Source organism: Amblyomma americanum, chromosome 3 (assembly GCF_052857255.1).
Source record: "Amblyomma americanum isolate KBUSLIRL-KWMA chromosome 3, ASM5285725v1, whole genome shotgun sequence".
NCBI classification, from domain to species: domain Eukaryota; kingdom Metazoa; phylum Arthropoda; class Arachnida; order Ixodida; family Ixodidae; genus Amblyomma; species Amblyomma americanum.
In genome coordinates, this window is record NC_135499.1 from 107,474,000 (window position 1) to 107,546,088 (window position 72,089).

A 72,089-nucleotide genomic window follows, 5' to 3' on the forward strand; every position below is an offset into this window, starting at 1 on the left:
GCATTTCTTTTCAGCACATGCCTTGGTCGCGCTGGTTCGTAAAATGCGCTCCGACCATGCTCATTGCGTTGCAGTTTATACTGAGCGCGATGGCACACGCCGCGAGCCCGACAGGTAACGAACGGGTCCGCTCATTTCCGCGAAAAATTCAAGGTCACGCGAGTTCTGACGAAACGCCGCAAAAGGAAGTCGGCGGTGTGCTAGCCTCACTCAGCAGGGCCCCGCGTAGCACGCCGCACGAATTTAAAACGAACGCGCGTGTTTACGTGGTCGGCAACGGTCGAAACGCATGCGCCCGCTCTCGCGCCTCCGGGGCGCACTGCAACGACAGCAGGAGCAGCAGCAGCAGTAGAAGGAGCAACAACCCGTTCGTATCAAACGATTTCGCACACGGCGTAGGTCTTGTTCGTGCCAACGACCAGAACCGGGCTATCAAGGCGCCCGACACGTGCGAGCAGCGCGGACCTGTTCTCTTTTCCGTTCTTCCGTGTGTCATGCTCTTCGCATACGAGCGAGTCCGCGCTTACTTTGCCGCTCCTGGCCATTGAGCCGTAACGGGGGAAAGAGAGAAAGAGAGAGAGAGAGGGGAGAGAGAGAGAGAGAGGAAGCGGCGCACATCCTTCTTGATGGCCTCCCAGCTTTTGTGCCGGCGCGACTGACTTCCTTCCCGCGGCTAGTCTGACCCAGAGAACGAGTCGTCTCCTTCGCGCCGGCGATGAGACGGCGATCGCGCGGGTCGCAGACGTCGTAGCCTTCTGTTTCCTTTCTTTCTTTCTTTCTTTCTTTCTTTCTTTCTTTCTTTCTTTCTTTCTTTCTTTCTTTCTTTCTTTCACTCCTGCTGTCTCCTGGGATGGAAGAGGATCGGTATATGCTCTGGACGCTGCGAAAGGCCAGCAAAGGCTGCGGCGCGTACTGCTGAGCTCGTGCGGTGGGACGTCGGAAACGCGTTAGCCCAGTGATCCACTTTCGACGCAGCGGGTCCGCGGCCATTGTTGTACGGCCCCCCTAGCTCTCTTCGTGAAGTCTACGGCCGTACATGAACACCGCACAGGAGGATGCAAAGGAAAAGAAGGGGAAAAGAAAGAGGAGAGCGAAAAACGAACGATGCATGCCGTATGCAACCTCCACCTGGCTCCTACGGGCAAATGCGTATCTCTTTCTGACACCTGCAACGGTGATTGACTCTTCAACGGCGCTGGATGACACCGTTTCATGGAGGCGCCTCGCAATTCAAACAGTATGGCCCTGACCGTGACCCCCCGTTTCTCTGTTCTTCGCCTAGACGGCGTAGACAGTGGGCATTGTTTAGCCAGTCCGCAACCATTGCGGTTTTCTCCCGCTAGTGGCCAAAGTTCCCTGTCCTGCCATTGAATACGATCTACGGATCATTGGACCGGTTCGCAGCAGTCATTTGCCTCTAATGCACTCTCCTGGGACACGTTCACTAAGCGTTCGCTACCGTTACTCCTGTCAGTGCACTGCACGTGGCCGGCACACTGCCACGTTTGATGACCCAGTAAACAAAAGAAGTGGTCCTCGCAGAACTTTCGCCATCAGATAAGTGCTGTGTGCTCTATTGATCATTACGACACAGTTGTATAGACTGTTTACAGCCTTCAACCTGTCATAGCCCACACACATGAGGTGAACATGTATTCATGGCGTCGAACCTTCCCATCACAGAGGAAGCACGAGGAATGCTTCCGACGTTTCAAGGTTCGTGGATGCGCTTTCTCTTCTTGCTGACTTGCTGGCTACGGAGTGACACTTTTTTTCTCGAACATCAATCGTACAAACATCTTTTCCCCATGATTACTATTAACGCGACATCGCTAAAGATCCAGAAAAACCGCTGTCGGCGTTGTCGGCATCGGCGTTGTGCGCGAAAAATCACGAGCATGACTCTTCGGGTGGTGCCCAGGGGGCAACCTAGGTGGGCCACCTAGGTCACTGACCTTCCGGCGTCATCACAACCTGCCCACCGGATAGCGAGCAAACTGTCCACCGTGGTAGGTGGTAGTTAAAAGTATTGATTGGTCGCTCGGGAAGAGGAACTTGGGTCGCAGAGGGCCCACCGCTGGGAGCACGTGCCATCGCATGGAAGTAGCGCATCGCTTAACCGCTGCGCCACTGCGCTAGGGGTAGTATGAAGACTCCAAGGGATCTGTGAATATAAACCCGCCGCGGTGGCTCAGTGGTTAGGGCACTCGGCTATACTGATCCGGAGTTGCCGGGTTTGAACCCGACCGCGGCGGCTGCGTTTCGATGGAGGTGAAACGCCAAGGCGCCCGTGTGCTGTGCGATGTCAGTGCACGTTAAAGATCCCCAGGTGGTCGAAATTATTCCGGAGCCCTCCACTACGGCACCTCTTTCTTCCTTTCTTCTTTCACTCCGTTCTTTATCCCTTCCCTTACGGCGCGGTTCGGTGTCCGCCGATATGTGCGACAGATACTGCGCCATTTCCTTTCCCCCCAAACAAACCAACCTACTAAAGTAGAGAATGACCTTCTGCATATATGGGAATGAGCCCATTACAGCTATCGCGTCATACCCTAAAGGCAGAGCTTAAATGTCCCCTCCAATTTTTTCGTCCATAACAACCATTGCCATGATCATCAGCGCACGAGTACGCTTGCCCCAACTGCTGTTTCTTTTTCTCCGTTATCCACTCTGCCCCTCTAAAAGACCACACGTCACTTGTTCTGCGCATGGTACTCGTAACGGCCTGAGCTAGTCTGTCTTTATTTTGAATTACAACCAGGATGTCGTGAGCTCGCGTTTAATTTTTTAGCGCCATTTTTTTTTTGTAACGGGTAGGATGAAATCTAACAGCATTAAGTCACGAAATTTTACAGCGCCCTGTAGTGCTTTAGCACCTGACGTTAAGAACGACTCAGCTTTAGGTGGTCAAAGTGCGAATCTCGACGCCAAAAAATTTACAAGGTGCTGAAACTGTAGTTATGTTGACCTTCATTAAGGACTCATTCATTAGTCACGAAGTTAGTCTACTGCTCTGCTTAAAAATGGACTCGCACTGGCGAGTCGCGGAGGTCGCGCGAAAGGTTTAAATCGATTTGCTACGCTCGCTCCCTGCTTTACTAGTGCTTCGGAAACCGTAACTTAATTGATCGAAATACATTGCGCGACGTTTACGATTCGCCAGAGTGAATCCACCTTGAATGAGTTAGAGCGGTCGCCAGCGCTTGCGCCAGACATCATCATGAAGGTGTGTTGACTTCAATAGGCCCCTGGCCGCACTGAGAAATGAAAACATGGGAGCGTGTAAAGATGGGTACGTAGACGAGTAGGAACAAAAGCAAAAAAAAAGGGGGCAGAAAGTGTAGGGATAATTCTGATCCACTGCGCAGGCTCACTGTTTTTATAATAATAATAATAATTGGTTTTTGTGGGGAAAGGAAATGGCGCAGTATCTGTCTCATATATCGTTGGACACCTGAACCGCGCCGTAAGGGAAGGGATAAAGGAGGGAGTGAAAGAAGACAGGAAGAATAGGTGCCATAGTGGAGGGCTCCGGCATAATTTCGACCACCTGGGGATCTTTAACGTGTACTGACATCGCACAGCACACGGGCGCCTTAACGTTCGTGTGCTGTGCGATGTCATAATAATAATAATAATTGGTTTTTTGGGGAAAGGAAATGGCGCAGTATCTGTCGCGTATATCGTTGGACACCTTAACCGCGCCGTAAGGGACAGGATAAAGGAGGGAGTGAAAGAAGAAAGGAAGAATAGTTGCCGTAGTGGAGGGCTCCGGAATAATTTCGACCACCTGGGAATCTTTAACGTGCACTGACTTCGCACAGCACACGGGCGCCTTAGCGTTTTTCCTCCATAAGAACGCAGCCGCCGCGGTCGGGTTCGAACCCGGGAACTCCGGATCAAGGCGGCTGCGTTTTTATGGAGGAAAAACGCTAAGGCGCCCGTGTGCTGTGCGAGATCAGTGCACGTTAAAGATCCCCAGGTGGTCGAAATTATTCCGGAGCCCTCCACTACGGCACCTCTCTCTTCCTTTCTTCTTTCACTCCCTCCTTTACCCTTCCCTTGCGGCGCGGTTCAGGTGTCCAACGATATATTAGACAGATACTGCGCCATTTCCTTTCCCCCCAAAACCAATTATTATTATTATTAGCCGAGCGCCCTAATCACTGAGCCACCGCGACGGGTCCTATCACTTTGAACGAAATTGTGCAGCCGATTGAACTCGGGAATTTTTGCTCTCGGCTACTGATCCGGAGTTCCCGGGTTCGAACCCGACCGCTGCGGCTGCGTTTTTATGGAGGAAAAACGCTAAGGCGCCCGTGTGCTGTGCGATGTCAATGCACGTTAAAGATCCCCAGGTGGTCGAAATTATTCCGGAGCCCTCCACTACGGCACCTCTCTCTTCCTTTCTTCTTTCACTCCCTCCTTTACCCTTCCCTTGCGGCGCGGTTCAGGTGTCCAACGATATATTAGACAGATACTGCGCCATTTCCTTTCCCCCCAAAACCAATTATTATTATTATTAGCCGAGCGCCCTAATCACTGAGCCACCGCGACGGGTCCTATCACTTTGAACGAAATTGTGCAGCCGTTGAACTCGGGAATTTTTGCTCTCGGCTACTGATCCGGAGTTCCCGGGTTCGAACCCGACCGCTGCGGCTGCGTTTTTATGGAGGAAAAACGCTAAGGCGCCCGTGTGCTGTGCGATGTCAATGCACGTTAAAGATCCCCAGGTGGTCGAAATTATGCCGGAGCCCTTCACTACGGCACCTATTCTTCCTTTCTTCTTTCACTCCCTCCTTTATCCCTTCCCTTACGGCGCGGTTCACGTGTCCAAAGATATATGAGACAGATACTGCGCCATTTCCTCCCCCCCCCACAAAAAAAAACAATTATTAAAACTTGCGACAATGCCCCCTTCATACGAGCGAGTGTTTTCTCGACCGCAGTATCAGGGTAGTCCACACATGGGCGAGACTCTTCCAACATGCGACATCTATGTTACCGCATTAAAGAAACAATAAAGCATATATCACGTAAGGGAAGTGAACATCGAGCCTGTGTAGATTGAACACGCATGACCTCACCTTCTGTTCAAATTTACCACCGTGTAATGTTTCTGCGTGTTGGAAGAAATCGACGCCCATTGTTCTCATGCATTGTGTGCTCATCGCCATCAGTCACATGCCGGCGATCAACTGGTCCGCCTCTGTGCAAATCTCTTAGTATTTATTTTGAGATAGCTTTTTTTTTGTTTGCTGTTATGATTACCAAGAACGAAAAAAGAAAGATTTCCTTGCGGTTCATTCCGTAGAGTGCAGACCTGTGATTATAAAAATGTTCCTCTGGTTTGGCTTGACGTGGGATGCGCGTCCACCTTTTTCTTTTTTGCTCCTGATGACCGCATTTCGTCCGGGTTTCTATTAATCTCTTCGCTAGTTTGAACAAAAGAAGCTTAACGTCGTCGAGAGCATTTCATGCCAAAATGTTCGCGCAGGGTCACCACGATGGCACACGGAGGCGGCGTTTTTCGGATCGCGAATTTCGCACATAGCGTCGACGCCTTTCTGCAATTTTCTTTCCGTAAATCAGCTCTCGGTTTTTAAATATGAGGGAAAACACTGGTAGAGCTAAGCATAGCAGTTTAGCGCGTTAATCAGCGGCAAGAGATTGGAATTAGCGGCCAAGAAGTGTGGAGTGGTAGAAGGCCCCAGCACGACCGCCTCATTGTGTTCCGCATATAGGCCGGCAACGCAGGCGGCGGCTTTGCTCTCTCCCGCAAGCCGTCTTCTGCGAAGAGCGCTCACCGCAAAGCCACAAGCGCACGTAGCACGGCATAGCCCAAGTGGCTCGGGCTCGGTCGACGGATTCGGAGCCCCCGGTGCGACCAACTGCTGCCCCTTCCCGACCCACAGTGGTCTGTCCGAAAACCGCACCTTCAATGCGTCTCTTCGCAGGTGGCATCTCCCCGCTCTCCGCCACGGCCCATAGGCGGCGGGCGAGTGGCACTCGCCGAGGGGCTTTCGCGGCCGTCCAAGCCGCTCGCACCCGGTCGCGATGCCGTCGCGCGGTGCGAACACTTGAGGGGCTACGCGCACGGCGATTGGCACAACGGAAGCAATATAAAAGCCGACTCGCAGGCCTAGAACGCCGCTGAAAGGCTGGCGCTTTCCGCGTCTCGCCCCACGGATTGGCTTCAGTGGCCTGAATCATATATTGCGAAACTGCTTTTTGAAAAGAAATTAAATTACATTTCTAATAAGTACTCGAAAAAATAATGACATTACGTTACGATTATTTTGAGAAAGTAATTGCAGCTCCTTCTCAATTTTATTTGTAATTTTCACACGTGCAAAAATTACATCTGACTGGGGCTCGAACGATCATTTCAGATTTTTAAATTATCTGCGTAGCAGCAGCTGAACTTAAAGTGGGCGTCGAAATGTTTGTGCCCCGCTTTGAGGATAAGGTGCCTTCACCATGCTGAATAGCCGTCCTGCTTATGCATTTTAGAGCACCTCTTTCTTGAGAGCAGGGGAAAACTTTTTCAGCCTTTGGTACAACTAAAGAATCTTAAAATCCAGAGTCGCTGTTGTCTGTGTTCGTATGAAGCGCCAGATGCCGTACGTAGCTTCCCTTTTTCCAGTTCCAAGGTTGCGGCCAGACTTGTACGTAACGCGTTACAAGTAATTAATTACATGTTTTCGAATTTTGTAATGCGTTGATTACCTTTTGGGTGGTGTGTCGTTATGGATAATCCAATAAGTTTTTTTTTTCAGCAATGGATTACTTGAATACTTACAACCTGTTAGATCCCCCCCCCCCCCCCCCCCCAAAAAAAAAAAACAAGTTATAACCAGTGTTATAACTTCGAGCACATGAACTCGATAGTAAACACCGGCGTAGCGTGGAATCCCCTCGCGTTAGAGCGACAACGGTCGAGCTGCGGTGAAGCCACGCACGCGGCGATATCTGCACATGCAAGGCCGAGCGGCCTGCATTTGACATTGACCCAGCCCAGAACAAATTTTATGCAGGGTGCCTACAGAGCCCTGTGCACGCATTATTGCATGTGGATTTGATTGATTGGTTGTAAAACATTTATTGCGTCGAGAGCAGGTTGCAGGAGACACATACTAGATGGCCGCTAGCCCATGGCTGATGGCGACCTCATTGGCCCGCTCGATTGCCCGTACTTGAACGTTAGGGTCCGAGCTGACCAGCACGGCCTCCCACCGCTCGGTAGAAGGCAGGTGTATCAACTCCGCCGGAGGCGTAGGTGGAAAAGCAACGAGCGAGAGAGACACAAAGAGAAAGGAGGAAGGCAGGGACGTTCACCAGAAGGGTATTGCAGTTGGCTACCCTGTACTGGGAAAGAGGGATTTATTTATTTATTATAGATACCTCAAGGGCCCTTGAGGGCTTTAAATGAGGGGTGGGCTAACAACCTGGTGTTAATAGAACATAGTTTCGATGGCTTTCTTGAAATGGTCCGGGTTTGTAAGAAGGATGGTACTGGAGGGAAGACTGTTCCAGTCACGCGCTGTTTGGATGAAGAAGGAATGAAGATGGGTCACGGTGCGAGCAGGAGGTGGGTAAACGTCCTTGTGGTGGCTTGTGCGGGCTGAAGAACGATGAGCAGGTTGGATAGGACAGTTGTGAGTAAAGTTATGATATATTTTGTGATACAAGCATAGCCTTGCAACAATACGGCTTTGCTTGAGGTTAGGTAGGCATGCATTATTTTTCAGGGAGGTAACACTGGTGGAGTATAAGTAGTTTGAGTAGATGAATCTAACGGCGCGATTTTGCGCAAGTTCAACACAGTGGGTTAGGTTAAGTTGAGCGGGGTCCCAGAACGCTGATGCGTTCTCTAACTTTGGCCGAATTAATGTTTTATAAGCTAGCAATTTAACTGCCGGTGAAGCTAGACGTAAATTACGACGTAGGTAGCCGAGAGTTTTGTTAACATTGTTAATTATCCGCGTTATATGGGTAGACCAGTTAAGGGTACCCGAGATGTCAACACCAAGATACTTAATGCAGTTGCGGGGATTGAGAAGGGAAGAAGAGAAGGGGCGAGGAGCACAGTCTCAATTTGTCACTCAAGCCAGTCGCTCTCAGGTAGCAAAACATTGCCTTGTAGGCCAGTCGACTGATGTGGCTCTACGGTCCCAGGACGTTATCCTGTGTTAAAGCGCGAGGATCGAGGAGGTCCAGGGCACAACGCAGCGTATGTCTTCCGGTCGCAAAAGCAGGACACTCACATAGAAGATTGAACGATAGTCTCCTCGCAACCACATCTTTCACAAGCAGGGCTGTCGGTTATCCCAATCCGGAATGTGTATTGCTTTGCAAGGAACTCCTCCTTGAAAACGAAAGAGTGCACCACCAAAGCAAAACTGTGTGACCCACACAGCTGTCATAGCTTAAACGAGTACAAATAAGCCAAACAAACTTTTCATTTAAGCAAAAAACAAAAGCGCTACAGAGCGGGATCAAAAAACATGAACGCGCTGACACTACGCCGTCTGGCATCAAGTTCCTGTGTTGTAAAGCTTTTAGAAATGAGAGAACGAATACAATGGGGGGGGGGGGGGATGCGGCACCAGAATTATTTGACACCGCTGCCGCGTTCAAAACATTCAGCGCATGTACCAATCCAGCTTTTGGTAAAAAAAAAGAAGTAAATTGCGAAGGTGCAATGTAATCCTATGAAAATGAGAAAAAATACTTAAAGTGAAGGCAAAGAACCCATACACCGAGTCCTGCCGCGGCTGCACCCGTAGCTCAGACTTCTAGGAATGGTTTATGGTTTATGGCGGTTCAACGTCCCAAAGCGACTCAGGCTATGAGACACGCCGTAGTGGAGGGCTCCGGAAATTCCGACCACCTGGGGTTATTTAACGTGCACTGACATCGCACAGTACACGGGCCTCTAGAACTTCGCCTCCATCGAAATTCGACCGCCGCGGCCGAGATTGAACCCGCGTGTTTCGGGCCAGCAGCCGAGCGAAATAACCACTCAGCCACCGCGGCGGCACTTCTATAGGAATGCCCCGCGCGTGATGAGGGACCGTGCGCGAGTAAGGAGGTCGCGCTCACAACGCCACTGGTCTGGGAAAACGTCGTGACGTCGCTCGTGCGTGGAAATGCGAATGTTTCCGTTTTCGGCTGAGCCGGCCTCAGTATTCGCCGTCGATCCCAGCGCACCCACAGCCCACACTTAATTTTTTCTTTTTGCCGCCCTTCGGCTTTGGTACACGTTTCTGAACTGCTCAAGTTTTTCTTCTTTTTTCTAAACATGCCGAGGGAGAAAAAACTTTTTTTGGCGACATTTTTTTTTTACTTGACATGCACTCGACACATCGAATTCCAACGTGCGCCTGCGATGGGTAGGCAAAACAAAAACGCAGAAAAGGAGATCTGGCCCGCACCTTCCTCCCATCTACGCTCGAAATGCAAAATCGGCCGCGGGCTTCCAGCGACCTACAGGCTTCGGAGTACGTGTGCAGGGAATGCATTACGAGCAGTCGGCACAGCAGTGCTGGAAGCGAACTGAACTGAAGGCGAGCTTCCCTTTGATGTTCCTTGTCGGCGGCGCCTGGTGGTGAGCGTGGCGGAGAAAATGCGCGAGTTCGGATGTGGAGCGCCCAGGCGGCAAAGTAAATAACCCGTATAAATACACGGCGCAGATTTTCCTGTGACCTTTTCTTTCTACCTTTCTTTTTTGTGTGTGCACGGTGGTTTAGTTCGTTCCCTTTTCTTTTTTTTCTTTTCTAGCCGCCGCGGTGGCTCAGTGGTTATGGCGCTCGGCTGCTGGCCCGAAAGACGCGGGTTCGATCCCGGCCGCGGCGGTCGAATTTCGATGGAGGCGAAATTCTAGAGGCCCGTGTGCTGTGCGATGTCAGTGCACGTTAAAGAACCCCAGACGGTCGAAATTTCCGGAACCCTTCACTACGGCGTCTCTCATAGCCTGAGTCGCTTTGGGACGTTAAACCCCCATAAACCTAAACCAAACCTTTTTTTTCTTTTTTTTTCTAGAAGCACCAATGCCACAAAATAATAACCCAAAAGCTCTTCAATTGCAAATAATAAAATTTTCTAAACAATCTTTTCTTTTCCACGTGGGTCTAGCAAATTTATGGACATTAGACACACGAGGATGAAAGAGAAGCAACTTTATCACGACGCAGGCAAGTGTTCCTATTTTCTGAGCGCCTTACTTCCTGCTGTGGAGTAATGAAGAACTCATCGCACTAGGAGCTCCAAAGTGGCGCCAGGACGACTGGGTACGCTTTTACAAAGTTTAAGTTATTGGCGATCAAACTGGGCTTTATTCGTGCGCATATAAATGTTAGGGCGCATGCGCTCTTGCAGTTCCTGCCGTCAAAGACTCGGCGAAGATGAAGTTCCTATTTTGGGGGAATTCTCTGGCCTCTGCTCCCCTCACACCTTGGGAGCGCCACTTTAAAACCGCCGTGGCCCACAGAGGCACACAGGGCCCATTCGCGAAAACGTCTTCTCCCCCCTACTCCATTGTAACGTTATCATTGGCCTGTAGGCAGCCACGGAAGCTTCGACATGCAGCTATTGTTGTAAGGTAACATGAACTGAACTTCGTGAAGATAAATTGAGAACTGTCAAGTGGGGGACGAACTGTTGGGGGTGTGAGTGAGTTACCGTCTTCGTAGTAGAAAAAAGGAAAGATGTAAAACAACTCCAGCGTACACTTGGCAGTTAGAGAGGAAGTGAGCATGAAATTGTTAAAAGCACAACTTCTTTCGCTCATTTCGCTTGAGGCTTTGGTTTTTTTTTACGGCGGCATTTTGTTTATTCATATTCCACGTAGGCTTCATTCTAACTGCCTTTTCCCTGACTCCACTCACTTCTTTTAGATTGTCGGCTCCCTGACATTCGAATGAAGATTTCGGGCTTAACACTGCCACGTTGGCTATGTCTGTCTTGTCTTCTCTTTTGCTGCTAAAGTACGGGCGTAGTGGTGTCATTTTTACGCTGATATTATATAGGTTCTTTGCCATGATAATTTATAGAACTGCGACCAGTCAACCGAAACGTGTGATTACGCCCTATAAATGTGATCTGGACAAAAGTTATGGGACTCGACCAACAGTCGCCAAGACTGCGCGCTAGTCATTCCTGCCGCGGCCAAGTTTATTGCTTAGGCAATAGGCGGAAGTTCGTTTTTAACGCTCATCATCTGTGTGCCTTTCGTCTCCGACACGTTATGATATCACAGCAGTCAAACATACGAGTATAATACACGTTTTATGCCGTTTTAGGACTGCACTTGCAGTGATACATTGACAAGATCCGCTGCGTGAGGAGCACAGAGCGGCTTTTCCGGAACCTCTAGTGGGTAGCACAGAAGAAGAGGACGTAACTATAGAGATACCAGCTTGCATATGACGACACTGAACGGGAACTTAAAGTGAACCGCAGCGTCAACCAGAATGAGTCATCACGACGGACAAATAATGAATTTCTGTCGCACACATTTTTCAAGCGTGAACAAACACATGGACGTACAAAACATGGAGCCGTATTTTTTTCTCATGTTCACATGTGGAGGACAGCTTTTCACGTCTTTTTTTTTCCCCAGATTAATCGCAAGCTTCTCAAGCATTGATAACTCCTTATTTATTAAATAAGAAGCAGTAGGTGTATGTGTACTTTCTTTACTTTTGCACACAACAAACATCAAATAATTCTGCCGCTCATTATGCCATTCAAACTACTGAAAAAAGGCGTCCTGCAAGGTTCTATACAGGTTCCATTTTTTCCCTGATCTTCATTACTTTAACCGAGTCACTTCTTTCATCACTGTATACATTATGCCTAAACTCGATACAGAAAAATGTAACAATACTTTCGTTTCGAAGCTTCGCGCTGACTTCGCTAACAAGATATTCTGATGCCATCAACCTATATTCTACAAAATAGCCTTGAAACTACGTTTGTTGCATTTAGTTGACAGCAAAGAACGCCTGAACCTATTCAACCAATCTTTACTCGGTCGTCACCCCGTCTGGGCAAGTGGTTCTTCATTTACTGTCAAAAACAAGTTAACCTAATTTTCCAGAAGAAAATTGCCTTGGAAAGTATTCTACTTACAACAGATGGTGAGCTTATAGGTCTGCAACTTTCCTTGTCCTCGCATCAGTTTCCACTGTATTACATCAGCATTCTTCCATGCATCTGCTCTCTTGTGTGAGTATTCATATTTCCAAGCAAAAGTATTAATAATATAAATGTGTTGGTCACTTTAACTCACAACCAATACGTAAAGACGATCGCAATCTATCCAAGCTCAGTCTCTTTGCCGATTTTCAGGAGGTTTGCAAACACCGGACTATTAGCTTTTACACCCTTCATTGCTTGTAAGTAGGAGTTGGAGTTTTAGGTTTTTATTTTTTCGAAAATTTAAGTGGTCTGTTTTCGTTGTTTATTTCAGAACGGCAATTTCGTTTTTTTTTCGGCGAAAATTACTTTCTGCATGCGAATTTTCGGTTTTCATTGGTGAAACATATTATGTCCCTGTGCAGTGACATCCTATGCAAGTGAGGTACAGTTTACTTAACCTTTTTTTTTCTTAAGCCGCTCATGTAGCGGCATGTACCACGTTGATGGTCGTCTTAAGAGCAGTCTTTGCGGAAGAAAGTTGTGCAGTCGTAAGAAAAGCAAAAATGCCGAAGTTAAACGACTGGGCCTTCATACAAAAACGTAAGTGGAAGTTTAGTTCCAAAAACTCGATTGTCACATTCTGGATGCACTCTGCGCTAAACGAGAGGCCCGCGCACCCTGTGCTCCACGTGCTGGAGCAGCGATGGAACTGCTGCCTGACCTTCGCAGAAGCCAGAACACGACACCCTCGTGCCGTTTATGCATGGTTTCGCGTTGGATATGGCTTGTTACGGGTCTAGAAGTTTTCACTGTCCTTACATGCAATGAAAAAATCTACTTAACGAAGCAAGTCGATGCTTAGTATGAGCAGACGACGCTACGCTATAGCCAGTAACTTAGTTAAGTGGTTAAGCCTTCCTATCTGCAAATCCGTGTCTAAGTTCGAGGGTCAAAGCCTCATAACTCAGGAACTGTACTAAATTAAGATACATTTGTCTCACCGCGTTCATGATCCAGCGCCTTAATTTTCTCCTGTTACCCACTGTAGCTAGCACTGAATAGCCAGTTAGATGTGACATGCAGGCCAAAATACTGACCCTTTTCTGTTAAAACGCAATTTCATAAAATGAATTCGCCATACTTTTATCAATATTTGTCGGTTCAAGCCGAAAAGCCCAACCCCTACTTGTGAGGTATTTCCTTCTTCTTTGTCACTACCAAAGTTTTCATTTTTGAGGCGCACTTTTATAGATAACGGCTTTGTTGGCCTGGTTGTTGTACAACTCAGTATGAAATTCAACCGCTGCGCTAACAATCATTACCAACTTCCTAATGGTACAGCTATCTTTGTATTTGATCACATTCATCCGGCTTCTATTAATGGCCGCGTTTCCTCCTTGACTTTTCAGGCTGCCTCTTTGCTTGAGTGCTTTGTCACTCATGTTACACACTATAATATCTCTGAACTTCCACGCATTAATCACTTTTGAAAGTTCCGTCTGTCCTGCTTCTTCTTCCAAACTTGAGACTGCCATATTGTCATCAACACCATCGTCAATATCATTAATTTACCCTGAAGGGGGTGAGAGCAGAAGGTGACCATGGTTCACAATAAATAAAACACGCAAATGTGACTATAAACAGCACACACGACAAAAATACAGTTGTACATATTATGACAACGTATTGTAAGGAATGCTTTAGAATAAGCAACGACTTAAGTAAATAAGTCAATAATAGGTCACGTAACAGAAACTGTTCACAAAACTGATCAATTAATAACTGTTTGAATGTTGTACAATTTAGTCGAGTGGCAATGCGGTCAGAAAGTTCGTTCCACTCCGCATAGCAGTCGGCAAGAATCATCGGTTGAGAGCGTTAGTTGAACCACATATCCGCTGAACACTGCTGCAATTAAACACACGCCATGATGATCGCGAGAGAGGCATGATAAGGTGTCACTCAAGTGGGGAAAATTTTAAAACGGTTTGTGAAAAGTTTGTGTCTTCTGCGGCTTTTAATTATGATGGTGGCGGCTTCTTACGGCAGATCTCCCGTGGCAATCGCAATTACTATACCTTCCAGTTTACTTGCATCGTGCTGGACGCAGGTTTCGGTTTGTTGGTAATCCACTTTCTATAGCTTACCGCAGGGAAGAAATAAACGGGCGTAGTTCAAGCGCTAGACAGTAATTATCATCATGTGATGCCTCTTTCATTTGTCTGACAGGGACATGTGGACACTGTTGATGATGTGTGACCATATGGACTATTGGGTGCACTCATGGGGGCGGGGCGTTCGGTGCAGTACACATCTATTTCTGCCAGTTGTTTGCCAGGGGAAGAGCCAAGATTGTGCGAATTTCCGGTTTCGACCTGCTCACGAGTTTTCATTAGGTTGTTCGCCTGTCTATTTTTTTCTTTTACATTTCCAGCACCCACCGCTGCTTGTGTAGTGCGTTTTGCCATCTTCATTGTGTATTTGCCATTCGCACAGAGCCTTTTATCTCCCGTTGTATCCTTCCCCGTTAAGCAGAGTAGCCATCTGAAGCTGAATTTGGTTAAATTCTCTGCATTTTATTTTTATGCTTGCTTCGTCCATCACAAAAACTTGCTTCTGCTTCTTCATTGAGGCTTGATGTTGCTACCTTTGCCTGCGGTAACAACACTGCAAAAAAGATTACAGAAAAAAATTTGGGGAAAGGGCTCGTTTACAACATACGTTTACGAAAAGCTGCGTCGGGAATGATAGCAATAAGAGAATGGCAGCAAGCGCCCATTTTGAACCGATATTTTCAGTGTAAAAAGAGATACACGCAGATGGTTACCGTTTCACAGTGCTGCGTTACAAACGTTGCAAGCAAGCCAAATAAAACAGCATATGGGAACACTAAGGCTTTTACACACGCTGTCCCCATTTATGAACATACAAAAAAAAAGGATTTTTTTCCCAAACACTAATACACAGTACACCTTCCTTTAATTTTAGCCGCAGCTTCTGTTGTCAACCGAGAACTGCATCCATCCTTAAGGAAGGCGACTCAGCGACACTGACAGCAATGTAAGAAATGCAGCCCTTACCTTCCTTTGTAAACTTGGACATCACGTTCTCGCAATACAAGTCTCTTACAGTGCTATCATTATACTGCTATAGTGATCTACATGTTGGCTACTAACCCGCATGGCTCTATACTCACTCGCTGCCAGCACAACAAATACGTGCTCACTCATAGTGTCACTGGATGAAGGCAAAATTCGGCCGTCCTGTCGTTCATAACAATGTCATCTGTGCGGGACGAATGCGGTGGTGACAACGCTGACGCCGGAAGCGCTGGCGGAAAAGCGCGCCTGGGTCGTTCTCAATGCGCGGTTTTGCTTGCACGGGCCCGAGGCGGCGAGGAAGTAAGTCACCGAGAAACAGGAAGTGACCCCCGCCGACGTCTGGAGCGAAAAGCGGAAAGGTCGTTTTCAGTGACCTTGGCTCGACACCATTTGGCCGAGTGCGACACTCGGTGGGCTCACCTGGAAACACGAGCCATCGACGCGTGTGTCACATCAGGAAACGCGGGCTGCAGCGGACGCCCGAGTAAGCGTGACCGGATATATAAGCGTGACGGGGCGTCACGGGCCCGAAAGAGACGTGCGATACGCAAGGGGCCCTCATGAACGAAAGGGGCAAAGAGTTATGAGCGACGCGACAAATCAAACTGGGCTGCTACATGTGTCTGCTAATCATTGCGCAATAGTATAGAGTTCTAGATTTAAGGCGAAAGCCCTTCTTGCCTCATCAGTGTGCGGAAGACCTGTCCGCAGGAAACGTGTGCAAGAAGTTTCCGCTCCACCTGTCAATCAAAGCAAATGTCATCCAAGGTCATCAGTAGACATCAATAATTGACATAATCAATTGATCATCAATTAATGTCAGGTAATAGCTGTGATATCACGGTTAATTAGTCACCAATCGCTAATCAGTTAATTAATGATAACTGAATGATCATAATAAAATGATGATGATCTACAAGGCATATTATGTCATAACATGAAACCGGACATAGCGAACACACCGGATATAACGATCGTGGAGTATGTCGTAACTAGAAGCCGTATATAACGAACACACTGGGTATAACGAAGGTGTAGTATGTCGTTACTTGAAATCGAAACTAATTCGAGAAGCGTGAGGCAATCGTGTGGAGCTAGAGTTCAACAGGTCGACACAAAGGCTTTCGCCTTGATCCACGTAAGGCGACTTAAGTCCCCCTGAATTTTTTGGTTCTGAATCTGTGAAACCGAGGGTCGCAATCTCAATCAGGCAAGGTAAAGGAGCATGCAAATACGTAGGATGTCCAGTTTAACGTCAGAGAGGGTTGTGGTAGTGCACTGTCGCGCTAGTAGGAGTGGAACAGTATTGCTGGCGGTCGCTTGGAGCACATATGGCAGTTTTTCAGCCCGCAATGGCCTAGTGCGTTAAGCGAGGTTGATTTGAAATTAATATATCATCGAAAGAGACCATGAAGTCAATTGCCAGCTGGTCAATTGAGCCTCACTTCACTTCAAGTCAACAGGATGCCAGTTGCCTACAAGTCAATGGAATTTCAGTTAATTTCGTTCCGCGATTGTTTGTCTACAGCTTAATTTTTTCATTGAACACTCAATAAAAAGCTGATAAAAAGTGTAGAAGCAAAACGTTCCAAACATGTTTATTAAAAAATTCAATTGGAGCCCTGAAGTGTTTTTGCGGAACAAAAAAAAAAAAACCGCCCCAGACAAGTAGAAGTCTACTTGAAGCACCGATTTCAAGAATTGAATTATGCTTTTCTGTGGCTATTAACAACTCATCACAAATACTAAGGTACACCCTTCATAGCGAGCATATATAATATGCATGAGCACGTAGGTTTGAAGCAGGTGAATGTATAGGTGCAGCATGTTTATGCTGAGTTGTAGTGCCGTCTCCACAAACTTGTTACTTGCTTCTTCCGGAGTCGTGGCTGAGGACTTTTGTTGTGACATGAAGTGGTTACGTTTATAAAAATGTCATTTCAGCGAAAGTTGGGCATACGTTGTTGGTTTCGTGAAAGCTTAAAAGTGCATCGTTGGAGTTAATGTGTGATGTTTCAGAAATGCAAGAAGATAAGGCGGACAAGATAAAGGAATAATTTTATAACGTTGTGGTAAGTTTTAGTACCAGGATGTAGGCTGTTACCTCTAATATCACCACTCAGCATGGTGTTCATTCAATTGCCACTGTACAGAACGTATCGTGTGGCCAGATTATTATGGTAACTCAGAAGAGAAACTTCAATACCGAGTAAATCTGTAATGAAAAGCTCCTATTAAGCAGACTGAGTGAATTCAAACTCAAACTATTTTTGTAAGAGTCAGTTGCCGAATGTTTAAATTTAAAGCATTGGGTCCTAACGCGTGCGCTTCATTCTGAGCAAGGAAAACACCTTCGCAATAAAGCTACTGCTGTGAAGATTGCAACATATTTAAACAACGTGAAGCAATTTAAACAACCTGTTTGAATAGCATTAAGGAAAAATGCTGTTTTTTTTTATGATGAGAGGCAGCTAACAATTCTGCTTCTTGTCGCGGTACTCATATCAAGAGGCTGCACAAGGGATCAGTGATATATGAGCAGCGCTCTTCTCATTATCGGAATGGGTGTTACGTTCCTATTCTTTTTGTAGAAATTGTGAAAATAACGACTGTTAATAGTTTCCCGAATTCATATAGGGAGCCTTTCGATAGCTCCGGGCCTTGTTCGGAATAAATTAATAGAAGCTGTGGACAGAATGGCGTACTGCATAGCTGGCTTGTTTAAATTTTGCAAGCTCTTAAACAAAAACGAAGAGAATAAAGTGTTCCATGGGACTACCGCCATGGTAAAACCTGAAGAATCGCCCTGCACTTGTTTAGACCGCAGTACAAATGCTGTAATAGTGGAGTAGTTACTCGTCAGAATCCTCCTGAGCACAGCCAGATGGCTACATAGGATAGAGGAGTAAATACTGCGTTAGTACAAATCTACTCCACCTAGGGGGATCCCCGTAAACATTAGAACAGTACAAATGCTGAAGTGAGAAATGACGTTGCTCTCAAAGGCGAGTAGCGTCTGAGGATGTGATACAGAAAGAGGTGGGAAACCGTGGTGTGCCACGATTTTCCCCCGGTATCCTGCTAAAGTTGTATCCTTACCCGATCACTATACGCCGAGATCGCTACCAGTGCAGTTCAGCGAATGCACAAGAAGGAGCACACCTCTCACTCAAGCGACATGCCTCCAACGCACTACGGTCACGGACTACCGGTTAGACTTGCGCGTACTAACGCATGCAAGAAGCTTTCAAAACCGCGATGACATTTCACAGTAATTGCCTGGTTCAGCCAAACAGCCAAAATTTTCTTCACAGTTATGTGGGGCGCATGGTCGACTTTACTAGCTGCATGTCTACATTAGACGAAGACGACTCGTCAGTCGGGCTTCGAGCGTTGTTGAATTTGCAACATCGAATTCGTCCCTCGCAGTAATACGACCCGGGAGAGATCGGTTAGTCGTACCCCAGTCGCCCCGTGCCTTTCCGGAATGGCTGGCATGGAACAGCCTGCAAGCCCGCTCTCTTAGATCACTCGTGGAAAGACCCATGAGGAAGCGAGCCAGCCAGGAACAGGAAAGGACCCCCGGCGACGGCGCAGCAACAAATAACAAGAGGGTCGGCTTGCAGCGAAGAAGTCCGCTCCGAACGGCCAAGGTCTGGGACCGCCGCCTCGAGGACATTGCTCTGCGACGCAACAGCGCCGCATGACGCAACAACCGCCGCGCTCGTTCGGCTCTCGATGCAGAAGGCGGCAGCCCGTCCTGTTGCTCGTCGCGTCGCCGCAATTACACGCCGTGACCCGCTCGTCTTCGTCGGCGGCAAGTGCGCTTCTTCACTCCTGCCTTTCGGCGCGGAGCGGCGACGCAGCAGGAAGACGTCTCAGCGCATTGCCGCGGTGTTCGCCCGGAATGCACGGTCTCGAGCGTTATTCGCTACGTGTCGCGGCTTCCCCATCCTTTTGTGCCCCTGCCGTCGCCGGCCGGCGCAGCTAGAGTTGCGTGCCGCTACCACCAGCAAAAAAGAAAAAAAACTAGCCTTATGGTATACAGGCACCATCGCTAGAGGTCAAATTGGATTTAGAGAGGCTATGATCATTCACTGTCCATAGCCAGAACCGTATCTCGCACCTCGATATGTGACACTTCACTCCGACAACAGCGCTGGCTCTTTGTACGAGCTTGTGCTGGCGATGACAGGATCTCAGCTCAAGCGGTACAACGCCAGTTCTGGTATCGAAATGTGAGAGGCTCAACTCTAGGCTGCTCGACTCGAGGCTTGAACATGCTTGAGAAAGCGTGTTTGGCGGCATTGTGAGGACATTGAAGCTCTAGGAATGTGGAAACCATAAGCGTGCACGTGTCTCTCCATAAGGCAGGGAACAAAGGTCATTGTAGCGCCCGTTCATGTCTTCTGGGTAGAGGCAACAATATATAGCAATTAAAACAGCAGTCAACGAGGGACAGCACACGCCAAAGAGACACGACACGAGGCTGACTAACAACTCATTATTCGGGTGCACAGAATATATAGACGAAAAAGGGGGATGTGGTGGAAACTTTATTAGACACAGGGGAGTTTAGGACGCGCAGGTCCTTGGGCCCCCGCACGGCCCCACTGCACTCAAACGTTCATGTCCCGGAGGCGGCTCATGACGCTGGCAGCCCGGCCTGTGGCGATAGCTTGCTTGGCCGGCTCGTCGGAGCGCAGTAGGGTCTCCAAAATATGGGGATTTGTCTCTTTGCTGTTTCTGTCCCTCATTGGCTGCTGTTTTCATTGTAATATGAACAAACACCACAGATCCAGATCATCCAAATATATATATTCATTCATTCAGTCTTTATTTTCTCTTGGACTAAAAGCTCGTAAGCTTGACAGGTTTTGCCCCCTTTATCAACTTGGCAGTACAGTACACAGGCAGAGCATTTCAATTTTCCAAATAAACACTGAAACAAAATAACAAAACACTTTGTAAAAAAAGCAGCGCTATGCATTGCAGCACAAACATAGGTATTAGAAAAACAAATAACTGGTCACGGGGAAACGAAAAAAAAAGTAATAACAGGTATAGGTTTAAACTGAGTGAAATATTACGTAATCTTGCTAAGAAAAAATCGCTTAATAGCATCGCTTAATAACATCATATATATATATATATATATATATATATATATATATATATATATATATATATATATATATATATATATATATATATATATATATATATATATATATATATATATATAATGTACAAAATTTGCGTTCCCCCCCCCCCCTTATGTTATTACGGGGAAAACTGCTCCCCCTACCCCTCTTGACCACCCTCCGCGCACGCCTATGGTAGGAACACGTCATTAGTTACAGTTCTCTGATACTTCTGTTTCCTTGCTCCTTGCGCTAGTTGGTTCATTACAGCCTGAGCTGCGCCCCTCTTTGTCGTGTCTGTATTCATTCGTACTCGAATTTATTTGCATGTATCTATTCGAGTAGTGCGTTCGTTTCAGATCGGTAACATATCCCAATTGGCGAGACTGCGCGCAGCGTTTTAATGCAATCAAAAACTAGCAAAACTTGAGAAAGAACGGCCCTGTCGACTCCGCCTGTAAGCATTTCATGCTTAGTAAAGCGTAGAAATTGAAAAGCAGTCACAAACATCGGTGTTGCCATATTCCAGGCCAGACTCACTGACTGGTGGCTTGGTGTGCACCTCACCGGATCGAACAGAGAAGGGCTCGGTTCCCGCGACCTTGAGGGGATTTTCTTTGTCCACCCTAGCGAATGACTGCAGTTATTTAAACATATGTTTTGAAAATTAGAGTTGCTTATCAACGTTGCGGGGAGCTTGCTTTCAGACTCTACGATTTATTCGCTGTCCGCAACATTTAGTTGGCGTTTATGAAAATAGGAAGAACAAAACAATCGGTATTAGCGTGTGTTGTGTTGGGCTTTATGGCACATAGGAACGTCATGCACCAAACTCGAGGTTTGGTGCATGATAGCCTGGTAGTATTTCTGCGATATTCAGCCTGTATAAGAACTTCACATGCAATGAATAAACTTCAATTGAAAGTTAGCGCTCGTGTTGTCTCTTTCTTTGTTCGTGCTGGTGTCTTAGCGCTATATGTTCCGTCGAGGTTTAGTATTTATGTTTGGTAGGAAACGAAAACTTTTGAAAATACTACAACTAGTTTAGAACCTTAGCTTCTTTTAAGAACAATGCAATGCAGGTAATTTCCATGAGTGAACTTTCTTCTAAGAGTAATGTAGGCTAAGAGGAACGCCAACGGATCGCCAATATTTTGGATCACCAGAGACGAAGCAATAATTTCCAGTGCTAACAAGCTTCGCTTGATGTCGTTTATTTCCAATGCTTGCATGCTTGCAGGCGAAGTGCACTAGCGTACTGTAGTGTGGTAAAGGCTCCACTGCAGGGTAGGTTGACGGACAGCAGTTGGGATCTGCTTCTTCTTTCGGTGCAGGAGAGTGCCACGGTAGGGGGCCTCGCTTCTGTTGACGTTCATCTTTAGCATTGTTTGCGTACTTCGCCAGATAACTACAAAAATGCTACCAACAGCAAACCCCCCCCCCCCCCCCCCCCCCCCCCACACACACACACACACGCGCTCGAAACTATACAGAGAAAATAAAAGGTCATTAAATATAAACAAAGGTCACGGCCTCAGCAGCCACAAGTTTCAGCCGCAGAATATTTATAGCTACGAAAGAGCAGCTGATGTAAATTTTCACGGCTTAAGGTAAGAAGCATACTCATAGGATCGAAATTTATTTGTTTTATTCATGGGGCCTGCACAGTTGAGTCTCATTCCTCAATTTAATTTCCGATTATTCCCAGGTGAAAGTGCTCCTGGTGTTTAAGCATGAAACTGTGTTCAATAGCGCAAACACAATTTACGCGTAGTCGGGCAGCAGAATCTGACATAACTACCGAATACCTCTCAGTTTTAGCACGTAGTACTCTCCGGGCGCTATCGTCAATGCCTGTGAGGTAGAAGTAAAATATACATAAAATATGTTTCTTGCGAGATACTGCCTCCTCCTCAACAGATTTCACCTATAATCAAGTTCAAAGCATGGTAACTTTTCCTTCAAAGAAAACGATTCTGCAACGAAACTTTCCAGGTAGCTTTTGATATGCCCTATCTTTAGAGCCTTCTGGTATTGTTCTTACTAGGGCATCCAAAATGCATAACTATACTTCTGAACCTGAATCCAAAACGGTATCCTTCGCAACTTACGCCTTTATTCCACTAGTATTTTAATCTACGGGTGCGCCGTTCCGCATAAAATTCACGAAAGTAAACGCAAACATGAAATTTTCGTCGTTTTATTCCAATTAAAAACAGTAACACTGAAGGCTATATCCAACGATTGCACCAAAGATATTAGCTAACGACTGCAGCTCATCTCCTTGCAGCGTAACATGGAATCTCTCAAGGCTGTTTGAGGTTGTTTAATGTTTCTTGTATATGTAAAATGATCTTCCTGACGATATTAGCTTTCCTATTATATAATTTGCTGATGATTGCGTTCTGTGTCGAGTAATATCTAGCCCAAACGATTGCTGTCTCTTGCACTGCGATCTTGACAGTATTTCTAACTGTTGTGATAAACGGCTAATGACTGTAAATACTAACGAGTGTAAGAGCACGAGAACCTCGCGTAATTCTAATCCCCCTGACTGCCGGGGCGGCTGCGTTATTAATAAAGACAAACTGTAGCATACTTGCAAATGTCTTAATTGGCATTCACATAGCCAATAACTGCCCGTGGAACATGCGCGTCAACTCCATTACTGCCAACGCAGATCTTACTCTCGGCTACTTACGTCCCAACTTCGTTCAAGCACCTTACATGTCAGACTAGTACCGAATCAAACTCTAGCCACGCCTAAACTGGAATACGCATCGGCAATATGGGATCCAGCTCAACATACCTTAACTGACCTCATTGAATCTGTAGAAAACTGAGCAGCTCGTTGCATCACCTCCGAATATCATCGTAGAGCTAGTGTCTCCCTAATGGGATAAAATCATCCTGGCAGATTTAATTCACCAGAGGAAAATTTTTCGTCTGTCCCTGCTTCGTACAATATTATTTTTCTTGCCCATCACTAAAAGGCGAATTTCGCTTTTAGCTTTTCTACTCATCACATCGCATTGACCGCCAGTTTAAGGCCGCCATTCCCTGGTGCCGAACTGAAGTTCTCTTCAACTCATTTCTGCCTAAAACTTGCACTGAGTGGCCCCGTTTCCCTTCCTCCATTGCCTCGACTGTGGATGCACCTCAGGTGAGCAGTTGTATGTTGCCTCTTGAAAGAGCTCCAGTATTGTTTTAAAAAAAAATCTGTGCTTTGTACTTGTGTGTGTGTGCGTGCGTGCGTGCGTGCGTGCGTGCGTGCGTGTGTGCGTGCGTGCGTGCGTGCGTGCGTGTGTGTGTGTGTGTGTGTGTGTGTGTGTGTGTGTGTGTGTGTGTGTGTGTGTGTGTGTGTGTGTGTGTGTGTGTGTGTGTGTGTGTGTGTGTGTGTGTGTGTTTCTTTCTGCATTATGCCAATCCCCTTTTTAACGTCCATCTGGACCTTGAGCAGCAAAGGCCGTGGATTGTATAGTTTTTACAAAAGTTTTACTACGTTTCTGGCGAGGTCGATGCATATCCTGTTGGTGGCACCACTTTTGAAGCGAAAAGCTTCACTGCGCTAGGAGTCCTCGCGTATGCCGGGGAATGACTTTGAACGACCTTCAGCCCAACCACGTTACGGTGTCGAACCCTTGACCTCTGACCTTTTGTTGACCTTTGACATTGGGTGACCTTTGAGTTGACCTTTGACCTTAAGAACATTCGATGGGGTGATGTGAAGCCACGTAATGACATCCAATGGGGGGTGTCGTAAGACCATGTGATACCACGTCACAGCCGCGTGGTCGTATGGGTGTATATATAGAACGGCTGGAGCGAGCGTGTAGCGGAGCCGCCATGGAGGAGCCTCAGACGCTTAGAAACGTGCACGAATTGTCCACTGAAAAGTCATTTGCATATATGTGATACCTGTACCATGATGACCAATTGTGATATCCTTGAAAACCAGACCTCTTGTGTAAAGAGTCCTTAGCACTGTGGATATTTTCGGAAAAATAAAATTCTCTTAAAAGCGTGCTTGCTTTTCGCTGAATTCCAGGGTTAGCCAAGTCAAGCCACTGCCAACTTTTTTCGGTCCTGACATCAGCATCCTCATCAACACTACCACTAAGATTAAGCGGCCAGCCATTTCGTCTGTCCTCTATTTCCTGAACGGTAGCACCTGAGCGCCTACGGCAACTGAAAGCCTGCTGCACGAGAGGGCGGCCTCTTGTGCGCGTCGGGACAAACGGCATTCGACCCCTTGCCCGATTTGTTTACCGTTTGTTGATTCTCGAGACGAAGCCGGTTTCGGTGCTTCGGAAACGCCCGTCGTCTTGTTTTTCTAAACTGCGCGTGGGTTGATGATAGCCTTCTGTGCCGCAGACTGACTGGCCACTCTCCGACGAGAGTCGAGGGGCACGCTTTCTCCTCTTAACCAAAACGGTTTCTCGACGCCGTGTTTTCCCTGCCGGTTCAGTAGTACTATTTTGGTTGCGTTTGACGCACTGTGATCTGCTCTAAGCTGGCACAATATTTCAGGTGCTGGGCTCGAGCCATTGATAAGGAGGATATGCGGCGCTTGGCGTCGTCGGAGGCAATCACACTAAGCGAAATATTAGTGCGTGGTACTGACGAGGGGCCTCCAGGGCTTAAAGTCAGGGGGGTCTCGGGTGGGTCTCACACCCCCACCAGTACTGATAAGGAATCTTAGACCCCCACCGCCGGAATGTAGGACTACGAATTCACATGTTTTCTAACAAACGAGGCGGAGAAAACTAAAAAAAGTCGGCAGGACTACACAAAGGCTGGAAAAAAGGAGACCCATGCCCTCCCATCACGAGTCAGTCGAAAGCTGGCCACTTAGCTCCAAGGTTATGTGACAACATCTCAGAGCGTGGGGATCTCTTGTTTCCGGTCAGTCTCATAAATGGAGCAAACAATTAACTTTAAACATGATTCCTGCTCTTTGTATGAAGCTATGTGCAAAAAAATTGCCAGTCGCTTTCTCTCTCCCTCTTTATTTTCCTCCCCATCTGTGCTCGAATCACCAGATCACCGAATCACCGAAGCCTCCATCGAAACGCGGCCGCCGCGGTCGAGTTCGAACCCGGGTACTCCGACTGAGTAGCCGAGCGCTCCAACTACTTAGCCACTGCGGCTGATGCTGAAGCTGCTCCGCCTGGTTACCGCAAGAGCTTCCACCTATTAAAGCGAAAGCTTTACTACCTCGAGGAATTTGAGGCTCACCCAGAAGACAAATTAGAGGCTAAATTGATGCTAAGCTCGAGCGAAATTTGCTGAGTTCCCCCGACGAATCCAACAGCGAATGCACCAGTTCCAACAACAAATGCAGCAGCAAATCCAACAACAACTTAACACCCTCATGCAACAAATCCAAACGCGCGTCACAGGCCTTGAAGTTAGGGTGGTGGTGGTGAAAAAATTTATTAGGAAGGGACAGGAGGTACGTTTGGATCAGGCCTTAAGGGACCGATCCTTACTAGCACTAGGTGGAGGTCCCTAGTTTGGGACGCATATTCTCACTATTCACGGGCATATTCACTATTCGCGGGTAATACCGATATCTGATACCAGTTTTAATATGTGATGCGGGTACTTTGACCCAAGATATTAAACTTATTTTTGGAATATGGCGAAGTGCTTGGCTTGAACCACTCTGGCACGGGTCGGCCCGGTATTGCACTGCCTCCGGGATCGGCTCGGGGCATATTAGCGGGCGCCTTTTCTTTCTATCTTTGCTCTCCTATCCTTTAACTCTCCTACTTTCAGCACGCGGCAGCGAGCGTGGCTCGGCTTGAGCCAGTAGGCAGACCTGTGCACTTTCCTTTTCTTTCTTTCTATCAGCAACAGCAGTAGCAGCAGTTTGGGACCCCAGTGGCGGTGGCAGCCTGGGCGCGCCCGACTAAAGCCCGGGATACATGCGACGTTTTTTTAGACGATGTTCGCGCGGCAGAAAACGTCGTGGCGGCGCGACGCCCGGCCGGAGGTACATGGAGCGAATAAGCGGCAGCCCGCAGCCGCGTATCTCTCAGCGCGAAAGCAATGTGATCAACAAGTGGCAAATACCATTGAGCGAGGAGCTCTTTGCGAACAGCGACGCTGACTCCTCTGTTAGAATAGAATAGAATAACGAAATTGCTCATTTATACACCAATGTACTGATTGCAGCACGCATGCATAGGTGTCTACGAGGTTTTGCGTGCTCGAATGCATGCGGTCACGTACATTTTGATGCCCGCTCAGTCGTGGCTACGATCCGCTGCGGTTTTCTTCGGCACCTTCGCCTCAGGGAGGAAAGGCGGGCATTTCCATTCAAGATTTGGTCGTGTTCGCCAAAAAAAGTGACATTTCATGTCTCGTGAAGCGTTTATTTTCACGATAAAAACATTTCCCTGCAGTAAACACAGCAGTGCTCGTCAGCCATCGCGGCCATGTTGGCGGCGGCGGCACCGGAGGCAGCGGAGGCAGCCAAACCGGAAGAACGGGCTTTCTGCGCTGCTATTGGCTGCTTCGGCTGCCGCTTCCGGTCTCGCCGGACGCCGCGCGTCAATATCTGGCGGGGCCAGATCAGCGGCGGCGGGCCTTTTTTCGAGGCCGGGCGTCAAATGCGCGCCGTGGGGCGAAAATCGCCGACAAAAACGCTCCATGTATCCCGCTTGTTGGGCTTGTTGGGCCTGTAAGTCGCGGCAGCCGAGCAGGGTCGCCTCCCAGTCCTCCCGGGCTAGGTTGGGGATGGAGGGAATAGCCGGGTTGAAGGGGCAGGCCCACACCATGTGATAGGTGTCAGAAGACACCGTTCTACAGTGCGGGCAGCTGCCGTTAAAGGAGGGGTCGGAGTGTTTTAGTGCTGCCGGGCACATCAATGTATTGGTGAGAAGGCGGAGAAGGAGCCGCTCATCCGCCTTCTTGAGGCCTTTACATGGGCGAGGGCAAAGGCGATGACTATCTTGATAGTAGGTTGTAACATCTTTCAAGGTATATAGGCCGGATTGATATCGGGTTCTTGATCGGGTGGAGAGGAGAAAACAGCCTGTTGAGAGAGCGCGCGGGTGGCTGCGTCTGTTGCTTTGTTTCCTCCCAACCCCCTAATGAGCAGGGGTCCATATAAGGTAGCGATGTGCGGGGTCCGTATCCCGTATGCAATTTTCGTAGATTCGATAGGCTAGGAAGGGAGTGCAGCCTTGTTTGACGTTCCGACAGGCCCCCCGCATGTCGGTGATTATGTATTTTGAATTGGAATGTGAGGCCACGAGAGCAATCGCGACTTCATCTGCTTGTGTGGCACTGCGGGCTCTGAAGGTGAGGCCGTTCACTGTGCTGCTGTTGTAAACTACCGCGACCGTGTAAATTTAGGGGAGACGCAACGGCCACCCTTCCCACGACGCGGGTAAAACCACAATCGCTTGCCTCCCGCTCCAACCCCCAAACCCATCTTAGGTTCACCCACACTTCACCATGGCGCCCCGCCACCTAATTAATGTATGGCACTTGAACTGCAGGGGGGTTCCGCCGCAAGCGGGGAGACGTGCAGCAGTACGTCCAAAATTCGGACATCCCCCCTGATATCATCGCCCTCCAGGAAACTCATGGCCCCAATGAAACTACCGGGGTATAAACCATGGGTCCTCCTAGATAGACGCCACCGCTCCCGGACACTGCTATTTTCATTCAACGCAACCTGCCGGTCGTCCAACACTCCTTAGACGACGTTGGCGTTGAGTGCGTCTTGCTCGAACTCCTCCCTCGTAAAAGGGGTGACGAAAGCCTCTTCATTCTTAACCTTTATAGCTCCCCAAGCCACAGAAGACGCGACTTCACCCCCTTCTTTACCGTGTCAACAAGCTCGCGCACCATTCAGGTCTCCTCATTGTAGGAGATTTCAATGCGCACCATCCCGCTTGGGGTTACCGCGCAGCGAACGGAAAGGGTAACAATATGTGGTTACGGGCACAGGAACTGGGCTTCACCCTTGTTACTGACCCTCACACTCCCACCTGCGTAGGAAACAGCGTGTCTATTGACACTTCACCTGATCTAACATTCTGCGAAAACGTGCGGATCGATCGGTGGCTCAACACTCGGTATACCCTCGGCCGCGACCACCATCTCCTCGCGACCACTCTCAGCACGTCCCCGTACCGTCGAAAAGGTTGCCCGACCCTAATCACGGATTGGGACAAGTTTCGCTCCCTACGTGCTCAGAACGCCCCAACCCGCATTAATAACCTGGACGAGAGGATCTGCAACCTCCAGGCAGATGTCCCTGCTACTACTAAGGAATCACCTACCACGGCTGATCAATCCAATAGACAGCCGTCTCCTCCACCTATGGCAGGCCCGCGAAAGCGTGCAAAACTGCTGGAAAACACAACGCCACAATAGAACGCTTCGGCGCCGAATAGCTTAGATACACAAACAGATTGAGGCGCACACACTCTCATTGGCTACTTAGCAATGGGTTCAAGTTTGTGACAACATGCGTGGCCAGCTCGGGCCAGCCCACACCTGGCACCTTCTCCGATACGTTTTAGACCCGGACGGTTGCAAAACATCCCAACGAGACAGCATTTCCCGCATGCTTCATCAACACCCCGGCTCAGAACAGGATCTTCTCGATGAACTTCGTGTCCGGTATCTCAATACTACTTCCCCGGACCCCCCTTCCCCCCTCCCGCCCCCCTACATGGGTGATGCCAACCCTGCCCTCGATGCGGAGATTTCGTAGGCTGAGGTAAGATTAGCTCTCACTCAGCTCCGCCATAACTCTGCCCCGGGACCGGACGGCATTTCCAACAAAGCTCTTCGTAATTTAGATGACCCCTCCATTGAGGCTCTCACTGTCTTCATGAATGATTGCTGGAAAGAGGGTGAAATTCCTGCAGCATCGAAACATGCACGCGTGACTTTCATACCGAAGCCAGGCAAACGACTAGCTCTGGAACACCTCCACCCCATCTCTCTCACTTCGTGTGCTGGGAAACTGATAGAGCACGTCATTGTCAACCGTATTAATAATTATGTTGAAGCTAACCATCTCTTACCTCGCACCATGATTGGCTTCCGCTCAAACATCTCTACGCAGGACATTATGCTCCAGCTCCCTCTCGAGAGATACTGTGCCCCTCTACCAGAGCGGACACAAAGGCTATTCTAGGGCTTGATTTTACTAAAGCATTTGACAGCGTCGCACGGAGCTATTCTCGCTAACCTGTCCCAACTAAATCCTGGTCACCGTACCTACGAGAAACATGCGAGAGGTTGACCTCCGATGGCTTTTTCAGGCGTTAATATCAGTAGTTGCACATATACCCTCCCTTACCTCTACGTTAGCTGCCACGAACGGGACCGCGTTGATTTCCTTATTAGACAGACATACAATGCGGCTCTTCATTTCCCCCACCGGACCCCCACGTATAAACTACTGGCATGAAAGGTCTACAACACTGTGACGGAGCTCTCGGAAGCTCATCTCACTTCTTAGTACGAGCGTCTCACCCACACCTCCACGGGGCGTTACATACACGACAAGCTTGGAATAAATTTCGAAACCGTCGCCGACAAGGCCCAGCTTCCGTCCCATACCCAAAGTAACCTTATCGTTGCCCCTCTCCCTAGAAACATGCACTCAGAGTATCATGTCGCTCGCCGCAAGGACAGGGCGAAACCGAGCGCTCGCCCCTGTTTCTGTAGGCCGTCGGCGTTCATAGTGTTCACTGGCGTTGGCGTTGACAACATTCTAGAGTCCGATTGGCTTGATTTTAGCTTTTGAAAAAGGAAATGGCGCAATATCTGTTACATCTCGGCGGACACCTGAAGCGCGCCATAAGGGAAGGTATAAAGGAGGGACTGAGAGAAAAAAAGGAAGAGGTGCCGTAGTGGAGGGCTCCGGAATAATTTCGACCACCTGGGGATATTAAACGCGCACTGAGAGAGAGAGAGAAGTTGTTGCCAGGAAGAAAGAAAAGGAAAGTGCACAAGCCTGCCCACTGGCTCAAGCCGAGCCACAATCGCTACCACGTGCAGTAGTAGGAGAGTTTGAAGATGGGATAGAAAGACAGGATAGTAAAGACGCGCTAAAGACAAGGCCGATCCCGGAGGCAGTACAATACCGGGCCAACCGGTAACGGGAGTGAAGCATCCTTCAAACTCTCCGCCACTGACGTCGCACAGCACAGGGGCGCCTTTGCGTTTCGCCTCCATCGAGACGCTGCCGCCGCGGTTGGGCACGAACCCGAGTACTCCGGATCAGTAGCCGAGCGCCGTAACCACTAGGCCACCGCGGAAGGTACACTCCGATGATTTTAAAGCCAAAGCTTTACTGACCTAGCAGGAGCGAGGAAACTCGGCTCCGAGAAACGTGACGTCACAACCACGTGACATGCCACAGCTACGTCGGGAGTCGGAGCGGACGCATCCCCTCCTTACGGTGCGGTTTGGGTGTCCAGCGAGATACGTGAGACAGTTACTGCGTCATTTCCTTTCCTCAAAACCCAATTTTCAATTTCATGCAGCCCACGTCATTTCCTTTCCTCAAAACCCAATTTTCAATTTCATGCAGCCCACATCTCTCACTGATCCGGAGTTCCCGGGTTCGAACCCGACCGCGGCGGCTGCGTTTTTATGGAGGAAAAACGCTAAGGCGCCCGTGTGCTGTGCGATGTCAGTGCACGTTAAAGATCCCCAGGTGGTCGAAATTATTCCGGAGCCCTCCACTACGGCACCTCCTTCTTCCTTTCTCTTTCACTCCCTCCCTTATCCCTTCCCTTACGGCGCGGTTCAGGTGTCCAACGATATATGAGACAGATACTGCGCCATTTCCTTTCCCCAAAAAACCAATTATTATTCATCTCTCTCTCTCTCTCTCTCACCACCTCAACGTACCTCAAAGCGCTATTGAAGCGTGCACTGACCCAGAGAGCCAGTTATGTCCCCTTCCTTTCCTCAAAATCATCGGAGTCTAGAACATTGTCAACGCCAACGCCAATGAACAGTGAACGCCGACAGCTTTCGCTTTGTATATATGGATTAGCAGAACTAATCCACAGCCTAAAATTGTTAGGAAAGGAACTGCCTCTCTGGGTCAGTGGACGCCTCAATCGCGCTTTGAGGTACGTGGCAGTGGTGATAGAGGGAGAGAGATGCGGGCCGCATGCGTTAGAACTGACAACGTTGTGACAGACACGCGGCACTGCAGCAATAGGTCGCAGCGTTCATTCGGTGACCAACATTTCGCGATCAACCATTAACTGCCAGCTGTGAGGGTGGCAGCGTGGGCGTGCTGCCTATCCAATGTGCGGAACGCACTCAACGTTACCGACGCCGATCCGAGTCTACTTGCCCGATGCACCACAGCTTTCGCTCTCTAACCAGGTCGGTGGTGGTAGTGGTTTTATTAAAAATAATAGTAAAAAGGATGGAAAAGATTTTTGCTAGCCCCGGCATCTGTCATCGATACTGAAGCACCTGAGCTGGGGCAGCGGAAGTAAAGGATAGCAGGCAGAATGTAGAAATGAAATGAAAGAGGTGAGGGGACAGGAAGAGAGGATAGGGGGAGAAGTAATATGTACAAACTATTTACACAATAAAAAAATGTGTCCAGGTTGTGCGCGTGATTAGTTCATTTTAGAGGAATTAAAACACACACGCGCACAGCACTGTGTTGGTTACAACTGGAGTGGGGCGTCCAGTTATTAATCGTTCAAGGTAGAACTCGCGGAGCGTTCGGTCACTGCGTGTAACTACCTGACGGAGAACAGACGGGACGTCAAGCCCGTGTGTTCGAGGAATGCACAGAGGCTCACCAAAGTTCGCTCACGAGTGCGCGCACTGCCCTGCGGCCACAATAGCGTCTTGATGGAGTCTGGTAGTATGCCCTGCGCCCTATAGGCCGCGAGCATATCGCGACGGGCATCGGCGAACGCGGCACAGTGAAGGAGCAGGTGCAGCAGTAGTTAAACCGCAGAATTTTTTTTATAAAAGCAATAGGAAAGTTTTTGTTATATCATGTTTTATTTCGTTTGCCATTTATTTCGAATAACAATTTGATGAAAAACACGGAAACAGTGTCAAATATGATTTTTAATAGGTACTGATTTTGATTGCATTAGGTTTTAAAATAAGTATAACAACTGTAGCTATTACATTTCTCTGCGCTCAACATGAAAGCATGAGACAACAATACAGATGTCTGTGGTTTCATCAGCGCTGTCAGTGTGGTGCTCTTCGCGCACTCAGTGCGCTTGTGGTGTTGGTAATGTGTCTGGTAACCTCACCGTGTCTAATATATGTAAAAAGAAATTTAATGATTCGCGAATGCGAAAACGCGTATGATTTTGACAAATGCGGTTACCAACGCCTACATCACGAAAGACAATTGGTACCACCCGCATCCTTCTGCGACCACTGGTTCGCCTGCAACGGCTCTCCGAAGGTCGCCCCACAACCCGCCGCGGTGGCCCAGTGGTTAGGTCTCTCGGCTACTGATCGTATTAGGATGTCTGCCTGTTGTGTTTGGCGCTGAGTATGTGGTAGGGGAGGTGGTATGTAACGCGGCTAATGATTAATGCATTTGTCATATTTAGGGTCTCGAGCTCAGAGAGCCTATTACTGCATGCTGCCACCCGCTTGATTAGTGCAGCCACCTGTTTGGTCTGTCTTTGCAAGAGCTGAAAGGTGGCGGTTGCATCGAGTGCGTTGTTACTGAGAAGGCCGAGAATCTTCGCCTGGCAGCTGTGTTTTTATCGAGGAAAAACGCTAAGGCGCCCGTGTGTGTGCGATGTCAGTGCACGTTAAAGATCCCCAGGTGGTCGAAATTATTCCGGAGCCCTCCACTACGGCACCCCTTCTTCCTTTCTTCTTTCACTCCCTCCTTTATTCCTTCCCTTACGGCGCGGTTCAGGTGTCCAACGATATATGAGACAGATACTGCGTCATTTCCTTTCCCCAAAACCAATTATTATCAATTATTAAGACACAATGGGCACTGGATTCCCGTACGTGTGCAGTTCAATGGTGGGGTGGGGGGGGGGGGTGAGGTCACTGGACAGGTTTCAGCTGCAAGAGTTCCAGGTTATTTGGAGAGCAACGGAGGCCTGTGCTTGCTAATTGGGTGGTGATGTCTATAGCCGATTGCAGGATATCCGGGGCTGTCCTAATAGATCCTCCCGTTGTCCAGAGGGTTATATCATCTGCGTATATGTCTGTGTGGAGGCCTGGGATAGCAGCAAGGGCCTTTGCCAGGGGCGCTGTGGCAACGTTAAAAAGGAAAGGTGATATGATCGCCCCTTGTGGGGTTCTTCCGTTAGGCAGGGGGAAAGGCTAGGAAGCGATATCCCCAAGAGTTCTGCCGCGCGTCCCTGAAGGAAGGCCCGAACATATTGCCATATGCGGGTGCCGCAGCCCGTGGTGGCTGATGTCGTCAGGATATGGTAATGGCTTATTGTTTCGAAAGCCTTATGAATATCCAGGGCCAGTATGGCTCGCGTAGCGGCTGTACGGCGCTTAGTGTAAATGAGAGACTCTTTAAGGGCGAGACGTACGTCTTGCGCCGAGATGTTAGGACGGAAGCCAAAATGAACGTTGGAGAGAAAGCCTGTTGTTTCTTGGAACGGTTGCAGGCGATTGAGAATGACATGCTCGAAGAGCTTGCCGACAAAGCTCGTTAAGGAGATAAGGCGCAAATTTTGAAGGGTGTGGGGTTTGCCCGGTTTGGGTATAAATCGCATGCTGGCGTGGGTTTAGGCTGACGGGAGCGTGCCAGTGGTTATTAAAGAGCTCCGTGAGTTCCTGAACGGAGACTTCGTCCAGATTGGGTAGTGCCTTGTACGTTATGCAATCCGGCCCCGGCGCCGTAGAGCGGAGAATACTAGAGTGCTCGGCGGACTTCGCTCAAGGTAATGTCGGCATAATAATAATAATAATAATAATAATAATAATAATAATAATAATAATAATAATAATAATAATAATAATAATAATAATAATAATAATAATAATAATAATAATAATAATAATAATAATAATTAATAAATTGGTTTTGGGAAAGGAAATGGCGCAGTATCTGTCTCATATATCGTTGAACACCTGAACCGCGCCGTAAGGGAAGGGAGGGAGTGAAAGAAGAAAGGAAGAAGAGGTGCCGTAGTGGCGGGCTCCAGAATATTTTCGACCACCTGGGGATCTTTAACGTGCGCTTACATCGCACAGCACACGGGCGCCTTAGCGTTTTGCCTCCATAAAAACGCAGCCGCCGCGGTCGGGTTCGAACCCGGGAGCTCCGCATCGCTAACCGAGCGCCTAACCAATGAGCCACCGCGGCGGGTTAATGCCGGCATCAAGTTCCGGGTTAGGTGGATGTAGTTTGGTTGGATCCGCTTACTGAAGGGATGTGGGTATAGAAGTGTTCCGTAGTTGGCCAATTCTGTGCCCTTTGGTAGCTCTTGTTGTATTAGACGTTGTGTGCTTACTTGTGTCCGAGATTTAGTGGCTTTTGGATCTAAGAGAGCGGGTAGGGGGAACCACGTGCGTTTAGTGCTTAATGTTCCCTTGAGGTCGTTACAAAAGGTTGCCCAGTTTGCGCGGGCTAGCGTGTTCGCGTGTACTTCTGCCTCACGAGTGAGAGCGGCTGTGCGGAGGCTCAATTTACGATTGTGTCGCTGGTGACGCCAGCGCTTGAGAAGTCCCTCTCGGGCCACCCATAGATGAACCAGATGCGGATGAACCTGCGGTGCCGTAGGGATGTTTTTAATGTGTTTGCTGCTCGCCAGGATAGCATCCACCAGACGGCCTGTCCAGTCGGTGACAGTACGGGGTTCGGTAGAATCAGCTGCCAAGTATGAGCAATATTTATACCAGTCAGTGAGGAGCTGTGAACGAGGGCTGAAAATCTTGGAATCGTAAGCAATAGTAGTGGAGGCTGGAAAGTGTTCACTCCCAAAGCTGTCTTGGAGCACCGTGCGAGATTTAACAATTATGTTCGGTGTGGCCCATGTGAGATCGGGTGTGGTGTCGCGGGTGACACTTGTGCCAGTGCGAGTGAATACGGTGGGTGTGTGATCAGGCCAAGGTTGTAATCAGTCTATGCGGTAGAAATGAGGTTACCTTTGGGGGCATCCGAGGTGTATCCCCAGTGCGTGTGACGCGCATTAAAATCAGCCCCGCCGCGGTGGCTCAGTGGTTGGGGCGCTCGACTACTGATCCGGAGTTCCCGGGTTCGAACCCGACCGCGGCGGCTGCGTTTTTATGGAGGAAAAACGCTAAGGCGCCCGTGTGCTGTGCGATGTCAGTGCACGTTAAAGATCCCCAGGTGGTCGAAATTATTCCGGAGCCCTCCACTACGGCACCTACTCTTCCTTTCTTCTTTCACTCCCTCCTTTATCCCTTCCCTTAGGGCGCGGTTCAGGTGTCCAAAGATATATGAGACAGATACTGCGTCATTTCCTTTCCCCAAAAACCAATTATTATTATTATTATTAAAATCACCCACCACAAGGAGCTCTAAGGAACGAAAGGAGCCCAGGATGCCCGGAATAAGTCTGCCTTTATCTTTGGGATTGCTGTATATGCTAAGAATAGTGAGGCCATATGTGTGCCCGAGTGAGCTGAGCTCTTTCGCGGTATACTGAGTGCCCTTGCTGTCGGGCGTGTTTGTCGGTGTGCGGTCTAGCCCCTGCATGGATGCGAGTGTCAAGATTGCCGTACGTGGCGTAAGGGCTGCCGTGTGATAACCGCGGATAGGAATGCGATTTGTTTCCGTCTCTTGCAGAGGGATGACATGGGGGGGGGATTAGGGGACGGGGGGGGGGGGCGTATGCTGCGTCAGTTGCATTGCCATATTATTGTTTCTGTTGGTGTAGTGGAGTGGCGTCGCCGCCGACCTTTTCGCGTGCTGTTGTTTTGTGCCATGTTGCTGGTCTGGAGATACTGGATGAGGACAGGCAGCGGGTTGAAGTGCGCGCTGCTTGCGAGGCAATTCCTCATGAGGTACTACAAGTTCGATAAGCTTACTGATGCCGGCTTCATGTTTTTCAGTGTGTGTTGATCGTAGCTTCTATCCTGTCAGCCATGGACTGTATCAGCTGTGCCTGGGCTTGTATCAGCTCTTGCTGCATCGCTCCGAGTTGTTCAGCAGTTATAGTGTTGATTATGCTAGTGATTTCTGAAAGAAATTTAAGCGGAACGTATGTATTGCTTTACCGCCTCTCGAGGTGTAATAGGGGGATCAGAGGTTGGATAAGGGTACTAGTGGAGGCTGCTTGGACGGACCACTCAGTCTTTTTAGCAGGGCCGGCTCCTTTCTCGGTTGTAGCGTTCCGGAGTGACTGCGTTTCCGGGGTCACCTGGAGGCGGGCTGCGGATTCACTGGCTTTCGAGGTAGAGGCCCGTGGCTCGGTGCCGTCCGTCTTGGTGCCACCGGGCTCCAAAGCTATGTCCGTAACTTAAAGGCGGAGGTTATGCGTCCTCCAATTTTTTGCAGGCGGACACCAACCCTACATACATGAAAGAGAGATTGAGGTGTCCACTGACCCAGGGAGCCAGGTGTGCGCCTTTCCTTTCGTCACAGTCAACGGACTCAACGTTGTTAACGGCAACGCCAATGAACCCAATGAGCACCGGCAGCTCACTTGTTTTGTTTTGTTTGGTTTTTGAGGAAGGATAATGGCGCCGTGACTGTCACGTCTTGGTGGACATCCGAACCGCGCCCTAAGGGAAAGGATAAAGGAGGGAGTGAAGGAAGAAAGGAAGAGGAAATAATAATAATAATAATTGGTTTTGGGGGAAAGGAAATGGCGCAGTATCTGTCTCATATATCGTGTGACACCTGAACCGCGCCGTAAGGGAAGGGATAAAGGAGGGAGTGAAAGAAGAAAGGAAGAAGAGGTGCCGTAGTGGAGGGCTCCGGAATAATTTCGACCACCTGGGGATCTTTAACGTGCACTGACATCGCACAGCACACGGGCGCCTTAGCGTTTTTCCTCCATAAAAACGCAGCCGCCGCGGTCGGGTTCGAACCCGGGAACTCCGGATCAGTAGTCAGTTTTTGAGGAAAGGAAATTGCGCAGTATCTGTCTCCCATCTTGGTGGACACCTGAACCACGCCTTAAGGGAAATGATAAAGGAGAAAATGTGTGAATATGTGTCACGTGGTTGAAACACCACCACGGCTTCTCCACTTCAAGGTCAAATTGCGGCGCCGATGACTTTGGCTTGACTACGCCAGAGAATCTTTCGCTTTAATTTTTTTTGTGAGCAAATTCTCCTTGCGCGCTATATGCATTTCATTGTTCTGCCTGTAGTGAGAGGGCTGGTGTTTTGTCTATATCATCGAATAATGCAGAAATGCAATTTCCAGGAATTAAAGTTGGAGATTTTACAAAAAATTGGTTTCTCCGCAATCCACTGCGCCGACCGCGGCGGCTGCGTTTTTATGGAGGCAAAACGCTAAGGCGCCCGTGTGCTGTGCGATGTCAGTGCACGTTAAAGATCTGCAGGTGGTCGAAATTATTCCGGAGCTCTCCACTACGGGCACCTCTTTATTCCTTTCTTCTTTCACTCCCTCCTTTATCCCTTCCCTTAAGGCGCATTTCAAGTGTCTACCGAAATATGTGGGACAGATACTGCGCCATTTAGTTTCCACCAAACCAATTATTATTATTATTATTATTATTATTATTATTATTATTATTTTTATTATTACTGTTGATGCCGCACGCCAGAAGTGAAAGACAGAATGTTGATCACGAAGAGTTCTAGAGACTGAGAAGTACCCATGATGTCCTCGATGAGACCACGTCGACATCTACTACATTGTAAACCGCGCAAACTGCGCTAATAGTTCGTTCTTGAAAAAAAAAAGGCTCATCAACCATTAGTTTGGTACACAACATTGGGGAGGAATCGACTTAAGAGTTGGGTGGTGGTGGTTGTGGTAGCGTTTTTTTTAATTAAAATAACAGTAAAAAGGAAGGAAAGATTCTTGCTAGCCCCGTCACTTGCCATCGATATTGAAGAACCTGAGGTGGGGCAGCGGAAATAGCAGACAGAATAGAGAAGTGAAACGAAAGAGGTGAGGGGACAGGAAGAGAGGATAGGGGAGAAGTAATATATAACTTATGAATTGGGAAAGTCACTATTGCATGCAGACTAACAGAACAAGTGGCGAAGGCCGTGTCTAAAGCGCCACTAAGGTGTATACGTGGCATAATAGCATGCCTTGGCTTCCTCCTCTCGTTTCGAAACCTCCTGATTTTATCGCGCCGGTGAGCTCAACCCAGGTGCTTTTGAGTTTGGTTCGGAAAGTCGGAACTGTGATCTTTTTTATCTTTGCTTTGGAGGCTTCGCTTCACAGTTATAGTGATAGCGCTCAAACTGCCGGCAGTTCTTTCCCGCGCAAGCCATTACAGTGCGTCGTTCTCACTGCCACACCGAGGACTAGGGACTATCGACGCTGGTCCAGCAGGGAAAGACCAACGAGCAGGGCGGGTTACAGCAAGTACAGGCCCTGCCGTACCTCCCGTGGCTTCCAGCTTTCCGATCATCGAACCGACCCGACACACCGCACTCACGGAACAGTCCCGGACTTCACTAACAACCCCACGCGTGCTCTGCGCACCTGGGTGGATTCCTGTGGCAAAAGTAAACACCTATGCATGTTACACCGCACGAAAGCGGTCGCCGTCTCTCGTCCGTTTGATCTCCTACCGGCAGTGCTTAGGAAGGAGCACCTCCCTCCCATGCTCTTCCAAATGAAGGCAGGTATAGCGGTAAGGGTGGGGGAGCAGTTTTGCAGTAAACAGTTGAATGGAGCGCGCCTAACCTCCGAGGACCTAGATTCCACCACGGCGGCGGCGGGCAGGGTATTCCCTTGCCCGGCCGTTCGGGTGGGGGGTCCGCTTCTTCCACTTCGGGCGAGCGACCCAGATCGCCGTTAACGAAATCCGGCGTGGCAGGCAGGTGACGTCACGGCGCTTAGCCGCCCAATGGGAAGGCCACGCTCCGGCTTGGCCCCGTGACCGTTAGGAATCTCGCTTATCGGCCCGGTCCTCGCACTTTTCGCCCTCCGCTACCCTCCTCAGCCTCCTTCAGACGAAGACACTCCGGCGGCGCGCCGAAATTTCGCCCCTTCTTTCTTCTTTCGGTTTATTTTTCTTTTGAGTCGTCGGCTTGCCTTCTTTTCTGGGCTCCCCTGCCCTTGGCTGTGACGATGCGAGGTTTCTTTTTTTTAGACTATTTTTTTTAAAGAAGAAGCGGCGGGTCGTAGTGGCGGTAAGTTCAGGGCGAGGAGAGGTGGGGGTGAGCGAGTAAATGTGGCGGGTGGGGGGTGGGGGGGTTGCAGTATTACGGTTCCAGCAGTTGAAGGGCGAGAGATTGAAGAAGAGGAGGAGGAGGAGGAATGGAGGATGGGCTGCACGACGACGCCGGTGGCTGAGATTTTTTGATGGCGGCTGCGGGCCGGTATATAAGCCAGATGCCGGGCCAGGTGACGCCGGATTCGTTGACTGTGCAACACACACACGCGACGTGACGACGACCCTCGCGAGGTGGTTTCTTGCGAGAAGAAAAAAATTTTTTGCCATCGAGAGACGAAGGTGACCGCCTGATCATCACCACCCACCAGGCCGGGAGTCTCCGTAGCCACCCGCACGCCAACCTGCTCTCAGAGGCAAAAAAGTAGCGAGCCAGAAAAGGGAGAAGCGTCTTCGGCGGCTCCTCCTGCGTCGCCCCCTTATTCTCCATCAAGTGAAGGACGCCTCATCTTCTTCCTCCTCCGTCGCTCTCGGGATTTTTCGGAACGCCCTTGGAACGAAACGCGCTTCCCAGGTGAGTGGCCGAGACGACGCATTTTAGGTGTGATGCCCCCGACACGTGCGCGCGCGGAAAGCAACGCACGCAGAGAACCGAAGCGGCGGCGAGTGATGAGGATGCGATGCCGCCGGCGCACCGGGTGAAGGCTGAATTGATGGCACTTGTCTGTGGCCGGTGGGCGTGTAGGCAGAAAGGAAAAACAGTGCAAAGCGGGCAGCACCGCAACGATGCTTGATGCCCGAGAGGTGTTTCTGGGACGGGAAGGCAGGGAGAATATTCCACGCCACGTCAAATTATTTTCTCGTTGTCGCTGACGCTTGCTCTACCGATGATGAACTTTTCGCGTGTCTTTAGATCCTAGAGAGAAACAGAGAGAGAGAGAGAGAAGACGAGGCCCGTGCTATTCTCAGACTGGGGAAAGAAACAAAAACTAATCTGTTATTGCTCTGCTTCTAGATAGCTTTTGGCTGCTCTTATTGTTTTTGAGGGTCATGGCTTCTTGCGCAAAATATTCAGCGGCAGCTCAACACAACGTGGAGCTTTGCTTCATCTCAGGAAGGTTCAGAACCTTTCTTTCTTGTATGCCAACACCTTGCAAGGCCTTTTTGACGTCGAGTGAATCCGTTTACCAATACCCCTCAAGAGAAAAGTATACAACAGTTGTATCTTATCGGTACTCACGAGGCAGAAACGTGAAGGCTAACGAAAAGATTTCAGCTTATGTTAAGCACAACGCATTGAGCTATGGAACGAAAAGTGATAGGAGTAACGTTGAGAGACCGGAAGCGGGTAGAGTGGGTGAGAGAACAAACGTGGGTTAATATATGACATCGTAGTCGAAATCAAGAGGAAGAAATGGGCTTTGGCAGGGCATGTAGTGCGAAAGCGAGATAACCTGTGGTCCTTAAAGGTAACGGAGTGGATTCCAAGAGAAAGCAAGAGTAGCCGGGGGCGGCAGAAGGTTAGGTGGGTGCATGAGATTGAGAAGTTTACGAGGATACGGTGGCCGCAGCTAGAAAAGGACAGGGTTAATTGGAGAGACATGTGAGCGGCCTTTGCCCCGCAGTGGGCGTAGTCAGGCTGATGATGATGATGATGATGAATCAGGTGCGTGGACACCAGTAAATGCTCCATTTCCTTGTTATTTGCTTACACGGCTTAAGCACTCCTCGTCAAATTGACGCACCTTGTGCTGTCATCCCAGTAAGCAAATAGCAAGAAAATGAAACACTCGCAGGTGAACCTGATTCACTTAAACCTCAGCTGGCTTGCGATTTGAACCTGACCGCTACGACTACGTTTCGCTGGAAGCGAAACGCAATAGCGCCTCAATACCGACACATGAGTGCACGGTTACAGGTGGCCGCAATTAAATCGGAGGTGTCCATTTACAGCACGCCTCATGACCCACTCTTTTGCTTGGGTGCAGGTTAAAGAGGCATATGCCCACCCAACACACGTTAGGAGAAGGGTGGCTAGTAGTTTTTTGTTCCGGGTAGTTTTTTTTTTCAATTGCGCAAATGTGCTCTTCAGCATAAGAGAGTTATAAGTGCATATGCAGACCTGTGTCGGCTATTGTTGGGCCTATGTGTGCCACATACTTGTGTCTGGTGGTCGGCTAGTGTGGTGAGCACTGCTACCGAGGTGCAGCCTGCGTGTTGGAATGTTGGTGCACGTGTCTGGGCAGTTCCGTTAGAAACTCAGGGTATTCGTTTTATAACTGTGCGTCTAGGCATGTTCCAAATGTCTCTTCCTTTCTTAATTATCATGCTGATAGAAGCACTAAGCAAATAAAAAAGACAACAGCTTCAATCTTGCTGCGCGCTATTGAAACTTGACACTTGAAGTAGATAGGGCAGTCAAAAGGGGAGTGCGCATGTTCCGACAGAACCTTCATGCAGAAATAGGTCACGCAAGTGCGCCAACACGATTGAATCCGGGGAGATTGGTTGATTTATGGGGTTTAATGTCCCAAAGTGACTCAGTCTACGGGGGACGCCGCAGTGGAGGGCCCCTGGTAATTTCGACCACCTTGAGTTATTAAACGTGCACTGATATCGCACGAAACACGGGCCTCTAGAATTTTTCCTCTATCGAGATTCGACCGCTGCGGCCGTAATCGAACCCGTGTCTTTCGGGTCAGCTATCCAGGGTGGGGTTCAGCTCTTGGCACTCATATTAGTTCAGAGGAAGTTATAGTTTAATAAAAAAATTAGTGCATTTAAGACAGTGAGCATTGATGGAACACTCAATATATGCTTATAGTTTGTGTGGGAGACAAAAGAGAAAGCCTTATATTCCGTATGTGCTTCACAAACGAAATTGCAAACTTTGACAAAATTTGATGTGGTCACAGTTCCTCGCTACCGTCTACAGCATGCGCGACGCAGAAATCGAAACTTGACAGAAGTAAGAGTTACATACCGAAACGAATCATATGTATGCACAGATGCTGAAGATTACCAAAAAAAAAGTCTAAAAACACATCAAAATATCACAGAAAAAGCTGGTGCAGCCAACTTGACGTGACAGAATTAAAAAAAAAAACATTATTTATGAAGGAGAAACAAATTTGAGTCAGCACGAAATAATTCCTTTTAAATGCCTTTTTTGAATTTACTATTTCCCACTGGTGAGCAGCTCAGCATGCTATAGTGCTCCATTATGTCTGACCAAGGCGTGATGACGTGACACCGGAGTGGTGACGTCGTTGAGCTTTTCTTCACGACCGGCTCACTACTGTACTACCAAAGCTTCCTACATCGCAGAGACTGTCTCATGCAGCTATCGCTGTAAACTACAGGAAGTGCGACCGCTCTTTTATTCTTTTTATATTAAACGACCACATTTCCTGAACTGCGCACTTCTAGACAAATCACTGTTCTACCCCGGCGGGACACATGGCATGGCTATGCGGGGTTGAACCCCACCCGGGTCTTTGTGATGACGTACAGTTATGCATGGCGTAAATATATAGCACTGTGGCCATATCCTGGGCCAAGATATCTTTTTAAAACACAGTTCTCTGATTTCAGAAACATGATCCGAAAATGGAGGGAACAGGCTAAGCATCGTACTACACAGAAATCTGGGCTATAAAATTCTAAACTTCAGACAAGGAGGAGTCATTAGGGATTTTCAGCGCAACGTCACTCCCTAGGACATTACACTGACCATTTCTGCAGCTGGCGGCTGGCATGCATACGGCTGCAATTACTTGGAGAGTTACGTACTGAGCAAGGTATAATGCACTACAACGTTGGCTGCACTTTGCTAAAAGGCCTGCTTCCGCACTGGCATCTCGAGAACAAAGTCAACTCATGAAAGCCCGCGCCTGGCTCCATTTTCTTGGGGGCATAGACAATGACTACGATGGAAAGTTTTATCTTGGCCCTTCCCTGAAATCTGTAATTTCACGTTGGCCTTAATAATCGGTTTTTCGAATTTAGTGGCTCGCGATACCGAAACGGAAGCGAGCAAGGTTCGAGACATTCATTTATGAACACAACTCTTTAAACCCACGCCCAAATTCATTATAGGTGTATTTCGGTTGCAAGCTTTAGCTCAGGAACTCAGAAGCAGACACTTCCTCTTGTCTGGGTGCCAGTTCGAGTTACACGGAAATAATCGCATTCGGAGGGGACAGACACTTCGTCACGGAGTCTCGTTGCTGCCAGTGTGCTGAGGCATCTACTTCGTGGTGCGCGAACGCAAGGAGCAGCGACGGCTAGATCTGTAATTCAAATATGCCCCCCCCCCCCCCCCCCCCTTCCCTCATAGCGCACGCGTTCGTCGGTCGCGCGTGCTCACGACGACGGCAGTTCCTCGTGGCACAGTGCGTGTACGCACAGCCGTCACTTCCTCTACGCCTTTTCCTGCCGGCGACGTGGACCGCATCGGCCGACGCCCGTGCGCGATCTCCGTTGGGGGAAATCGCCCCGATTCGTCGCCCCTCGACCTTGTCCTTTGGGGCAGTCCACGAGGGCACGGCTGGTGGTGCCTTCGCCAGTTACGGTTCAATGCCGGTCACATCAAGGTCGCGAGCAGGCTGCGGGAACGACCTTCGTCGGGAGCCCTCTTCTTTTCCTGCGTACGAGACGTCGGTTGTTTGGTTTGGGAGCGCGTGGCGAGATATTTAACTTTACGAGTAGCTTCCATGAACGACATAGAAACGCAACGCAAAAGATGCGTGGATTAATAACTGGTTTATTACGCGAATTCAAACTCCTTAGTATACATACAGGTGTTAGGAATTGATGTAATATACCATTCAAGGCTGAAAACGGCGCGAAAAACGGGTCAAGATAGAGAGAAGCAACACACACAGCATCGAACTCACAACTGAGTGTATTTCATGCGAAAGCGCAATAAATACAGGAAGTACACATAAAAACTAAAAGAATACCATGATATAAGATTGATACTATTGCAGGTAAATATCTAAAAAGGCTATCTCTTTTCTCGACAAGCGAAGAGACGGCACGCTCAAGCACTTGTCACCTCTCGTGTGGATTGAACCAACTGGCCCAACAATCCCCCCTTTTGTAATATACCAGCTGTTTAATAGCCAACTATTCCGAATAGAGGCATGTTGGCGAGGTGCATTGCTTCAGCTGTTTAACTTTTATTAGCTCCATAATTACAGGGAGTGCTTGGAGGATTGCCGTTCGTCCTATCCATCTCCGCCAGTTATGGGAAGCGCTACTCTGGCGGGGGTTATCCTTCGGTCTCCTCAGCCTTCAGCAGAAGTTTTCTTGGCAAGCTCGAAGGACGAAGGTGGTAAGCGACCACATTACGCTGAGGGTGAAGGAAGAATGATGTCTTTCAACCTCCATCAAGGCTCAGTTAGAATTTGCTTACTTGACATCGCGGGGACGCCCACCAGCGGTGCTAGTCGGAAACTCCAGAGTTTTCAAGTATAGAACGGAATGCAAGTCTTGGTATCAGAGGCTAGAGAAGAGCAGCAGAGAAAGAATTCACACCGAAGAGCTCCCCTTCTGCAAACAAATGGCACTGACCGCAATGCTGGCTATCATGGAAAAGCGATTCTCTCACGAATTCTTGGCGCACGCTTTAAGGAGACAGAACAAGTCATTTAAATGAGTTCGATGGTAGAAGATTTTTTTTTTTGCGTCTCGTCATGTGTGGTGCAGGCGTGAACGCATATTTCACTGCTGTGAATTTTCTGCAGTTTGTATATCAGGCGCGTACACAGCGGTGACGTGATAAGTGCTATAGACTAACGCACTGCGTGTTTTGTTATGTTTTTATGTCTTTCGCGGGAAGGGGAACCTCAGACGACGTTAAGGGTTCTCGCAAAACTGCCAGTGCGTTTAGGACAAGAGCAAAGAAAGCCATACTGTCATAGCTGGCTCAGGCCTCACGGAACCCTAAGGCCTATATTGGGCAAGGTCTTGGCCACAGACGTTCTACTTCACTCGCACAGCTACCTTTTCATCAAACTTGAAGAATTTGTGAAACGCGACTTTGACCCACAAGTGGAATTTCTTGAAAAGCGCTGTAGCGCAGCAGAAGACGAAAACACAAACGACAGAAACGAACGCCACGCTTCAGGAAACGAAACAGAAACGAACACCATTTCTTATCATTCAAGGCTCATTGCTCGAGATTTAATGGGACACTCTGCAATTCCCAATACCCATTTAGTCTGTACATAACTATTCCAGGCTCATGCACAGATTGCCAGTGGACATAGTACTGCTCGGCGTAGTGATAGGGCTACGTATGTTTTGAGGCATTTGCTTAAAAAATGAACGTTTTATTTACTTTTCCTGTTTAGGTGTCAAAACTCATTGGTGTGCGCTCCAACGACCACGCCAAAACATTCACAGTCAAGCAGCAGGGAACGCCCCGAGGAGCAAGCAGTGCTAGAAATTTAGCCGCACCATGAGCAACAGTAGTCTTATTACACACTTGAGTGTTAATGTATTGAGACCAATTATATTTTGTTTTCCACTATGTCGCACCGGGTCTTCGCTTGTATCCGTCGGCTGCGACCAAAAGTGACTGGTGCATAAACGCATGCATAGCGCATGCGTGTGTTTTTCCGTGCAAACTTTTATCGCTCCTGCCGATGTTGGCTTTGCGTTCATTGTTCGTCTGAAAAACAATCAGACTAAGTTATATCTCCTACGGCAGAAGGTTAGGTGCCGGCAGAAGGTTAGGTGGGCGTATGAGATAAAGAAGTTTGCAGGCATAGTGTGGGCGCAGCTGGCAAAGAACAGGTTTAATTGGAGAGACATGGGAGAGGCCTTTGCTCTGCAGTGGGTGTAGTCAGGCTGATGATGATGATATCCGATAAGCGCAGGTTTAAAACAAATGTAGCCGTATTTAGGGGCGAGTGCAATGTCCTTGTTAAAAATTGTTCGAATGAATGGAACTAAAATTGTGAAAATAGATTGTTACTATGCCTCGAAGAAGACATGACGCGATTGACACGATAAAAGTGTGACTGCGCGCAGTGCTTTTCATTTCACAAGGTAGGAGGTTCCAGTACAGTACGGGACCTCCTTCTGTATAATTTGGTCCACCTTATATTTCCTTTTTTAATTCCAACTAACTGATTCTGATTCTGAAAGTACGCAGGGAATCTGCATGACTGCTGACAGCAAATAACTTCGGACACTTGTTTGCACGTAGACACGAAAGCAGTTGAGGATACTGTATGTAGAAACTCTACTAGACACCAAAAAGCGTGTTGCACGCTAAATATCTGAAGTGTTGCACTACAAAATCCTTTAAAAAAACAAGTTGAAAATAAGGTACGACATAACATGCTGAACAGACGTTGGCGCGTTAGACACGAGAACAACATGTGTTAACAGCTGCAGAAAGGCCGATACGTTCAGCGTCAATAACGCAGCCAACCTACCACTCGCTTTCTCATTTTGCACTCACCTTGCCGAGCTACGCGCCTTGCTCAGCCACATTATTCCCCACCCCATTTCTCCCTTGCTCTCCGGCAGGCCTTCGTGTGGCGCAATTGGTTATCGGGGAGTGAAAGACGCGGTAACTGTCTCACTTCTCGGTGGACACCTCAACCGCGCCGTAAGCGAAGGGATAAAAGAGGGACTAAGGGAAGAAAGCAAGAAAGAGGTGCCGTAATGGAGGGCTCCGAAATAATTTCGACCACCTGGAAATCTTTAACGTGCACTGACATCGCACATCACACGGGCGCCTTTTGCGCTTCGCCTCCATCGAAACGCTGCCGTCGCGGTTGGGTTCGAACCCGGGTACTCCGGATTAGTAGCCGTGGCGTCCACTCAGTGCTTTTGTAGGAGGGAGCACGTTGGCATGGCAGAAAGGTGCACGAATAGGTGGCTTGGTGTGTTTGTGTGTTGTGTGAAAGCAGGAGAGGGAGGGCAGTGTGATCTACAATTCAAAAGCAGGGGCGTAATAGCCTGATTCACAATTACGTGATTGAACACCACGCGTAGTGGATGAGTCGACATCGCAGCGCGAAGCCGCGCTGTTCAGTGAATGGTTCCGATTGGTGGGAAAAGTTCCTCGTCGTGTGCCTTAAATATATTGCGTTCTTTGCTATAGTCTCGACACAGAGTTATACCGTCACCTACTGCAACCGCGTCCTCTGCTCGTGTTATTGATGCAGTTTTTGCCTGCTTTGATATATGCCTTCTCCGTTTGGTTTTGTTGTTGACAAAGCTGTTGAAATCTTCCTTAAGGGTGGTTGGCTCACGTGATGATTTGTGTTATATCGCTGGCTAACGTTTGCTAAATTAGTAAATTGTGTCATTTTTTTCCTACGTGAAAAAGATTCGTTTAAGAGCAGAAGGGAACAACTTTACTGAGTCGAATTCTAGTTATGGCGGCCACCGGAATATATGTGTTGTTTTTTTACTTTCGTCACCTTTTAGTGAATGCGCGGACAATGACGATTAGGCCCCGTTTGTCTCATTAAAGCTGTTGTCTAGTGAACTTTCTTACTGTTCCCGTTAGAACTAACTGTTAATGGCGCTACATTCGCAGACAGCACTTTACACTGCCACAGGTTACGTTGCGAGTTCTATAAACGAAAGCAGGAACAGACTCCAAGGAATCGCACGTCAACGCACTCATTTTAGTGCTTCAGACATCTCTGATCAACGAAAACAGCTTTGGAGGTAGAGACGAGCCTCATATGACTTCTACACATATTATGTGCATAAACAGCCTTGCACTGGACATAGAACCCCTCGATTTTTTTTGAATTAACATTAGAAGATGACGATGGTGTACAACCACGTGGAATGAATTTAGGGAGCTAACATTCCCGAACACTTTTACCGCCACATCTGAAACCGTCGAGACGGTTCATGGTGCCCTCTTACAGGGACAGTACCATCAATGGTATCCATATTGGCCAAACGAACCGAACGTGATAACGCAGTGGTCAATTATATTGGGAGAATAGATGGACAAAGGGATGACTTATCTTTTGCCTCCACTCACTGCTTAGTAATTTCCCTCAACCTCACTTTGCAACGCAGGTCCAAGACGTAACCGCTCTCACCCTTCCCGCAGACGGGCCTGAGCGAGCACCACCGTAGCCCAGCAGCGGCAGGAGCCAGAAGGGAACAGAAGCCATGAGGTTGCAGCAGGCGTCCGCGCTGGTGGCCCTTGTGCTGGCCAGCTCGTGGATCATCGTGGCGCAGGCCGTGTACCCGGACGCCGCCCTCTACCAGACCAACATCAACCGGCAGAGCTCCGCCGGCGCTGCGGCCGCCGGAGGCATCGCGGCCACGCTCACGCAGGTGAGTGGCCGTCGGCAGTTCTCTTCGAGAGACGCGGGACTATCCACGAGCTGCCGATCATCGATGTCAGTTAAAGAACGCTGAAGCTCCACTTTATCCTCACCTGATTTCTCCGATCAGCTTTCGAGTGTAACGATTACAAGGTTGCCAAACGGAAATGCGAAGAAGGTAGTGTGCGCTCGAGTGGACTGACTGATGTTGCTGAGAGGAAGAAGGAAAAGGAAAGAGCACGGGCCTGCCTACTGGCTCAAGCCGAGCCACGCTCGCTGCCACGTGCTGAAAGTAGGAGGGGTAAAGGATACGAGAGCAAAGAGTGAAAGAAAAGACGCGCCGCGCTAATACGCCCCGGGCCGATCCTGGAGGCAGTGCAATACCGGGCCGACCCGTGCCAGAGTGCTTCAAGCCAAGTACTCCGCTATATTCCAAAAATAAGACACGAAGTAATGATGAAAAAGCTATCGCTTCGATGCCACGGTTTTGTCAGGTTGGTGTTTATTAAGATGCTAGCTTAGTGTTTTTAAAACCCTCGAGGACCTCTAAACTGCCGTAACTTTTCTGTCCATACAGCCAGACGTTTAGAAAGGCTTGAAAATTGTGGAGCCGTTGTTCGCATTGGTTTTACAAGCCTTTGTACGATTCCCCGAAGCGCTCCAAAAGCGCGCGCGGTTTGTTCATAGCCGAATGAGTCACGATACCTGTGAAGGGTGTGGCAGCAGGTGCCAGAGGTCGTTTGCAGGGTGGACGGTAACAAAGGCCGCACCAGGGGAAGCGGCGGAGAGCAAGGTAGAAGACTGTATATAGATGACGGTAGAGACCAGGCCTGTTTTGATCAGCGGAAAACAACATCCTCTCGACTGGTCAGATGAAATGAAGGATGAAGATGGTGCCTGAGGAAGCCGTGCGTATGTGTAGACGTAAGACTCGAAATCTTGTGCAGCTCATGACCCGCGAAAAGAGCGAAATAGTTTCCTTGCAGCCAACGCGTAGTTCCTGAAATCAAAACGGCCATTAGCTACTCACCGCGTGGGCCACCATCGCAGTGCTGCATTGATTATGCACTGTGCATGCAGGTAACAAGAAAAGCAGCCTGTAAATTCTACAGCTGAGTTTAAATTATACGTGGGCTTTTCGACAGCTGTCAGTCCGGGAAAGTTCTCGCCGGGAAAGTGCCGGGAAAGTTCTCTCACTGACGCCCGTACTCAACTTCATGAGCATTCAGCGTGAATTCAGTTAACTAGAGTAAACAAACTGTAGTTTGTTTTACTCTATGGAGGCTTAAACAGCTTTAATCGAGGCTTAAAGATGACAGTGCACTAATACAATGAAAATATTCTGAGCCTTCTACGTTCGACGCGTAGCTGTAGTCCAGGTACGCTACGAAGTATAGCTCATGGCACATGCTTGACTACCTGGCCGTGAACATGTGCGTGTTGAAGACGCACCTTAACATATTTACCATTCACAATAGCTTCCTCTTCGTACGAAAAACTTCGCTCCGAGCCGCCGATCTCGAAGGACTTGCGTGCAAACGCAACTGGCGTCCTTTCATGCAGGGAATCTCGGGCCTCATGTCCGGCCTGGTGTCCTCGCTGCCGTCGATGCTGACCAACGCGGTGCCCATGCTGCTGATGCTGGGCCTCGGAGGCCTGCTACTCCCGCTGCTGGGCGTGAGCCTCTTCTTCCGCGAGGGGCAGAAGAGGACCTTCAGCCTGCCCTCCATCAACCCAGCCATCCTGGACGGACTCGCCGACGTCCTCGACCGCGTCACCAAGGCCATCGAGCAGGGCGAGAAGAAGTACGCCACCAAGAACAACTGACACGACCACCGCCCAAACCACGCTACCACCGCACACCTCTGTAAATAGGACGCTGCCAAACGCTCTGTCATGTACAGGTGAGTGAGAATGCAATCCTTGTTTCTTGCCGGTTGGAGCTTCCTCAAGCCAACGCATAGGTAAAAAATTGTTATTAGAAAAATTGTTTTCTTTTGTTAGGAAAGAAACTGCCAAAGTAACGGTCTCACTTCTCAGTGGACCCAGCCGCGCCGTGAGGGACGGGAGTTAGGTGGGAGTGAAAGAATAAGGAGAGAAAGAGGTGACGTAGTGGAGGGCTCCGGTATAATTTGGACCACCTGGGGATCTTTAACTTGCACTGACATCGCACAGCATTTGGGTGCCTTTGCGTCCGTGCGCTGTGCGGTTTCAGTGCACTTTAAAGATCCCCGAAGCAAAATTCCTCGTCATTACGGGGAGGTGGAGGAGACAGTGAGAAAAGGAAAAAACGCAGGAACTGTCTCATTGTGGGCGGACACCTGAACCGCGCCGTTAGGGAGCAGTTCAAAGAGATGCTGTAATGGGGCAGAGAAAAAGTGAAGTTGTCTACTACATACGCGGCCGACATTTAGTGTGAATGAGAATATCGTACTATTACTTTAGTTAATGTATGTGATAAAACAGCGTAAATAGATGATGAAAGATAAGGCAGTACTGGGAGATGCACCCCCCTCGAAGGGATTTATAGGCAGCCAAGAAGATTTTTTTTATTATAAGGCTTGTAGCGCTGAATGAGTATAATTGAGAACGCGGGCAAGTAATGTTGCCGGTCTATATACGACTGTGACCCGCGGATAGGATCGACATTCGTACCTTTTGTTTTCTCCATGTGCTTTCACCAAAAAGACGCACACTTTATTTGTGGTCATTGTTCGTGCTTCGTACAGACGTCTTCGATTTAATATTCTATGGAAGAAAAGTCAGACTCTGTTATGCTTTCTGCGTTCCCATCTTGCGAGAGTCCATTGCTTTTGCCCAAGCATCAGAAGAGTCAAGAGCTTTCTTTTAGCTTTGCGCTTATAAGCAGTAGCACGTCATAGTTACAGCCATGTCTAATAGCACTGCGTCCCCGTGCTTAAGCACAAGGCCCCCTTAAGACGCGAATGGACGTCTTATTTAAACATCGGCTGACGCACTGGAAACGCCCTAAAAATATTCTGTTTTCATATCACTGCACCGCAGCAGACGCCGCCAATGCAAAAATACTAATTTTCCAATTCCAATGCGATGATGTTTGTTTAATTTCTGACCTTCCAAAGCTGTATCTCCTGTAGACCGCCCATACCGACTGACCAAGAGGTGAGACCACCAGCGACCTGCTTTATATTGTTTAGCACGCTGAAACAAGAAGGGGCGACGAAAAGGCGAATGGAAAAAGAGAAAAAGGAGATTTTTTTTTTCTGCAGCTTCTCCGCACAGTCCTGGAATGAAATCCTGGCATAGTTCTTTTCGTCCGCATCCGATAAGAAGAGCGCGACAGTAAACAGGTTCTAGCGCGCAAAACAAACAGATCGAGAGCAGGTGTGTGCCCTCCACGCCTCGTTACGTCTCCGTTTGAAAGCAGGAGACAGTCACGTAACACGGTCACCCAGTTCTCACGCAGGTTTGCACTGCAGTCGGCGTATGCATGCGTACGCGTATCCGGTCGCGGACGACCGCTCCGTTTTCGCGAGGCTCGCCCCGCCGCATTTTTACGCTCTTTCTCTCTCAGACTGTCTCTCTTTTATTTTTTTTGTCGCTGTCTTTACCAGCGTTAGTACTCTCCTGTTTGCAGTTTTCGTGTCAGCTTTCAAGGGCTTCGATGTCTGCATGCACGTGCACCTTGCGTTCTTGTTTGCCAAGAGCGACGACTCGTGTAGTATCTATATTAAGTTTTGAATTCACAAGCCGTTTTGCTACTCTTCCCTGTAGCATTGGAAGTCAGAACTTCAGTACCGGATGGAGTGTTTTCATTGGGACTCCTTCTAGCAGTTACAATTTTCTGCTGCTGCGCCTCCTGTGATTGATTAATAAAGCTTAATCCACTCGTTGTCATCGCATAGCCTGGTGCTGCAGTTATTATAGGGTCGTCACAGCAAGAAGGATTACTTCGTCAAAACTATGATGTATTATAATTGCCCCCCTAGTCTTTCAACGCGTCAGTCAGTTCACAACGACAGAACAGAATTGGCTGCTATTTTTTTTGGGGGGGGGGGGGGGGGAGGGGGGGGGGTTCTGTTCGTGTCGATGCTCCCGACAGTTCGCTCTTTCACTAATTTTCTTTTTCGGCATCCGTGGTCATGTTATTTATGTCTGGGTCCTTCGCCACTCTATTCTGGCTTTCTACCGGAATTATGGCTTGTTCTCCGGATTCATAGTCAGACGTTTCAGTTTTTTTGCTTGAAGAACGGGCTTCCTAGCAGTCCAGTTGTGCTATGTAAAGAAGCGCACTTCGAACAAATAGGAAGAATCGCGTTGTGTACCTAGTGTCACGCATACGGCAACATCCCGGTGAACACAAAGCCAGAATAGAGAGCGAAAACGAAGCTCGAACAGAGGGACACCTGTCGTCAACATTTTGGCTGTTCCTGGCAGCAGGTGTCGGATTTCTGCTGGAAGGAAAATTAATAGGTATAATTGGATACGTTAGCCATCCTCTTTCGAGCTCAGCAAATTAACTAAAATCAGAAAAATCATGAAAAAAGCTAACGGTATGGCGAAGTTTTCAATATTGGGCAAGATAACATTGACAGTTTTCTTATGTAATTGCAACGTTAAAACAAAAGCACCGTGACTAGCCAATCAGAGTGTCGTAAGTCACGAAAATAGCTCATAGCAGAAAGCGGCGGCTGCGGTCACAGGTAGCGTAGCCTGCGGTGGCGACCAATGGAGCAGAGCGAGATATTTGGGGAGAGGAGACACAAGCGGCTGTGATTAGGCCGAGGCGCCAAGAACAGAGAAGCCTGCGACTCCAGAAGTACGGAAGCCCCGGGGGTACGATGGCGACGCGTCCGGGTCACGGGGCGGTGTGTTTTTTTTTTGTTTGTTTGCTCCCGCGGGCACACTTACGCACACATGTAGGTGCACCCCAGCGCCTCCAGCGCAGCGCGCGCCCGCCGCAACGTCCAGGAAACGGCGACCCCGGCAGACGCGCCAGTAGGGAAGGAGAGGAGGCTGCGCCCTTGACCTTGCCTCTTCCCCCTCCTCCCCTCCTCGCCGTGGCCGTGGCGGCTGCAAGTGGGGCGCGCCGATTCCTTCCTTGCTCAGTCAGGGCCGCCGGTCGTCGGCTTCGAGTGACCCACATAGCTGTTCCCTCTCTGCCTTCCCCTCGGCCAGGCCGGAATGGGAGCCCAGCCGCCGGAGACGGCACCGAGAAGGCCCGGGGCGGTGCGCTTCTGTTAGCTCCCGCGCCAATATGCTATAGGAACGAAGAGCGCTCACGAGTGGTCGTCGTAAAACCGTCCTCTTGGTTTCTTCCTAATGTATTGATGAATCCTGAGTTGTTTGTTTCTAAGAGCGTTGTAGGAAAGACACATTGGACTGTAGTTACAACGTGCAATATTTTACTACGATTTTTCAGCGACGGTAAAACGTACGAAGATTTTTGACGCCGCTGCACACCTTACAAAACTAAAATCACTGCAAATTGGTGTTTCTTGGTTCTAGGAGTGTTTCAAGACTACGTGCTTCAAGGAAAGAAAAAACGTACAGTCGTGAGAAATATAAGAGGAAACAAACGTCTTGGGGCTCAAAACTGCGAATTTCTTGGCTAATTCTGGTCTAAATTCGAGAATGACTTTTGTAAACACGAAGAAGGAAACTAGAGAGAAAACAGAAAAAAACTGTGCTTGCCGCGCACAATTACGGAGTAAACAAAAATTGATCATCAAACCTTGTTCTCTCTCATTTTTCATGACTGTACAGCTACTGCATGGGTGAAATTTTGCAGCCGCACTCTAACACGAATACGCCCACATGGGAGTAAAAGGGGGTAAGCTGTTCTCTAGCAAACACCCTTTATACTCACTTTATTCCCTTTTTACTTCTTTCTGTTTCAAGTGACGCATGCAAAGCGCAGCCGAGTTTGGAAAAGACGAACGCTCTGATAGCAGATTCGCGCCCGAGTTCGGGGTGCACAGTGCCCTCGCGCTTGCTTGTTTCTTGTCAGCGAAGCCTAGCGTCATTCTCGTATTGTGTTCCCTTGCAGCAATAAACACTGAAACACTGTTGGCCATTCATGCGCGGCGTTTTCTTTGTGTCTTGCCCCCTGTTGTCGTCCCTTGCCTCACTGTTGCTTCCGTGCTTGCAGTTCCTGTCCGAGACAACGACCGTGCCTTCCGAGAGAGACTAACCCCGTTCACGTCTTCATCTGGTCCGGCGGCGATCGGGTCCCACAGCACCGCTTCGTCCGCTCAGTGCTGTCCCCAGTGTTATCTCTGTTTTTTTTTGTTTTCTTTCCATCTGTTTTCCTCTTTCGTGCTCGTCCGTCACAAGGGGCGCGCTTACAGGTACACGCGCCTCTTTTTATGCTTACTTCATCGCTCATTTTAACATTTTGTTTTTCCTCTTGGGACGTATCTCGCGAGTCGGCAAACTGGTTTTTGCCGTGCCTGCCAATGTCCCCGGCCCCCTCTTTCCGCTTAGCTCCCTTTTTGCTAGTTTTATTTCTTTGCCGGCAGGGCTGAACGCGCGTAGTAATTTATTAGTGTTAGGACACGGAGTGTTGTGGCGCAAAGCGCGTTTCCTTGCAACGACCCGACCCGATACCGCATTACTAGCAAAGAAACAATGCTGGCTTGCTTGGCGAGTTCCCGTTTTCGTATTTTTACTGTGTTTTGTCTTCGCGGGCGATTATTCATTCTGTGACGCTCCTCATTCAGCTTGTGGTTGGTGTCTTGAAACCGCTTGGCTCGTACGCTTAATCACTAGAACATGTGTTCAGCTGTTATTCCCGGCGAAAAACAAACAATAAAGTGAAAACTCTCAGCGCGTATTATTTATTGATAATTTTATGTATAGCTTGCGTGCGTATGTGCTCTTGTTTGAAATGTGTGTTTGTATCCGTTGTTGGCTTCGTATCGTTGTCGTCAGTAGCAATTAAAAACGAACACGTAGTGTCTGCGTGGTCACTTCTTGCCTTGCTATTGCCTGAAGGGTTGCAACGGCAGATTTTTTTTTCTATTTTTTCCTGCCGTTTGGGACCAGCAAACTACGCTAACACTTTCCGTGGTGGCCCTTAAAAGCTCGGTCATCGATTCGGCTTCTGTATATAACGATGATGGCGCGCTTTCCACGAAGAATATATTCGAGCCCCTGCAGTCTCTGTTGAGCAGAACAGGAGTAGGGCGTACCGTATTTACTCGCATAATCAAGGCATTTTTCCCCCAAAAATCTCAGAAAGTAAAGGGTGCGTTCATAATGCGGAGTGAAATATTGAGAAAAAAAATGAAGCGGTAAGAAGAGGACAAACAGTAAGCTGGTGAAATAAATACATCTTCCGGCAGAGATCACCTTCTACATATACTATATATATAAACGCTCTCTCCGGCGTGGTTTCCGTGTTCGAGAACAGAGTCAACAACTTTCATCTTGAAGCCGCACGTATAAATCGTGCAGCGGCCGGCCCCTAATGCTTTCCAAAGTGAACGGAACTAGAGTTAACTCTAGCACAACTCAAAGCAATCAAAGCGAACATTCTTACTGGCTCTTCGTCCCGTAGGGTGAAGAACAATCTTATTGGCTCTTGGTCCTGTAGGGTGGGATATACAGGGTGTTTCACTTAAGTCTTTGCACAGTTTTTAAAAATGAGATTTTTGAGTTAGCAGAGTGCTTTTTCGGCACAGCATTGTTAGTGGTGTAGTACATCAGAATACAGCTAGGAAGTGCTAACCAAAGGCTTGGTTAACTAATACTGAATAGTTAACTTTTTAACGATTGGTGTTAGGCTCCTTAATTATTGAGAGGCGTGTAGCCGACCGTAATTAATATCTATATCAGTTTTCAAAATTCCGAAAGCGCGATCACCCTCGGCGTTGTGGCTCAACAATTTCTGGATACACCGCGCCAAAATACATGCGCTTTCGTGAAGCTTGCAGGCAAAGCAACCTCTCCAGTGCACGTAACTCGTCGAAATAGCGAAAATTTGTTGGGCCATATCGTGGAGGGTAACCGCGCTTTCAGTGTTCTAAAAAAATATACGGGTATTACCTACAGTGGGCTATACGCCTCTCAAGAACTAAGGAGCCTAACAGAAATAGTTAAACAGTTAACTATTAAATTTTATTTAACCAGCCTACTAGTTAGCACACCTTAGCTGTACGCTGATGTACTAGACTGCTGGCAATGCTATGCCTAAAAAAACGTTTGTCTAACTCAAAAAGCCTATTTTAAAAAATTGACCAAAAGTCTTAGCTGAAGCACCCTGTATATGTCTAGTTGTCCTCTCATTCAATCGATTGCTCTTTACATTACTGCGGAGTTCTTTGAGCATTTCAATACGAGCGCCTGCTAGTATTCAATATAATTATGAGTAAACTGCGCGTCAAAAGGACGGAGTGCTTCCATTACGTGAGGTAGTTGTACAATTGTAGAGGGTGCGTTCATTTTCCGAGTCAGTTCATTACGCGAGTAAATAGGACAGCTTGCTGCCCTGATATGGGACAATTTCTTTGTAAGCTTTAAGGTTTATTTCGTAAATTGCGTTCCTTTTCTGTTGTTTCTTTCCTTTTCTACACGGCTCACCATGAGAGCCCGAGAGGTCGCGTGGCTGTTTTGCCAATAATATCTTGTGCGCAATGGCCCTCTTTGGAAAACTGATGGGTAATATTTTGCTGGAGCTTCTTTCCTGACTCAAGGAAGAAAAATAAACTGCAAGATACGTAAAAAATCTCATGGTACCGGCCCGTAAGCATTCGAGCTCATTATTTGAATAACATCAAATAAAGCACACAAAAAGCTTCACAACTAGTGCATAGAAAACAGCACAGAGTGCTCAAAATGCTTCAAGCAGCATTGCTTCGGAATGAATATAAGCATATGGTTCACAGCACCAGCATTGTTGCTGATTCACACCGTATCGTATTCTGTGAGAGTAAGAGCGACAGTCATGGCGGATTTTGTAGAGGATTTAAAGCTGATTTAAAGCCAGGTTTTTAAGGAGAAATGGAAGGCAAAAAATGCGGGGTTCAAAAACTCAACCGCCCCCTCAGAATCTTGCCCCTAAATACATCCGTGACGGTCGTTCTGATCGGTGAATTCGTACGTAGGGAGAACAGGCCGTTTGCATTCTGATCCTGTCTGCTTTCACGGTTTTGTTATTGGGAGCAAAGTGCCCATGAGAAAACGCTAACTATAGAGGCCGGTCAGCAACCTTGAAGTGCCTGGAAAGTGGTAGACGCCACTAGTTGAGCCTACAGCTAGCTGTACTAGTTTATTTCAGTCATGTTAAGCAGCGCAGTGCTTGTTTCGTACACCGTAAGGCGCGATAGGAAGCGCGGCCTGTTACCTGTTCCATAGAACGTATACCAAAATGGACGCCGGTGTTTCGACTACATATACCAAGAATACCTCTGGCATTTCCGGCCTGATGTGCAGCTGCGCTCTCCATAGCGTAGGTGTGAAACTGTTTCTGTTTTCAGCTTTTTGCGGGCCACTTTGAGAGTAGCACGACAATAAAATATTTATGGGTCACGGATTGGTGTTACTTTGCGGGGCATTCACCAAGCTATTTTATATGCTGACACGTCACGCTTGACTGGTTCGTGGAACCTACACGGTGTGGTGCTTTTTTTTTTAATGACCTAGGTAGTGCAACAGCTACGTCACGTTTCAATGCATCTGCGGTGCTGTCTTGGTGCCACTGGTGTTGTGAGTGTATTGGGGATCGTCGGGTGGATGTGTCCAAGAAACTGGTCACGACAGCAACTGCTCCTTCAGCACAGCTGCAAGCGTCGCGACCGAGGAGAGTCTTCTCCAGCAGCTACGACACAGGTCTTCCTGTGTCGACGACAACGAGTGACGTCACTGTTCTTATACGGCCCGTACGGTGCACTACTGCTATTCCAGCTCATCACATAATATGGATACAGCAGAGGAGAAATAAAATGGTCTTAGCGTCACATGCAAGCTTTCAGCCACATTGAACTCGTTTTAAATGCATCCTTATTAGGGAACTGGCATTGCCAGCCTAGAACGTCTGGGATGCCTGTACAAACATCTTGCTTTAAAACGCTCTTCAGCTTCCCTTGAAAGCAGTCTCAATAGGAGCGCACTTTTTAGAGCCTTCAGGATAACTTTTTTTCTTATCCGCACGAAATTGCAGCGACCGCGCACAACGGCTTAAAGTTAATGGCCAGCAGTTATCACTCTTGAGGTCCGAGTGTACGAATTTGCGTAGCGGCTATGGTCGAATGGCTAACGGGTGTCCGCCAAGTTTAACGGTTCTCGCATCGTAACGTCCTCAACGAATGGTTTTTAAGGGAAAATCTAGGGGACTTGAAATTTTGAGCTGATAAACGCATTATGATTATTAGACCTCTTTTTCCTCGTTGCGATAAACGCCTCCTTAAAAGAATGAGTGAAACGATCCCAGAATACGAAAAAATCGGGAAACAGAAGCCTTTGTTTTTATTGGAATGTTTGTTTCAATAGCGCTGCCCTAGAAACCATGTCGTACAAGTACCGTATAGAATATTTTTTTGTTTGACACTCCACTGCGTTTGAGAAGCAAATTAACTGTATTGCTATTTTGGTTGTTTCGTGCTTTTCATTTTCTTCTTTTTACGGCAAGAACCTGCCGTGATACTGTGTAACTTGGTTTAACACATATACGTTTTAAATTGTAAGTGCGGCCCACTGTTTTGATGTTAAGGCGAGCGGTTCCATGGGTGCCCATGGCTTAGCCAAGCTGTCCAAGAGGCAGCCTTTGGCGCACTGCCACTATATGTACACTGTGGCGCTGAAATCAAATGAATTATTATAAAGTGGGTGCCAAGCGAACGCGATGATTCTCATGTGGAAAAGCTAGCACTGAGCAAAGCTAGCGTCTGTGAGGATATGCTTCGTTAATAAAATGTCTTAAATGACCGAAAACATACCAGATGCTTTTTGGTTCAGCAAGCGCTGAGAGAGTACCAAAGCGCGGGCGGTGTTTCTGACCCCGCAAACGTATGGTTACGCGTAAGAACAGTCCTAAGTGAGGAGACAAAGCAGGCCGCTTAAAGGAACCCCTTGCGTTGAAACAAAGCTTTTCCTGAGTTCGCAATTTGATATGAAACTACAATAGAGTGAGTAGAACGCATGCTATAACTTTTGGCAAAGTGTTTCAACCTCAAAAAGCATCGGGGGTAGACCATTTAAAAGGGCGTGGCAGAGCGAGTCGTTTAAGTATGACGCCGGGAAATGTTTCTGTCTTGATTATCTACAGCAATTCGCTGTACTTGGACGGAAAAAAATGGCAAAACGGCCGTGAAACCATGATATAAGAGAAGTTAAAAGGCACTGATAAACTGAAAAGATAGTTAAGAACAGAGATAACAGAGAGCACAAGAACTGCGGGAAATGCCAAGCATTAAAAAGCAAAAGTAGGAGACGCGACTATTTGGCAAGGGATCCGTTCAAGCACTGGGACACTGGATCACTGCTGTCAAAAAGCAACTCGAGAAAACTCAGAGTGGAGGCTGATAAGGATCTGGACGACATTGCTCCTGTCATGCATAGTTTTGGCAGTCAACGTCTGCTCAATTTCAATGCCAGCCACATCTCTGTCTTGGCTATGAGAACCGTGTAAGGAACTCAGTTTGTTCACACGTCGCGATGTGGCGCCACCTATGCCGAACGGTGGCGTCCGTCTAAGGGCTGCAGTTTTCGATCTGAACAGAAAAAAAAACACGCGATGAATTCATTTTTCTTTCAAATTCGGATTTAACCGAGAAAGATCAGTATTATTCCTATCCACTCCAAGTCTTGCTGGCAATTGAGCACGAGTTACTATCGGTAGAATTACAATCGGTTACACGCAACACATGTAGCCCTCTCCTGCTTGGGCAGCGCTGCTGCCTGCTGTATTTGAAAATAAATAAATAAATAAATAAATAAATAAATAGAAGTGCTGAGGTAAAGAGCACGGTGAGATAGCGGGATAGTTCGATGAAGCGGTGAAATCAGAGGTACAGCCAGAGTCCTCTGGTACAGCCTTTATCAAAACTTTAGAGCGCAAGCGATTTCCTTCTGGGCTATACTGTGTAGCTCTTATGCGTCACCAGCGTTCCAAATTTCTTGAAAGTGAGAGCAACTGCCGTCATCTATCCCCATAAAGTCATGACTTCCACGCATGCTACGGGGGTCGCCATACTCGAATAAGAAGCAAAGTCCCCTGGACTCTTTACTTTTGACAAAGGCTGTAAGCTTTGAAGCATCTCTCCGCTACTTAGGGCAAACGCCGGGTGGAGACCGAGACGCTGCACTGCCTCGTCAAGCTTCTTATACTCGCTTAGCGCCTTCTGCTCATATGACCTCACCAGAGCCTTTACTTGGTTAATGAGTTTTCGCGTGGCATGTAAGGATGCTAAAAATATTTGTAGCCGCAACATGCCACCGTCAAATTGCAAACATGCACAAGCGTGACAAAAATTGTCATGCTATGGTTTCCGCTATGGTTCAGCGGCCCTTCCACCGCTACCGTCATCCCGCGGACTGCGTGATCCCACGTGAGCGCGCTACGTAGCCCTCTGGCTCCTTCTGATTATCGGCAGCAGTCACATTTTGTTTTTGTTTTTTTTCAACCCTAAACTTCGTTTCTATTACCTGTTTGCTGCATTCACAGTTTCCCCAGTGACTGAATGAGTCAGCAGTGTGTCTCAAGCAACAATTACGAGTGCATTTGTAAGCTATTCCGACACAAAGGTCACTAAAGAAAAGGCACGTAATGCGAAGGAAAAATAACCGATGCTCGTCAAGGGTAACGGGCTGAATTCCAAGAAAAGAAAAGTGTAGGAGGGGGTAGCAGAAAGTTAGGCGGATGGATGAGATTAGGAAGTTTGCGGGGATTAGGTGGACGCAGCTTGCACAGGACAGGGTGAATTGGAGAGATATTGTAGAGAAAGTGGGCGTAGTCAGGCTGCTCCTGCTGCTGCTGACGATGAACGGGCCCTTAGTGAAGCTTCCCTTGGAGCGTTCTTTTCTTGAGATAGGCGCCACCCCTACTTTCGTGCTTCCTTACCTCATTCGTTTAAATGAACGCATGCTTCACTGCACACCCACTTTGTATGCGCTTGTGTAGTAGGGCGACTCTGGCGGCTGCGGCGATGCCGAGTTCGAAATGGCTCCGTCGTCCATGTATTATTTATCACTTGCAACCTGCAGTTTCGAAGACATCCCCACATTTGTTTTCCTTATACGGCATTCGGTTTCCGATTTCGAATTTCGAAGGAATCGATGCGGGCGCTAATGAGGGACCTGCGACTCAACCACAACACCGATAACCGAGGACATGCGCTTCCGCCTTGCTCGAATTGCTGTTTACGCTGTGGCTCTAAGGTATGGGTGCAATGCAGACAGTTGTTGGAGATAATGTGAATGTGTCCCAGTCAGTAGTGTGTAAAAGCATATGATAAGTGATCTACTCAATCTATTTCCGGCTGTTCCCGAAGTATGTGCGACTGAGAACTGAGAGAGAATCGGAGGCCAGTAATTGCCAAGTTTATGCATTGGAGGCTTCCCATGAGTGACGGGATGAATTGATTGCGCCCATGTCCAGAGAAATAACCGGGATGGAGACAACCGGTAAGTCTTCCATGAGCGGAAAGATGTATTTTCTATAAGTTACAAATGAGTACCATTGACTCCATTTTGAGCGAAAATGTTATTACGTGGAAAGCGCTGCAGCATTTTTGTTTTTGAAACACAGAATTCTGCATGGTACCATTTCTACTCTCAAAACGCCTAATATGCTAAGCTGCCCTTCAGTTGTGCCGATCAACTGCAATGCGTTTAACACTGAAGTTTCTATATTATCAAGGTTATTACTCGCTTATCAGCAGTGGCTACCCGAAGCACTATTATGTCCTGCTCAATAGCTTAATGTTCGTTCGCCATGTAATCTAGGGACAACCGCACGACTACATAAGGCATCTGAACATATTTTACAGCCAGTTACTGGCCCTGAGCTGCAGTTTCCTGGCGTTGTCGCAAGCCGGCAGGGTCCTTACACGACAACACAATTTTTTTTTTCGAACAGTCTTGCAGTGCGACGTAGGAAGAGGTGGTCGTGCCTGGCGTATTCTGCTTAGGGACCAGTGCCATCACTGCCTCCATTTTCTGATGACGCTACTTCGAGGCCCAAGAACAACTGCAGAAAAAAAGCAAGGAATGCTCACATTTCAAATCCCTACTGTAACACTAACATGTGATTTTATTCCCGATAGGTACAACCGGAGTCCGACCAAGGCCCACAATTCAATAGAGAGGATATTCGGAGTCCAGACAATGCGCTTCACTTGCCTCAAGGCCACACTCCAATCCAAACCAAGGAGGTCCTCCCGGGGGGGGGGGGGGCGAATAAGTATTTTTTTCGGCTGTCGCAGATGGGGCCTAATCGGTAATGCACGGGGATTCAGCGCTGTCGGTGCTTAACTCAAGGAATCATCGTTCATCACCACACAGCTTCGCAGTGCCCTCTGCCGCAAAGATACTTCGTTGCTCAAAAAGCTGTGCAACTGAGCGTAGTGGAAAGAACAGCTGAAACACAAGAAATAAAAGCAGCTGAGTAGCGAACAGTATTACTAAAGAACTAAACGAAAACGCATGTTCAAAAGCATGGGGAATGTTGTATAATTCACAACTTCGCCAGAAACAATGAATCCTTTCTGGCCTTCCAGCCGAGCAGTGGCGCGATATACTGGAGTAAAACTTTCAATATACAAGTGACACGCTAAACTGCATAAGTACACCCTTATCTCGTCACTTTCGTGACCCGTTATTCCGCGTTAGCGGGCGGCCGCTGTCGAGCTGGTTTTGTACCTTCACTGCAACGTATGGCACGGCAGCTTCAACCTGGGACCGCAGCGGTGGCCTAGTGGTTTGAGCATCCGCCTCTCATGCAGGTGGGTCGGGTTTCGATCCTCAGTGCCGCCGGGTACCCATCAGTGATACGACGGGTACAAGCTTTCTCCTGGCCTGGTGCTCGGCTTTATTTGGTTGAAATTCTTCAGAAATGGCTTTTTGATTTCACCTCGACTAAAAGAAAATCTTGTGCTATCGCACTCTTAGGCCACAGATACCCTTGCTGCATAAAAAAATTCATCATCATCACCAACAGCAACAACCTGGGACCGGCCAACGCCCCCTATAATTGATAGGCATGGCATATTGGCCGCACTCCTATTATTCGCCCGGGGCCGCTGTGCTTTTCTGGCTTTCCGAGAGGTGGCGCTAACTTCACATAACTGTTCGTTCGCTCCATCTCAGGAAGGCAATGCGCCGGTCGCTCGCGGGAGGTTTTAAGCGTGGAACTGCAAGAAAATGATCGTGCTTTGAGGTTTTAGGACCCGATTCGTGATTAAAAATGTCAAGATTTGAACATAGAAATGAAGATGCACATCAAGTGATGCAAAAACTATCACATTGTTCATTGGCAAGTAACGTCTCTATTCTGATGTGCTCGTAGAGTGGAGGGCTTCTCATTCGAGATAAGGTGACCGTATAAGCCAAGCAGCGTTCTAAACTTCGGTGCTAAGATTCAATGCGCCCTATATTGCCGCGTAACTACTGTCATTTGTAACATACACGCAAAGGTGCATTGACGACTCCCAGCGTCATGCTTTCTAAGGCCAATCAGAAACAGAAGAAATACGCGTCGAATCTGCGAATGCGAGCTGCACAGGTAATGTGCACAAGTTCTATCTGCTGCTCATTGCTTGAACTGGCACTGCCGACCATTAAAAAAAAATCACTGACCACGGAATGAAGACAAAAGCGTTCCAGGCTAATCATAAAATAAACAAACGAACATACTTTAAGATTCGAGGTGATGCTCGGAAATGTAAGTTTAATCCGCTTTTCTGGAGGATAAACAGATCACATGAGTATATGAAGAAGTCATCTTGCTGTCACTAAGCTGTATCTTCATGCAGTAAATATTTCAAAGCGTTAGCAAAATACAAATCAAGAACATTGGCCAGCTGTTCTGATTTATCATTTATTGTCTACCACAAATGCTAAATTTTATACTTTCTTTTTCTGCTTTGTTCACGCATCACCAGCACTAGAGACGTTGCGGGTGTCAGCTATGAAGTGCAAATGCACTGCAAAATAAGAAAGAAACAAGGATAGATATGACATTAGTGACACCACTGCTGCTTGGCTTCATGTTTCTGCATGAGATCATAATAATGTAGTTCTTTATTAATTTCAGACAGAATTAAAAGATGACCTAGGCGAAAGAGCAAAAATTTAGGTAACTACTTCGGGACGCCAAGCGCTAACTCCCCACCGTACGGGTTCATCTATGCCGGCCTTAGTAATAACGCGAATTTAGCGCCCATCTCTTTCCCATCCGCCATGGTGGCGCGGTGACTGAGACACTGAGCCCCATGTGTCTATGCAGTGCCATTTCACGTTACAGAACCCCATGTGTCAAAACAAATCCGGAGCCCTCCACCACATCGTGGCTGTAAGGTAGAGTTCTGCTTCAGGCCGTTTAACTCCACTTACCGTACCATACCATACCGTGTCATACCGTAGCGCACAGTACCGTACCATGCCTTATCGTGACGTGTCGCACTATACAATATCATACCGTACCATTTCATATCATATCATATTATACCACACCAATGCACTGTATCGTACGGTACCATGCCATGCAGTATACCATATCGTGCCACACCTACCACATACTGTACTATACCGTTTCATACCATACTGCACCATACCATACTATATCGTACCGCACCTTACCATACCATGGCATACTTGGCATATGGTACTGTTCCGTACCATACCGTGCCATACTTTACAACACCGTACAATACCGTACCATACTATACCATAAAAGTTTGCTACTTCTTTTTGTTTCAATTTGTTTTCTCTTTCCTGAACTATATTATTCATTTTTAGTCTCATGCGTCTTCATCATATGATAAACAAAAATGAACAGATGCTAAAAAACAAATATTACTGTAAAGTTAAAAATTGACAAGGAAAAATTAGTGGTGGCACAGAAATTAGGGAATTATTGTGCTCTGTGTAAAACAGAAAGTTCCAGTTGCGGTTTCGCGATGTGCGCAGGGGGTTTTAACTTTGACTGTATTTTCGGAAATTTGTTAATCAGAAAAAAATTTTGTCGGGGCACATTCAATTATGAACCTGTATTTTGATGAAGCAAAACTTAATCTATTAAAAAATATTTTTGATATTGACCGCAAACCGTAAAGCTGTTAAAATATTTTATGACTACCAAGTGTGGCATATCAATCAGTCTGAACATTTTTTTAGTGTGGGCAAGACAAATATTTACCTGATAATACTCGTTTGCCTAGGGCAAACCGATACCCCCTCCCTTTTTACTAGTGGCTTTTTTTTGCTGTTGTTGGCACGCTTATAAAATATATTAAAGATTTCAACTAATCAGACATCTATTTTCTTAGGTTACTAGAAGGAGTGATTACTTGAGTGTATCTAGGAACGCTAGAGTTATGTTACCATGTACAGTTAACGTTGCCTACCCTCAAGGCACTAGCTATGATACGACAGGTCGCAGCTAGCGCTGAGTCGGCCCATGCACTGTCTTCTAGAACGTCATAATAGCGTTTCTTTTTCACGCGTGCGCCGATTTCCCGCAAACGAGGAAGAAATGTGTACGGAATCGAGTAACCGTGCGGGTGATGATTACGATACCAACTGAGCTAAAGCGGGCTCACGCGGTCCCATCAGGAACCAGTTGAAGAGACTCGGAAGTTCAGAGGTCCCTTGCCTCAGATTGTCAGTCCAGGAAAAGCTATTAAACAGTGAATTGTGGCTCCCTCAATGAGCTTATAAGTGCTTTTTCGTTCTGCACTTCCTTTCACCTTTTCGCGCTTTCACTTGAGGCGAAGAAGTGAAAGGCGCTAGTGCTGTAATGTATATCTGTGTGGATGGGTCCACCGGCGCAGCACTTACTCACGGTGCGGCGTGTTTAGGCGACAACCGGGCAACGAGAACGACCTGCGGTGCAATGCGATTTTCCTGTTTGTCGGAAGAGAGCACTTATTGCCCCGCCATTTTAGTTAAAGGGCCACAAGGCAAGAATTAACTCGAAGAAGGCCGCAACTCGAAGGGCAACTGAGAACCAAGTTTACTCTATACTGCAGAGTGCGTGGCTTTGAGCACCGGCCCAGATCGCGAGAGGTGCGCGGCTTTTACCACTAGTTCTCCTCCTACTGCTGTTGCTGATAGGAAGAAAGAAATTGAAAGTGCACGGGCCTGCCTACTGGCTCAAGCCATGCCACGCTCGCTGCCGCGTGCTGAACGTAGGTGAGTTAAAGGATAGGAGAGTAAAGATAGAATGAAAAGGCGAGCGCTAATATGCCCCGAGCCGATCCCGGAGGCAGTGCAATACCGGGCCGACCCGTGCCAGAGTGCTTCAAGCCAGGCACTCCGCCATATTCCAAAAATAAGTTTAATATCTTGGGTCCAAGGACCCGCAGCAGATATTAAATCAGGTATCAGACATCATAGTGGTGGTGGTCACTAGTGCTGCCGGGCACTTACCGTTTTTTTATTATTTATTTACAAATACTGCAGGCCCTATTCGGGCCCAAGCAAGAGTGGGTACATACAACAACGTAAATTACCACTCCCAATTAGCAATTAAGAACACAACAAAACATGTACTTACATCATTGTAACACTATACGTAACAGAAATAAACATGAACGTACAACAGTGCAATACGTAAACAAAATTACAATGAAAAAGCGTAACGCAAAAGAAACTGCTCTCATTGCGGCAATTTTAGAGGTCAAAGAAAAGGTTATTTGAAAGCTGAACGAACGATTCTATTGTATTAGCGTTAACTACTTCTTCGGGTAATTTATTCCATAGTGAAATTGCATGGGGAAAAAGAGAATATTGATGGATGTTAAGGTTACTTAATGGTTGCTTAATTGTTTTGTTGTGGTTTGTACGAGCAGAGCGCATGGGGGGCTCGGGTAAATAACATTCACACGCTATTTTGTAGTGACCATGGCACAGCTGATATAAAAATTTGATGCGAGATACAATTCTGCGATGAACTAGTTTTTTCAATTTCGCCCTGTCGCGAAGAACAGACACGCTTGAAAAACGCGAGTATGTGGAGTATATAAACCGTAAAGCTAAATTTTGCACTCTTTCTATTTTCTTGATTAAATATTTTTGATGAGGGCTCCAGATTAAATCCGCATATTCTAATTTTGGTCTGACAAGAGCTTTGTATGCTGTTAACTTAACGGTCGATGAAGTACGGCGCAATTTCCGTTTCAAAAATGCCAGCTTTTTTAGCGCGTTGCTGCAAATGTTTTCTATATGGGGTTCCCAACTTAAATTGCTTGTGAGTGTAACACCTAAATACTTCACTCACTTGGTTTTATGAATATAAGAATTATTAATAATATAAGCAAAATCTAAGGGTTCTTTCTTGTTGGTAAATGTAATAGCTGCCGTCTTCAAAGTGTTTAGCTTCAGTCCCCATGTTTCACACCATACGCTAATTGAGTGCAACGCGTCATTAAGTCTTACTTGGTCGGAGTGATGATTTACACTAGTATAAATAACACAATCGTCCGCAAACAACCGGATCTTCATAGACGATTGAACAGATAAATAGATGTCCTTGATATAAACTAAGAACAACAAGGGACCGAGAACTGACCCCTGTGGCACCCCTGAGTGCACTTCCAGTGTACCAGAAACGCAGTCTTTAACAGCAACGTATTGTTTTCTTGAGGACAAATAAGATTCTATCCAACGGATGATATTGCGTTCAATGCCCATTGAGAGCAGTTTAGTTACTAAATCGGCATGCGGAACGACATCGAACGCTTTGAAAAAGTCCAAAAACACTGCATCGATTTGACCCCTCATATTCAGCTCATTCATAAAATAATCCGTTATCTCAGCTAACTGTGTTATTGTGGATAAACCAGCCCTAAATCCATGTTGATTTGCATGAAGTAAATTGTTGTTCTCTAAATGTGTTATAATCGCTTTAAATAAAATATGTTCTAGCAGTTTACATGTTGTGGATGTTAAGGAGACTGGTCTGTAATTATTTAGTTCTAGAGGGGATCCAGATTTGTGAATCGGAACTATCCTTGCAAGGCGCCAGTCATCTGGTATCACACAGGATTCTAACGATGTTTTATATATTACATATAAGTACTCTGCTACCCAGATTGCGTATCTGTTGAGGAAAACATTAGATATTTTGTCCAGACCTGATGACTTTTTTTATGTCTAGATTACGTAAAAGACTAATGATGCCGTTTTTGCTTAAATCTGCTCCGGGCATCGGTTTACGAAGCGTGTAAGGTTGCAAGTGCGCGTGCGATGCGTGTATGGTAAACACCGATTGAAAAAAGGCGTTAAATTCATTAGCAATGGTGAAAGGATCGTCAATGCCAATACCAGATGTTCTGATCTCTGTGATGCCGTCCTTTTATCTTTAGATAAATATTGCCAGAATTTCCTTGGTTGCTCCGACATGAAAGAAATCAATGTGGAAGAAAAGAACTGATCTCTTGCAGCGCGCACTTTATCTTTGAAAGTGCGTACTAGACTTGCAAGTTGTTTCCTGTCACCACGTTTTCGAGAGCGTTTTATTTTGCGTTTCCGATGTATCAGATTACGATCCATCCACGGGTACTCCCTGTTGATGCGCTTATTCTTCAAAGGCACATAGGTGCTTTCACAGTGCATGACTATGTCTTTAAACTTTGACCACAGCACATTAACGTCATTTGTCTCATTAAAGGAAGGGAATAAAGATTCCATACAACTAATAATTCCGTCATCATCAGCATGCGTATAGTCTCTTACAAATGTGCCAGAAGGTTTAACATACGATCGCAAGCCCGAAATAGGACACTCAAGAACAAGTAACTGATGATCAGATATACCGTCCTTGACACTGACTGAGCAGTCTGGAAGTGAGCTACTTGCAAACGCAAGGTCAAGTACAGCAGAGCTGGAAATTCTTGTAGCATCCAAAACCAACTGGGTTAACGAAAACGTAAATGCAGTTAGTAGTAATGACTCAGCATTCTTAGAATCTTTGCCGTCATGAGAAAGGCTGCACCAGTTAATTCCTGGAAGGTTAAAATCTCCTGTTATAAGGATGTTGGAACGCGAATTTGTATTTTGCAGCAAATAATCATATAAGGAATCTAAGTATTCCTGAGGAGCATTCGGAGGCCGATAGACCCCTCCTAGTAATATAGTTATTCCAAAAAACTTTATTTTGCACCATATGCTTTCATGATCTTTGATGCCGTTTAAGCGTGTGAATTTAATGTTATTCTTTATTGCAATTGCAACTCCGCCACCCCTTGATCCTCTGTCCTTACGGATAAGCAAGTACGAAGGAGGCATTATTTCTGAATTTTGCACATCGGAATGCAGCCAGGTTTCAGTTACCACTAGGACGTGTGGTTGATAGGTCAGACTTATATCTTCAATGCTCTGGATCTTATTCAGTACACTGCGTGCGTTCAACGAAACAAGCCGTAGCGTCTTGACGGATTCCCGTCATTTGTTATCTAGCTTACGCGTGTTCACACGTGTGGGTCGATGAGAGGAAGTTTCGGGTTGGGCAGGCGCAGATGATTTGGACAACTCTATTCTGCAATTGCGCGTTGCGTCCCATACGTACAGCCTGTCATCAACTTTGAGCTTATCGAAACGAAGGGAAACCTTAGAATCATTGCTCTTTTCTTCAGCCGCTGAACGCCATAATTTTGCACGAATATCCCGAATGTTTTTTGAAAAATCTTCCGATATAGCTATTTTTGTGTCCTTTAATTCGAAGCAGGATGACATAACCTTTGTTTTGTCTACGTAGTTAAAAATCACAAAATGATCGGACGATGTCGCTGTGCATGTTTTAGGCCAATTCGGTGAATACGCTCTATTGCGTTTACTTCAACACCTAGAATCTTTTTAAAAATTTCTTTGTTAACTTTCCGCTCTAGTTCTTCTGAGTCCTCCTCTGGATCTTCCTTTACTCCCTATATTACGATATTGTTGCGACGACTTCTGTTTTCGAGATCATCTACCTTTTTGGTTAACTCAAGAACTAGTTTGTTCGTGTTATTGCAAGCTTCGTCCACTTTCTCCAACCTTTGCTCACAATTCTCAATTCGGCACAGTTCTTTCTCAATTTTGGTAATCCTGGTTTGAATATTCTCGACTATTGATTCTACTTGTTTCAGATTATTATTCAGCCAGAGTCTTATTAGTCTTTGTTTCCTTTTCAAAATTTTCTTTAGTAATTGGTTGTTTAACTGTGTCTCAGACTCTGAATCAGAAGTAGGACCAGGATTTAGCTCTATGTTTCCGGATGTTAGTAGCAATAACCTGATCACATGTAAACAGTCACATAATAGACCAAACAAACACTCCCAAACACCGTCAATATGACTGTATCATCTCTAAAAGAAGAAGTTATATACTTGTCATCAACCTGGGCAAAAAGACTCGGGGTCAGCATCCTTCTGTAACCGGTGTCACCAAGCCCACTGAAGGAATCTTGCAAGAGCGTCCAGTATTTATGCCTGAAGTGGTCGCTATCCGATTATGTCACCGAGCTGATACGCTGACAGGCTTGATGCACGTAGGGCGTTGTTTCTTGGGTGAGCCGTGGCGATGGCATGATGACCAGGTCAGTCGGCGCATGCTCTTCAGGAGTCCTTTCGAACGGAGGGTCTGTTGATCCCACGGCGAAGTGCGCCCGCCGGCGATCTGGGCAAAAAGAATCAGGATCAGCATCCTTCTGTAACCGGTGTCACCAAGCCCACTGAAGGAATCTTGCAAGAGCGTCCAGTATTTATGCCTGAAGTGGTCGCTATCCGATGATGTCACCGAGCTGATACGCTGACAGGCTTGATGCACGTAGGGTGTTGTTTCTTGGGTGGGCCGTGGCGATGGCATGATGACCAGGTTAGTCGGCGCATGCTCTTCAGGAGTCCTTTCGAACGGAGGGTCCGTTGATCCCACGGCGAAGTGCGCCCGGCAGGCGATCTGGGCAAAAAGAATCAGGATCAGCATCCTTCTGTAACCGGTGTCACCAAG

The 72,089-nt window shown here is 47.7% G+C and overlaps 1 protein-coding gene across 1 annotated transcript; it reads left to right on the forward strand.

Annotated features, from left to right (window-relative positions):
• Nucleotides 1-39,797: 39,797 nt before the first annotated feature.
• On the forward strand, nucleotides 39,798-55,800 carry LOC144123209 (uncharacterized). The gene is made up of 4 exons (XM_077656081.1): nucleotides 39,798-40,219; nucleotides 48,746-48,977; nucleotides 50,519-50,869; nucleotides 55,096-55,800. The coding sequence occupies exons 2-3, from the start codon at nucleotides 48,808-48,810 to the stop codon at nucleotides 50,790-50,792; spliced, it is 444 nt and encodes a 147-aa protein (XP_077512207.1). The 5' UTR covers nucleotides 39,798-40,219; nucleotides 48,746-48,807; the 3' UTR covers nucleotides 50,793-50,869; nucleotides 55,096-55,800.
• The last annotated feature ends 16,289 nt before the right edge of the window (nucleotides 55,801-72,089 follow it).

Coding starts and splice junctions, on each gene's coding strand:
- LOC144123209 (XM_077656081.1), top strand. CDS start 48,808: ATGAGGTTGCAGCAGGCGTCCGCGCTGGTGGCCCTTGTGCTGGCCAGC. Junction 48,978..50,518: donor GCGGCCACGCTCACGCAGGT/GAGTGGCCGTCG, acceptor CAACTGGCGTCC/TTTCATGCAGGGAATCTCGG.